Source organism: Candoia aspera, chromosome 7 (assembly GCF_035149785.1).
Source record: "Candoia aspera isolate rCanAsp1 chromosome 7, rCanAsp1.hap2, whole genome shotgun sequence".
In the NCBI taxonomy this organism is placed as follows: Eukaryota; Metazoa; Chordata; class Lepidosauria; order Squamata; family Boidae; genus Candoia; species Candoia aspera.
In genome coordinates, this window is record NC_086159.1 from 18,508,438 (window position 1) to 18,580,526 (window position 72,089).

General features: G+C 40.0%; 1 protein-coding gene across 1 annotated transcript; it reads right to left on the bottom strand.

Annotated features, from left to right (window-relative positions):
- Positions 1-8,681: 8,681 nt before the first annotated feature.
- On the bottom strand, positions 8,682-48,076 carry SYT10 (synaptotagmin 10). Its single transcript, XM_063308423.1, has 7 exons — positions 47,926-48,076; positions 32,890-33,250; positions 21,231-21,795; positions 14,001-14,121; positions 13,589-13,760; positions 10,154-10,283; positions 8,682-8,753 (listed from the first exon to the last, which is right to left on the bottom strand). The coding sequence occupies exons 1-7, from the start codon at positions 48,074-48,076 to the stop codon at positions 8,682-8,684; spliced, it is 1,572 nt and encodes a 523-aa protein (XP_063164493.1).
- Positions 48,077-72,089: the final 24,013 nt, after the last annotated feature.

Genomic DNA, 72,089 nt, shown 5'->3' on the forward strand with positions numbered 1-72,089 from the left:
AGCTTTAAATGGATTGTGTTTCTGTGCATAAATATCAATACTGAGAAGATGCCTGTGCATTTTTCTTACAAGCCTCCTTAAGAGAATTGTTGGTATTACAGGAAGGAAAATGGGAATCCAAATGTCTGCTGAAGCATTGGAAAGATGTTTACAAATATCAACAGCCTTTGTAATGTATTTCAACAGCAGGCCCAAGAAACCTGGTGCTTTCCAGAGGTTCTGGACTATAATTCCCACAATCCCTTACAATTGGCCATTCTGATTTGGGCTGATGGGAAATGCAGTCCAAGATCATATCAGGTTACCTATCTAGTGCTCTACACTGTGCAGTCATCAGTCTTTACTTTGAAAAATTGTGATTTTATAATGAATTTATTTTTTAAAAAAATAGTACATAATTCCCAATTTGTAGAATCCCATTGCTTGATATTATTATTATTCATACTATTTAGTTTCCATACAATTAACTCCTGAAATTATTTTACAAACAAAAAATATTTATTCTATATCTCTGTTTATATGCAAGGCCCTGGTGAATAAAGTATCAAAAGCCAGATTCTGTCCACCTCATTCCCATGGAATAGATTCCCTGAATATAACAGTAAAAATAGAATTTAATGTTTATTATTCTTAAAAACCTGTAAATCTTTCATAATCACCTGTACTTATTGCCCTTTTTCACTGCATCTATATGAAAAGTATTTATCTAGTTTGGTAATTCATATCTTAAGATAAGATATGCTGATGCAAATAAATTCACCATGCATGTGTATTTAATATTGGAACGTGACAATAAATGCATGCATGTCCCACTCATACTTGATGAACAAGTGTTTTTTGTATCCTGTGGTTTAGAACAAAAAAATAGAATGAAACAATCAAAAATAGACAGTGCCTGCATGAAATCTTATTTCTTTTCCCTGAATTTTGTCTACCGACTCAGTAGATCAGACAAGAAAAGATGAGGGACAATAAATATGGTTTTATATAAGCTGAATGGCCCTGATCGAGAAACTCAGTGCTTCGAAGAAGTTTCTGCTGTCATCACTGAAATAAGATCTTTGCTAAGCATAAAACAACAAAATTAATTTGCCATAGATGATAATGGAAAAACGGACCATGCAGTCAAGGTCACTGTACTATATGGTGTGATCCGTGGCTATTTCTACTAGCATGGATTTTTGAAGTGGACAAAGTATGGCAGGCAATTTAGAAGAAAATAGAATAATTTGCTTTATATGAAATATATAGATAATGTATATTAAATTGAGAAATAATTTCATTCTTATCATTATCAAAAGTAAACTATGTTTCTTCATCCTTCATATAAATATATAAATATATCATGTGCAAGGGGGCAGTATAAGAGCTCAGAAATACACACCGTTTAACGCAAACAAGAAATACATAACTTTTAATGCAAACAAGATGCCCTATCAATAACTATACAACTTGTAGGAATTCCCCCAAAGAGTTCATAACACAGTATATCCAATTTCTCAGTGTGGCTATACTTGAGTGATCTAATAATATCATTTCCATTTTAGACAACCAAGATGAATGTTTCTTGGTTGATGGCTTGCCTATGCCTACAAGTTGTGATGAATACATACTACTTGCACAAAAGCATATTACAGGCATAGATCTTATCCAAAAAATTGTGAGCAAAGCATGACTACACAACTTGGAACTATTGCAACACACATGTCAGGAAACTCTAGTTGTCACTTCTCCACTGCAAAATGGTGGTATACTTGTGTAATTTGAATTGGGTGTTTAAGTCTGTTTCCACTGTAATTTTCCCCCTGCGAGCAGAGGAAGGATTCTGGTTAGTGAAACAGTACATGTTTTGCCTGCAGAAGGCACATGGATCTCATAACAGATCATAGAGAAGCTATGTACACAACTGGTTGACCAAAGGTCACACATGATAGTATAAGCAGCTTCCTAATATTTTATGTGACTCATCCTCTTGACTAATTTTTCTTCAAACAAATGTTTCAAAATGGGGGAAAGAGCAGGGATAATATAAAAATTCTGTCTGATCTACTGTTTTAGTTCAAATTGTCCTGACTCATCCCACCAATTGTGCAACAGAGAAGGAATATCTAGCATTCCCAGAACCTTCAAGGTAGTTCTACCACAGCATCCTCTTGCCCACAGTAGCATTTCATTCATTCCCATGAAAACATCAGTTTGATTGGGACCTTTCAGTGAGTACACAGAAGGGCTTGCTCTACTAATATGAATGTTAGCATCAATGTGGAAGCAAGCATTGGAAGAATAATCTGCTATGAACTCCTGAGCAAGCCTCTTTCATTTCAGTGATGCTCACGGAAATGTTTTTCCTCGAAACTTCATTAAATGAATGAGTGCTGCATAGGAACAGTTTTTACAATGTTAAATATAAATATTAACAACACATTATCAGAGACATTCCCTAATTCATGACACACTTCTTGGGTATATAAGTGCCATATTATTGAGTTTTAACTCTGTGTCTGGGTTCACATACTGCAGGAAGCCATGGTTTGCTTAACCATGCTCGATTTAATCAGTCAAAATTGGCTGGGTTCACACAACATGCTAAGCCATAAATCATGGTTTACAAAACACAATGACAAGTTTCATACAATATATTAAACTAAAACCAGAGGAACCATATTTTGACTTATCGTGGTATGAATGCAGCCTCTGTGACCTTGCCCTGTCAGAAAACAATTCTTGCAAAGGTCAGACATGTTGGGCTGTATTACACTTTTCAACATAAAAACCTTTACAAATTTAAAAACGTATAAATGCCTGTTGTTTGGCTGTACACAATATGCCCATTTTTGCTTGAAACAAGAAACAATACATTAAGTAATCTATTATGTATAAACATTTTTAAGGATCTTGTTTTAATCTAGCACAATTACTACAAATAAGAGAAAACACAGAAGCAAAGAGACTTTAAATTCCAGCATTTAAAAGCTATCTTACGGTTTTTACATATTGGAAATATTGTTTGGATTGTAATAGTTGTGTATCAATGCAAAATATTAAAATGTTTATGCCAACATCCAAAAATACGTTTTCAAAAGCAAATCAGAAGTGTTTTCTATTATGATTAAATAATCATTAGAAAATGCATTTCTATGTTTTATTGAGGCCAATTGTATTTTAAGTATGTTTTTGACTAGTAAAAGTCAGAAGTTGTTTAGTAACTATTGAACACAGGAAGGCTTCCAGTGTGCTCCCCACCCACTCTTGAATTGTGACTCTTCTGTGCAACTCTCTCAGGGTGGAGAGGGAAAAAATCCTCAATCTTTCTCTTCAAATAGTTCATTGGAAATATTGGAGATATTTGAATATGGATGAGTGTTTAAAGCCAGAACTCCTAGAGTGTGGGTTTGTTTGTTTATTTGTTTATATATCCCACTTTTATTATTTTTATAAATAACTCAAGGCGGCGAACATACCAAATACTCCTTCCTCCTCCTGTTTTCCCCACAACAACCACCTTGTGTGGTGAGTTGGGCTGAGAGAGAGGACTGGCCCAAGGTTACCCAGCCGGCTTTCATGCCTAAGGCGGGACTAGAACTCTCTGTCTGCTGATTTCTTGCCCGTTGCCTTAACCACCAAACTGGCTCTTATATGTGAGAATGGAGAATTGATGATTGTATGTATCTATGTACAATGTGTGTGTGTGTGTATATGAATTATTATTATTATTACAAATCAATCCACTGCAGGTTAATAGACATTGAAGGATATAGGTAATTGAAGGTTATAGACTGTAACCTAGCACACTGGTCCAGTTTGGGTTGGTAGATAGATGATTTTCCAAATTCCTAGTCTAGGACTGAGAAAGGGTGACTGGCCAGGTGACTTCTATGCTGAAAGAGAGAACCAGGTTCTTTCCCCATTCCTAGTCTAGCACCCTAACCACTAGACCACATTGGCCCTTTTCATATATAAATGCACATGTACATATAAATTAGCAGCTTTCCAAATGCATAAGTGTGGGTTTTTGCCCACTTCTGGCATGTATTCCCTGAATTTAAGCCATGATAAACATTCATATTGGAATAGCACAAGAATATTCAGTAAATCAGAGGCATTATGTTAACAGGCCATGTCTACGTAGCCTTTCCATCTCTGATCACAGAATCTGTATCCATCCATGTAACACAATCTAAATGCAGGTGGGGGGAGGGGGGTGGTACACAGAACCAGAAATTCGAAGTTTGACCTATGCTTTACTACATGTAGTCTTGATTTATATGTTGCATTATTACACCTTGATTTGGTTAACGATCTCCAATTGACTAGGTCCATATATCACATAAAGACATAAATTACCCTTTTCAAGACACAATGTCTGAATTTAAACAACAGAATTAACTCAAAACCAATCCTTCCCCCCACCTCCCTTATGGCTTTGGACAATGTGTGAACTAAGTGGCAGTGCTATATCATTTAACCCAGTTTCCCCAACTTGGTACATTCCAGTAGGATTTGGACTACAATTCCTAAAATTCTCTGGCAGTACAATATAACACTTATTTGAGATGTGTATTAACCAACTATCAGTTTATACTGCAAACTCAACTTAGAGCAAAGGGGGCAGGAAATTTTATGGTATTATTAGACATGGTTTCATATCCCCTTAAGAAGTCCCATTGCTGATCAATGAACAGCACAGATGACATTTTCTCTGACACCAAGTTCCAGCTTCCCCTTGCTATTTGGTATATACCTGGCACATAACCATTTGGTAATGTGCTAGGACATGAAAAGTTTTTTCTTGATTGTCAGTAAGTTAATGGAAAGTCTTATTGTAGTAACTTATAATGGAAAGTTATTATAATAAGACTTTCCATATGTGTGACTAATTTGATAAATATACGCTAGGCTAGTAGCTAATCATAGACTAAGCCTTGCCTTTTTACAAGAAGGAGCTGCCATGGTAGGCATGACCAGTCACAAAAACCTATTTAGCAGAAGATGACTTGGCCCTTAGGCTAGTCTCTATCATTCCATTGAGTCCTTTATAGGGCCCAAGGCCATTGCTGTTATTTTATTTATGTATTTGATTCATAGTCTACTTTTTTGTCCAGGAGCTCAAGATGTCATACATAATGCTCTTTCCTCCACTTTTTCCCTTACAGCAATTCAGTGAGCAGATTAGGCTGAGAGAAGGATTGGCCCAAAGTCATTGAGTGATCTTCTGTGATTAGACTAGAATCTGGGTTTCCTTTGTGTCAGTCCAACTCCCTAACCATTACACCACAGTTTGGTGTTTTATCTTGCACCGTGTCAGCTTTTAACTTTTTTTTTTAATTAAGTGTTTTAAAAAATAGATTGCAGATTCTGAAAGTTTTGTGTGGCCTCATGGACTCTATGTACAGGGGTGTTAAATCAGAGCTGGATTATATATTATCATGTCTCTTCATATGCTGGAATTCCTTTGAAACTTGAATAGGGCCATATTTAGTTATCGTCTGCTTTTTTCCCTTTTATAAGTCCTCAAGAGGGCATACATAATACAATTAAATCAATATCAAAATACTGACTGACTTGGGGTTTCTAAAACCTTGAAGAAATCTTTGAGATGGAGAAAGAAAGTCTGAACAGAGATTCAATCCTACAACAGCACGTGATGAATTAAATATTAAGATTGTTAGAAGCAAAAAAAAAAAAAGGAATATAAAGTTGACTTGTTTGACCAGGGCTAAAATAAGAAATACTCTTATAAAATTCTGGAAACCATTTATGGACATTTTGCTGACATATGGACAGACATGGCAATGATTTTTGGATTTGTGAATGAATAAGGGGGGGTTATGGGAAGAAGTGAACCACATACGTAATTTCATAGGTCGTGGAGAATTATTATTTTTCCTATACTTGTTGCAAGGAAGATTGAGAGTTGCTTCTTTAAATGTTCTTTTTCTTTTTTCTTTTCTTTTTTGCACTTTGTATTTTTCTTTCTAATCTCTTCTTCTTTTTCTGATATCAGTTTGTATTATCTTTTAGTATTGCAAAACTCTTTAATAAAAGTATTTTTAAAAAATACTGACTTGGTTGTTGCCTGGGTAAATGTCTGAACTGCAGCAGAGAATTCAGTCTCACTGAGATTGATGTAACACACAGCTCCAGATACTGTGCAAATGACCACAGCACTCATTTTGATTTACACTGAGAAGGGCACAACTGAAATATTCTTCCTCTGATGTTGTGTTGAATCCTTTAAACAAACTGTGATTCTTGAAATAATTTCCTACTCACAATAAAAGATATACATTATTAATAGAAAACTATTACATAATTGTTTAAACTTGTTATGTTCTTTACAGAACAGAAGCCAGGGGCTATACAGTGTGTATTTGAGAACTTGATTTTTTCAGGAGGCTGGGATAGCAGGTGCAAAACAGTACAAAGAATATTCAACTTAAAACTTATAGTGATTTTGTATAAAATGTAGCATCAAGACCCTTCTGTTATTGGTTTTAAGTTAGAATAGCTTTGAAATTTATTTATCAGATTTTATCACTGCCCATCTCCCTGCAAATACATGCATGCATGTGTCTTGTGAAAAGGTATAGCATTTGCACAATACTTTTAATGGCCGTTTTGAAAAGTATACTCAAATAGTGTACTCCAAGATTTCAAAAGTCTAATTCTCATTTGTACACCTCTGTTATTTATCCTGTATGAGTGAGACCTCTGCAATCATATGAATACTTTGTCACTTTTCCAAAAGTCAGTGTAGGTGGTTTATATTGGTTTAATCCTAGAAGTATCAAAATAAATGTATTTGATGGGATAATACTTGTGAATGCAATCTAGCTGTATCCAAAGGCTCACTAACATTTTCAGTAGGTGTTATACTGAAAAACTAGATATTATCAAGATAGGAAAGTCGATGATGATGGTAATGGTAGAACAATGGATAGTTCCCATCAGTTGCCATTCTGAGTTTTCTGTCCATTTGTTTCTACCTCTCCCTTTAACAGAGCTTGAAGGGAGGAGTGAGATAAACAGATAACCATGTCTTGCTTATCTCCTTTTCCTCTAAAACATCTGAGGGTGAGATGAAGCAGAATGCCTCTCCCTTGCATACACATGTCAAGGCACAGGAATTCAATTTGTGGCAAGCCCCATGCTTTGGCAAATTTCTTTTGCAAAACTAATACAATGCTGGAGAGCTGAGCCTCTTTCAACACCCCTTCTGAATATACGGATCTGGTGGTACAATTTTCATCAGGACTGCAGGACAGGAGGAATGGGCTAACCCCGCTCCCTCTGCCTATGTGCTGCAGTTCCCAAAATGATCATGTTCTTCAAGAGTTGCTATTCACACTAAAAGAAGAAGAAAATAGTATTAATTGAAAAAATGCATGCGTCTTCATGTGTAATTTGCCCTAACAAGAATTACTTCATAAACTGGCCTTTTCAAGTTACTCCTAAGAGGTCTTAGTATAGCCTAGTGTTTCTTAAACATTGGGAATGTGTGAGAGGGAACCATCAGTGGCTAAGCATCTGCAATTTCTTTTGGCTGAATAGTTAGCTTTCAAAATGGTCATAGGGAAAGGACAAAACCTCCCTGTCTACTTGAATGGGGGGCTGAACTTTTGTTCTGCTTCAAGTTCACGTCTCTTGGTGAAAGGAGGGAAGTGAAAGTGGAATGAGGATTAAGAGAAGGGGAGCAGAATTCCACCTGAGATTCAGGCTGCAGGAAAATGGAGGTCTCATATTTTTATTTTATTTTTTCTTTAAAAGGAAAGGCACTATTCAGACACTGTACAGTGTACTGTACACAAGAACTTTCCTTTTCCACTTCATATATTCTGCTACCTACTAAATAGTTACCTGATCATGGTGTAGTAGGTGATTGTACAGTTCTGCATGATCAGAGATTTGTAACTAGAAGCTGGAGAAGGGAAAGGAATGACGTGGAAGGCATTTGCAGCACCCATTAAGAACATTTTTTTTTTAAAAAGGGAGATAAACCATGTTTGCCCCGTCCTGAAATTCCTTGTAGTATTATATTTATATGTGTGAACATGGCAAGAAAAAACTTCCTGTGACTATCAGGACTTTGATTTACTCTGCATTCTAAGACTTCCTTCCTTTACTTTTTTTGCTATATTAGATTGTGAGAGATTGTGTTTCCTTTGTCTACTATTTATTTAAATATTTCAAATAAATTAAAAACACTAGTGAACATTTTTAAATTGTAGTGTCAACATACATCAGAAAACTGATTGGTTGCTTTTCATATAGCAAGGATTCAGTGGCAGCCTACTTTGGCCTTTGTGATAGGTCAACATTGTCAAAACTGAAATACTTTTTTTAAAGGAAGTATCAAAGAAAGTGTGACATTAATTCAATCTGGGGTATCATGAAATGGATCTCCAGACCTTATAAATGAGCCTGAATATACTTTTAAACACCTTATCCATACAAATAGAGAAGAGAGAATGCTTGTTTTTCATGACCTCCATATCCTGTCCTCCAATGAAACAACTGGAAGTAAAGAATTAGAAATAGTGGTATGATATTGTAGAAGCACAGCAGATTAATAATAATAATAATATTAATAATAATGATGATGATGGTGTTGCAGGTCATTAGTTAGACCCAAACCTCCAGCTGTATATGGTTATGGTGAGATTGTTACACCGCTGTTCAGTCTAGGGTGTAAGTGGTGGTTTTGGTGACGAACAGGATCCTTGACTGTCAAAGCTGGTTGCTCGGCCTGGCAACTGGAACAAATGATAAATTTTAAGAAAATAAGAAAAGACCTACTGAATCAAGGTCCGTGAAGTCCAGCATCCTGCTTCTCACTTTGGCCAATCTGATGCCTCCAGGAAGCCTACAAGCAGAATACCAAGGCAATAACCCTCACCCACTCATTGCTCCAATCCAACTATACCCAGAGTAAACTGGATCGACATACAGGCATCAGGAATATTAGGTGTCGATAGTTTCAATTCCCTACCTCTTATTAGATAAATAAATGTTTCTTAATAGAGAAAAGAGTATATTCAGAAAGCCATTTAATTTGTAGAAAAATGTTGTGTACCTGAGTGTGTGCAGGTGCAGAAAGGATTTAAAAATAGCTCTGTCCCAGTGCTGTCATTGTTTAGGTTTTTTAAAAAAATAAATGAAACCCTTGGGGGACATAATCACTGGACTTCTGTATTCAGTCTTTTGCTGACTGTGGCTCACAGAAGAGTTTCCGTTCCCCTACCTTAATCTTAGATATTTGAAAATTATTTCAAAATCTCTCCTGGAGCTGATTTTCTACTTGGAAGTGGTAGAAGGTGCTGGTATTGGTGTGGTTAATTTCTATTACAGGTAGTCCTCACTTACTGACTGCAACTGGGACTGGGAACTCCATCACTAAGCAATGCAGTCGTAAAGTGAAAAATTACGTGACTACACCCAACGGCTGTGGTCATTAAGCAAATCACCACAGGTCGTTAATGTCACTTGACCATGACTTGCAACTTCCTGCCAGCTTCCCCATTAACTTTGCTTGTTGGAAGCTGGCTGTGAAGGTTGCAAATGGCGATCTCGTGACCATGGGACACTGCAACGGTCATAATTGTGGGCCGGTTGCCAAGCGTCCAGATTGTAATTGTGTAACCATGGGTATACTGTGATGGCTGCAACTTTGAGGACTGGTCGTAAATCTCCTTGTTCGGTGCCATTGTAACTTTGAATGGTCACTGAACAAATGGTCAGCAGGTGAGGACTACCTGTATATGTTTTCCTAACATTCTGAGGCTGCCCACACATCCGTCGCTGCCCACACTTCCTGGTCTGAAAAATGGCCTATGGAAAAGAGACCTCCCCCCACCCCCGATGTCTTCTGAGATACTGTATAATGGAAGCATGGGAGGCAGGGAGGAGGCAGGACACAGGAGAGAGTGTTGTACATGGAAAGTCATGACATTCATGCACACCTCTTGGTACTTTATCACTAAATAAGTGCAAGAACACATTCTAGCTGAAATTCTCTTCTTTGAAAGACATTGCAATTGTTCTTTCATCAGACTGCCAAATGAGAATTAGAGGAGAAAAATGACAAGAGAATCTGTATCCAAGGAGGTAAGAACAATAAAAATTAGCTACTTCGTGGAAATATTTTGATCCTTACCTCTATTAATGGATGCCAGTGGGTTATTGGTTTGCGCGGGTATGCCAGCATTTCATTCCAGTGGTCTCTTCCGAGTCCTTTTGCATCAAGTCCGGCCCTACATACACCAATCACTTCATTGTGCCCTACTCTAGGATTAAAGGGAGAGAAAATTTGTCCACAGAACTGTATATACTCTGCTGTAAAATGATAAAAGTTGTAGATGGAATGACCACCTATATTTCATGAAAAACTAGACTTTGGAGGTGCATGAGTTGTACAAATTAAGAAAAATACCATTTCCTTGTTTTATATTTTTTCTCTTCTGCTGTAAATGGAGGTCAAGGAGATATAGGACACTGCCTCACCTGCTGGCCACTGGAAATGTTATTCATTGAATTCTTCTAGCTTCTGAGATTTCATCAAATCTTTCTAGGCTTTTTGGATGTGAAAATATTAATGCTTCAGAGAATGAGGGTGCCTCTATAAAGTCTAGAAAGTTGCTTTAAAATATACAAAAAAAGAGTTGCAGTTGCCGCAGCTGCACTCAATCCCTTCTTGGGAAGGTGGGCCCATTGACCCACCTACAGGGCCATGCAGAGGAGTTTTCTGAGCACTGCAGGATAAAATCGCTCGGATTCGTTCCGAGTTAGACTCCAAGCATGAAGCATGATCCATGGAGATACCAAGTGAGTGTTCTTATCTAGTTATCTGGGAACAGTTTGATCCTTTTGGACCCAAGGAAGTGGGCAGGATCCTCTGGACTGTGAATGCCACCACTTGTCATCTAGACCCATGTCCCTCCTGGATGGTGAAAGCAGCTTGGGAGGTGACATGTGGTTGGGTCCAGGCGATGGTTAATACATCCTTGTGGGAGGGTGTGTTTCCAGCTGCCTTTAAGGAGGCACTGGTACACCCCCTCCTCAAGAAACCATAGCTGGACCCTACTGTACTGGACAATTTTCGTCCAGGCTCCCACCTCCCCTTTTTGGGGAAAGTGGTTGAGAAAGTGGTGGCGTTGCAGCTCCAGAGGGTTCTGGATGAAACAGATTATCTAGACCCCTTTCAGTCAGGTTTCAGGCCCGGATATGGGACAGAAACAACATTGGTCACACTTTTGGATGACCTCTGGCAGGAGCAGGATGGGGGCAGTGCATCCATCCTTGCTTTTCTTGACCTCTCGGCAGCTTTCAATACCATTGACCATGGTATCCTTCTGGGGCAGCTCAGGGAGTTGAGGGTGCATGGCGTGGTTTTGCACTGGTTCACCTCCTTCCTCCAGGGCTGGTCCCAATCCGTGGTGATAGGGAGTGAAAGGTCTGACCCTCAGCCCCTCCTTTGTAGGGTGCTGCAGGGTTCGGTTCTCTCTCCGCTCCTTTTTAATATCTACATGAAACCACTGGGTGAGATCATCTGTCACCATGGGGTATCATCAATGTACATTTCCATCCCAGGTGAGGTAAGTGATGCTGTGATTGCCCTCTCTTGGTGCCTGAGGGCTGTGGGGGTCTGGATGGGGAACAACAGGCTTAGCTGAACCCTGGTAAGACAGAGTGGCTGTGGGTTAATGGCTCTTCCATATCCGGGACTTTGTCATCTTTGGTTCTGGATGGGGTTGCACTGCCCCAGACAGACCTGGTGCATAATCTGGGGGTCCTCCTGGACTCATGGCTCCTGCTCAAAGAGCAGGTGGCAGCCGTGGCCAGGAGGGCCTTGCGCAACTTTGTGTGGTACACCAGTTATGCCCCTTCCTGGATCGGGAGGCCCTTCAAACGGTCACTCATGCCCTTGTTATCTCCCATATTGACTATTGCAATGCGCTCTACATGGGGCTACCCTTGAAGAGTATCTGGAAGCTACAGCTGGTCCAGAATACAGCCACGCAGGCTATCTTTGGTGCCCCTAGAAGGGCACATGTAACACCTTTGCTGTGCGAGCTGCATTGGGTAACAGTTTGCTTCCAGGTATAATTTAAGGTGTTGGTTATCACCTTTAAAGCCCTACATGGCATGGGGCCAGGCTACCTGAGGGACCGCCTCTTCCCCATTAAGTCAACCCGTCCCACCCGATCATGCAGAGAGGGCATGTTGTGGACCCTGTCGGTAAGAGAATTCCATCTGGCGGGGTCCAGGAGTCGGGCCTTCTCTGCAGTAGCTCCCGTCCTCTGGAACATCCAGGCCCTGAAGGTGAGGCTAGCTCCATCACTCCTGGCCTTCTGGAGTAATTTGAAGACCTGGCTCTGCCACCTGACTTGGGGCGGGGAGGGGAGCCATCATGTTTGGGGATGGCTAGTGCCCTAGAGTGCTTGTTGCATACAAGGACTGAGTTGTTATCTGCCATTTGGGATTCTATTTTTATCTATGATTGTCGTTTACTTGTAATTGTATTTTTAGATATTATATTTTTATATATTGTAATTTTATGGTATATCTATGGTTTTATTGATTATTGTTGTAGCCCCTCTGGTGGGAGCAGATGGGCGGTGACAAATTTGATAACTAAATAAATAAAATAAATATTTGGCTTAAAACCTAGCATTTATTGAGGTATGTTTGCTTCCAGAAGACTGTCTAACTCCTGAAACTCTCACTGGAGGCCATGCCCTGGGTAATCCCACAGCGATCCTTCTTGGTAGTAGAATTTAGTGGTAGAAAGACTGCTCTCTTTTATTGCCATTTTGTTACCTGCCAAATTCTTTCTCTCTCTCTCTCGTTCATGTATTAATCCCCCCCCCCCCTTCAATTGTGTCTGAATCTCAGAGACTGCCTGGACGAGTCCTGTAGTTTTCTTGGCAGGGTTTTCCAAGTTTGCCATTGCCTCCCTCCTAGGGCTGAGAGAGGGTGACTGGCCCAAGGTCACCAAGTTGGTTTTGGGCCTACGGCAGGACTAGAATTCATGGTCTCCAGGTTTTTAGCCTGGTGCCTTAACTGCTAGACCAAACTGGCTTTCTATATTAATTTTATCACCATCATATATCCAAATCACAGCCTTTAAGTGCCTATCTATCAGCCTGCTCAGAGTTCTGAGAAAACCTGAGTTTTGAAGGAAGACAGGAAAGGGCAAAACATATTTTGGCTTGTGTGTGGACATGCAGGTAGCACCTGTCAGGAACACCTCACAAAAAGACAATGAGTCTTTTTCAAAGGTCATTCAGCAGCTGTGAAGGACAGCTGTACAAATCCAGGAAAAGATACAGATGCTTTAAAGGTATTCCTTTAGAGGCAACATGCCCTCTGAATTTGGATCTCTGCACAGCCCCAGAATAATCTAATGAGAAGAGAGGAATGATGAGTATTTTGAAAAAAGGCATGAGAGAAGATCAGATAGAGCAGTGAGTAGGAGCCCTCCAGACAATGACCTTCAGCTGTAAGTCCCATGTTAATGTATTTATATACATTATATACATTCACAAAATATATTCATTCATTTCTTTGGAAAGAGGAAAATGTAACATACCGGTCATAGTCCATGACAGCAATGCAGAGGCTAACTTGATCCACGTTTTCTGGAGGAATGTCAAAAACTATAGCTTCACTGTATACTGGGTTGAGAGTGTTCTTCTTCGTAGTTGTTTTCCTCTTTTTCAGTCGCCGACCATCACACATCAGGGATACTTTGACATAGGGATCTGAGATAACAGGAAGGGAAATGAACAACTAGAAGTGCATGGACAACTTGTCTAGCAGAAAAAAATAAAAATAAGCAGCTAGTTCCATCTAGGCACCACAGTGGGTAACTGTAACCTCTTTGATCATAATGCTTGAATAAGCCTTCTGGAAATTCAGCATCAGGGTCTGGAAATCCTGATAAGACCCTATTTCCCCACCAACTCCACACAGGTAGGCTAAGTGGAAAGGCAGCTGCTCACCTGACGAGCCAGTGATGTCCATTGCTTTGAGATTTCGGCATTTGATGACGGTGAGGGTCATCCTCCCTGCTGTAGGCAAGTAGCAAAGGGAAAACATGATTTCTCCCAGATCAATGCTTTCCTGTAAAGGGAAAAATATATACAGGTTAACAGTTTTGCCTAGCACTACTATACCAGAAACAAAACCTTGTTTTAAAAACATATTCCAAAATAATACACTTGTTAAACACAGATACAGGGTCTTATTTTTATCTCACCTTTTTCTCACTGGGAATCTTCCCTTAACTATCATTATTTCAATTTTGGTATGAAAGAAACAGGAAATCTGTAGCCATAAATATCTAGCTATCTAGGTATATATAATTTTTATTTAAGAAATTTTTAAAAGAATAAATCAATTCCAATTTTGAAAGAGAAAAGTAAAGTAAAGAAAAATAATAAGTGAAAAAAGTACAAAAAAAAATACAGATAAGAAAAGAAAAAAGTTATAAAGAAGAATAACTACATTTATTAATGAGATACAGATTTTTCGCTGAAAAAAGAAAAAAATGAACTTGTGATTTATGGGTTTGGTGATTAGAAAGGATAGACTATGGAAAGAAGGAAATTATGTTGTAACCTTAGAGAGAGAGGGTAAAATATAAATGTACTTGTAACTGCTGTTAAGAAGACCAGAAGCCGCTTCTTTATAGGAAATCTGTTGTCCTTCCAGTACTGTTTGCTTCCAATAGCTGTCAGCACTAGTGAAGGCCAGATATTATGGGAATTACATTGCAATTCCCATAATAATTTAGTGGGCTACAGTTCTGTCTGAATGAATTAATTGGTTTCTTAATTAAAAAGATCCATAACTTAAACAGATGGTGTTATTTCAACCTTCCCCTCAATTGTATTAGACTTCATCTTTCACAATCTGAGATTGATAGTGATAAAAATCCCAATTTTTTAAAAAAAGACTTTGCTTTAGTCTGGGAATAAGGATTGTACTTGTATTTTAGAAACAAGAGATTCCTGGATCCATTCTTACATACATTTTTTCAGAAGCTCCATTAATTTTGATGGGAGTTACTCCCAGATAAATGCATATATAATTATTGCTGTACCCTGACATGTGCCAGAGAAACAAATTCTGCTTTTTAATAAAGAACATCCCAATAGCTTCAGATATATTTCTTTATAAGAAAACATGACCAAAACACAGGAAGAATTTTGGGAGTTGAAGTCCATACCTCTTCAAGTTGCCAAGATTGACAACTGGCTTAGAGCTAAATAAGCACAATGCACATGTACAGATTCATTTGCAGTATGTACAGTAGCAATGTCCAGAGCCTACTAGTGTTAATTATTCTCAGTTTATACTGTACAGTATTAGATTTTATTGATGTATAGTCAAAAAGGACCTCCAAATTAGCTCTCTGCTCATAAATGTCATACAAAACGGCATTGATATATTTGTAAATTATGTTTTATGGAAGGTGGCATAAAGCAACACTTTTTTATGCCTAGGTGGAGTAAAAACAATAGAAAAGTATGCTTTATTAGGGACAACCATGTGTGATTTTCTTTTGGTTTAAAAATTGCATAAATGTGTTGGATAATATGTGATAATACAGGAGCCAGTTTGGTGTAGTGGCATTAGGCTAGAAACCTAATTAAGCTAGAAACCATTAGGGCATTAGGCTAGAAACCGAGAGACTGTGAGTTCTAGTCCTGCCTTAAGCATGAAGCTGGCTGGGTGGTCTTGGGCCAGTCACTCTCTCTCTCCTGGCCCTAGGAAGGAGGCAATGGCAAATCACTTCTGAAAAACCTTGCCACAAAAACTGCAGGGACTTGTCCAGGCAGTCTTTGAGAATCGGACATGATTGGATTAAAAAAAAAAGTGAATATATGGAACATGAACTGGATTGAGTAACCAGTATCAGAGAGCTGGGATGGGCTATAGCTCCTGGCTGAGTATGTACTTGATCAGGCTTCATGATTGATGTCAGAGAAACCCTTGTTCAGATGAATCCTGCAGAACGTGGGCATGGGGTTTCAAAATCTAGAGGAGCAGAAGTCATTGGACCTTTTGGCGCTTGAATCCCTCCTGCAACCAGGATGGTTTAGCAGCAGGATCCAAAGTGGAATAGCCAAGGGGAGCAACCACTGACCTCTGCTGTCTTTGAGCTATGGCAGGGCTGAGCATCTAGCTCCAGCATCCCTTGTGAGGGTCTCAAAACTCTCCAGAGCTACCCAGGACACATAAGGCCAAAACGGTTAGTCCTTTTTTGAGAAGATAGAGGATGAGGAAGCATTAAGGAGTGAAAGGGTGTTTTAAGATTCTTAATTCCCACAAGCCCTAACAAACCAGGCAGAAGGTTCTGCCTACTCTGGGAGTGCTTTGGGAACCGTGAAAAGGAGTGTCGGGGGCCCCTTGCAGCTGATGTGATGGCTACCTTGCAAAAGACAATGGGCTCAGTCACGCACCCCTGGTGACGTGCTTTTCCTTTCTCACAAAGGTGAGAATCGCTACTGCTGGGAATGATAGTAATGGAGCACAAGGGCTCTGGCCATAGGTAGAGCTGCTGCTGCCTCTTGCTGGGCTTCTACTGGCACAGCTTCTTCCATTCTAACCAAACATATAAGTGGGCTTTGGGCTCAGAGTCCAGGATGTGTCCTTGCAGGGCTCATGAGGAATTTCAAGTGACAGGTTGTGGTTGACAGGGTTCTGCCAGGCTGGGAATGCCTTTCAACAGTAGAGGAAGCAACTTCTAATAAACTTAGATCTCATTCAGTGTCAGTCACTTCTTGGGCCTTTGCAGAATGGCCATTAAGATGGCAACTTCACCCATAGGTTTTTGTTGGCTCCCAAAGTGTCATTGAACAATGAGGAACAGAAGGATGAAGATGCTGGTACTGAGGGGAGCTGCTGTGGGAAGCTGCAACTTAGCGTAGCCATTCACTTATGCACCTTGTGATTAAAAAAACAAAGCCTGCTGGGCAAGGTTCTGTTCTCTGGCAGCCAAAGCAGAAATGGCCATGGAGGCAGGGTCCTGTGGCTGAATGAGAGGGGGCAATCCTGCAGCAAAACAACTACAGCCCACTAAGTCATAGAACCTCTAAAACTCTCCTCCACGAGATACAGAATGTTCATAGAGGAGGTCTTGATCCATTCTCCTGGAGAAACCATCACTTGCTGGATTACCCTGTTCTGGCTTCTGAGATGGAGGCTCCCCTGACAGGACATGTCCTCAGCAAAAGGCAAGCAGGCCATCTTAGTTCTGGGACAAGGAAATTGTGTGGATATGCCCCGAATGAAGTGGCAAGTTCAGGCAATAGATACAGCAATGTGTATCCTGCAGTTGGTTCTGCAACACTGAAACTACCCAGTATCCCATTTGCACACATACTATGCTCCCCAGCAACCCAAAATTGTATCTCTGAAACTTGGTGGTGAGGTGGCTGAATTTTGGCACTGCAGGTTTTTTTGCTTTCCCTCCAAAATTAAGGAAGTAGGAGTGAGGAGACTTGGAAGGCAAACTGCAACCCTGCCCCAAGTCCCAGAATCAGCATTTTAAGAACATTTTTAAAAATAATTTTAGAAGTTTGATAGTGAAAATGGAAACAGTTTGCTTTCTAAGCCTCATGCTCCCTTCCTTCCTCTTAAATCCCTCCCCCAAAGTAGCAAAAACACCCCCCCCCATTTGCTCCAAACCATTCTGTTTCATCATCATATGGCCTAATGGATTCCTTGAGAAACTGGGGGGCCACGTTTTTTTTTATTTACATATTTTATTTATCAATTTGTATGCCACCTCAATAACTAGAATGTCTAGGAGCCCCTAACTCCTCAAGCCTTAAGGTTAACTTAATTTCAGTGTTGAACTGCTAGTTTTATCAGTTTTGTACATGGACAAGGTGTTTACAGCAGCACACTGGCTGAGGGAATTCTGGGAGTTGAAGTCCACACATCTCCAAGTTTGCTTGCCAAGTTTGCAAAACACTGGGAGAGAACATCTCAACTGAAAAGCTTATGGTGATCTTGTACCTAACCCTCAGCCAGGGTTGCAAAAAGTGAAGACTGAGAATGTACATGGCATGCCAACTTCTGTATTTTGGTTCTTGAAGCCTTCCCAGAATGGGTGGAGCTAAGATTTGGGGGCTTTCTTTTCAATTGGGGGGAGATTGGGGGAGTTTAAGGGCAAAAATGGCTTAAGGCACCCATTTCAGCCCTTAAAACTCTAGTACTTCCCTTTCAAAACATGTCCTGGCAATGTTCTCTTTTCAAGTACAGCCATCAACATGGTACACCAAAACTGAGGTAATTCTTCAGTGAAGGGACACTACCCCTTCCCACATTCTGCTGTATTTTTCTTAATCATTAAATATTCAACAATTTATGATTATAATATTATACTGAGAGCCAGTGGGGAATTGGCTGGCTGGGGAATTCTGGGAGTGAAAGTCCACATATCTTAAAGTTGCCAAGGTTGAGAAACACTGGGTTAAGGCATCAGACTAGAAATTGGGACACCTCTTTGTTCTGATTGCAAAGGGTCACTCTGATTGGAAGGCAAACCTGTCAATCACACATCCAATACTCACTTCCACCCTGCCCTTTATTATCTTCCAAGGCATTTTCCCTGAGTGCCAACAGATTATCATCTCTCTCCCACTGGTTATTTTTGAATGGTCGTTGCTGTACTGCTCCTTGCAGTGTGGCAGAGCTCCCAAACTATGTATCAGAAGTCATCTGTCAGAAGATTTTGAATGTGGTCAGAACAGCCAAAAATGCCTGTTCCACCTTGAATGAGTGAAAAGTATCCTCACTCCACACTGGATCCAGGCTTTGCCAGATGTCAGTGTACAGTCCACAGGGACAGTATTCACTCATCATACTAGGCCAGCCTTTCTCAACCTTTTGACACTGGAGGAACCCTTGAAATTCTTCCCAGGGCTCAGAGAACCCCTGCATATTCAGGCTCAAATATAGGCCAGAAGTTACAAAATTATTAAATTCGTTTCATGTGCAGGCCTGTGTATATCCATTAACAGTGTTCTCAAATGAAAAATAAAGAAACTTACCTCTTTAATGTGAAGTTGCCTGAATTTAAAATAATTTTTAAATAAATCTTGATCTCCCAGGGAACCCCTAGTGACCTCTCATGGAACCCTGGCTGAGAAACCCTGGACTAGACCAAAACTAAATTCCATTTGTGAGCCCAGTTTATGTTTCTAAAGTTTTAATTAAAGCCTTGCTCACTGTACTCAGGTAGCTTCACAGCTGGATTACTGGAGCTCTCAGTGCAAGGCTTGGATTTGCACTCTCTCACTTCACTCTTGTGAAGTGGCAAGCTTGTGATCTAGAATTCTAAAAAAAAAGAAAAAGAAAAAAAAAAGAAAACCTAATTCATTGGCACCACATCAGGAAACAGCCACAGTAAGCCCCACAATATAATTGGCTTTGTGTGTCTCAGAGAGCAGAAAGGGGAACTGCTAAAGTCAGAATGTTATGCTGCATATATATGAGGAAATCTCACTCATATTAAAAGATACTCATTCAAAAGAACAGATCATGAGGACTGAATCTCTACAAATTATAAAATAGAAAGCCTTGCCCCTTTCTGCATAACAGTGAGCTATGATAATATATTTAAAAAGCTATCTCCCTTTAATGCTAAATAATTGCATGCTGCTGGAGCTATTTATATCTTCATCACTAGAGGTTACACTTGGTCTAAGCTGAGCCAAATGTATAATAGTTGGAATTTGTCTCCCCCTTTGGCTCATTTCTTCTACAACCAATTTTTTCCACCCATGACCAAGGTTAGAGAAATTTGGTGACAAATATGTTACACAACAAGCTCGGTAGTTCTTAGGTACGTCCCCAGCCAGCCAATTCCCCACTGACTCTCAGTACAGTATTATAGGTGACTTATTCAACAAATTATGATTAAGAAAAATACAGCATGGCTGCCTGGGGAATTCTGGGAGTTGAATTCCACACATCTTAAAGTTGCTGAGGTTGAGAAACACTGCCCTGATGGACTGCCTCCATTGACAGAATCCTGCCTGAGGAAAAGTAAGGCTGGCATTCAATGGAGGCAAGGCCTCCTTGTATAGCATCATCTGTCTTTGGAACTTAACTCCAATCATTCTGCATGTTTTCCTTTCAGCTCTGGTTTTTAGATGAGTCTTGAAAACCTTCCTCTTCAAAGCTGCTTTTGATTAATTCCACCTATGAACAGAAGAGCTTTGCAATTTCTGGATATTTGTTTTAGCCTGATCATCCGCTGGGTGCTTTTTTTTCTTTTTGAAATTGAAGGGACTGGAATGGATTATTTCCCCCCCTTTCCATGTGTCATGGCTCTGACACTGTTTGGGTTATTGTAGGCTTTCAATTTTTTTAAAGGAACTGCTTCTTGTTAAAGAAAATGTAACCACGGTCATTGCTAAGATAGGCCTTAGCGTGTTGTGCAAACACAATCTATCTCTGCATTTGCAGAGAGCTTCTGTTTTCTATAGCCTCAGAGGTATTTTTTCCATAATTCTGGCTGTCCATGTGAAAAGGATAAGGTTTATTAATAGATTGACCTAAGAAGGAAATCACTGAGACACCAGTCCATATTTCCACTTGCCTAAAAGACATAATACAACTCTACCCTGTGACACCCCAGGCTCACCCCAGATTTAATGTAAACACCATTTACTGATAACAGATTTTAGTTATGGGTTCAATTATGAGTTGATTTGGTATGGGGTTACTTTACGCTTAATTATAATTCTGTATTAAGTTCTTATTTTTATTAGCATTAGCCACCTTCAACACCAGGTCTGATGGGAAGGTAATTGATAATAATAAGTGGTAATAATAATAATGGGAGTGAGGTAAATATCAGTGAAATGTAGGCTACAGGAAAATGAAAAGGTTAATTGGAGACAGCATTTAAAGTCTTCCTACGAGCCTCTGTCTGAAACGTTATTTTTCTCTCTAGAAGAAAGTAAAACTTCACATACAGATCTGCAAGAGTGGAGCCCACTGGTCTCTGTATTTGGAAGGTTATCAGTTAATTATGTTCATAAAATGTCTTGGGTGGGTGTGGGTTAAAAACCCATTGTTATCATACAGTGCAATTGATGATCTGGTAGCTACAGAAGGAAAAATATATCATCTGGAGAAGTCTAAGTATGATGATAGAAGACTTACATATTTTGACATCTCTTAAAACTGTTTTGAGACAAGGTACTTACTGTAGTGGCACAATGGATGTCTTTCCATACTGTAGCCTCTCTAGATAGATCAGAAACTTCAAAAAAGTTATCTAGAATAACTTCCCCAATCATATCATGTCTAGAAAACCTGTCAAAATCATACACGCTGAAATGTAGCTTCCTGTTGCAAAGTTGATCATAGGCTACAGGAAACTGAAAGGTTTCATTGAAGACAGGGTTTAAAGTCTTCCTATGAACCCGTGTCTGAAACTTTTTTTTCCTGTCTGGAAGAAGGTAGATTTTCACATACGGATCTGAGGTGCCAGTAAAGTCTTTAGCTGGTAACTCCAAAGCTTTAACAATGGTGACCAAAAGCAGTTCATTTTCATAATCATATTTGAGGGTAAAGTTAAGTTTTCCACAGGTTTTCACATCCTCTTTCTTGCCTTCAGAATCCACAGACTTTTGTTTGTAAAGCTCGGGTTTTATCCGTCCAATGCTGGTTGTTGTCTCCCCCCTTTGTAAAACCGGTTCTGCGCCCATGTTAAAATCAATGCTGGACACCTGCATTTGCCTTGGCAAATGTCTCCTGAAAGAATTGTGCCTGCATTTACAAACAGAAATAAATTAGCTTTGATTATCTTGAAGGGAAAGAAAAATAACTTCAATACCACTAAAAATGAAAGAAGTAAATCAGCACTTCACATTTAACAAGTTACCAATATTATTATTACAACTCTCATGAGAGAACAGTTATTAACAACACTGGATAATCCAAGAAGATAATCCAATAATTCAGTTCAAGAAGAATACTTGTAATTTGGAAAACAGAAAATGGAGAATAAAGTAGACCAGAAGTAGGATCACCCTCCTAAATTACATCTGGTTTCCCTATATTTATTTGCTGTTCCATTGGCGATGTTGCTGTTTCTCCTGTACACTAGCTACAGTCCACAAGATTGAGGCAGCTGGCAAATCTCATAAATGAATGAATTGTATTTTATTTTCTCAGAAGTACTATTTCTACTTATATTCAGACATGCTGCTAAATGGAAAAAGTTATTATCCATCCATCCATCCTGCCCATCTCATGAAAAGTGACTCTGGGCAGTGTACAGCAATTCTCAAGAGGCTGTTTTTTTTTCCTTGAACAAGAATGCCAGTCTGAAGTAAGCATGAGCAATGAAGGCCTGGTCCATTCTATCCGTCCCTTTGCCTGGTCACATTGCCTTTGAAGCCTGGTGCAAATGGCTTTCTGTACAGATAGCCAGGAGCACCTTTCTGAAATGCCACATGCAACTGCTTTAATAATGCAAAAAGAGGTACTTCATAGGGCGCTCCATGCATTCTGAAGCACAGTTCAAAGGATTTGTACAGCTCCACTATCTGGCTCTGCTATTTCCCAATCTGAAAAAGCCCCGTAAGATGAGTTCCTTAGATTTCTCTACACTTGGGGCCTAATAGAAGCTTGGGAAGCTGTTGATAGCGAGAGAGATGATGGTACCAGGTACTATGGACAGTCACATTCAGACATCTGTCAGTGACCTTATTGCTGAATGAATGCAAGACCATCTCTTTCCCCCACATGAGAATTTCAATGAAATTCCTTTCTTCTTTGGAAAAGAAAATCCTGAAACAAATGCCATTTCATTAAATGGAATGAGATGGGCTAGAAAAAAATATATATGCAGAATTCTTCTGTGCAGCTCTACCTGAAACACCTGCACTGAACACAGAACATGATTTCCTTGGCCTCTATTGTTAGCAACTTCATAGCCTGCCTAGGTTGGATGGTACAGAGAGATAATCCCCAGTGGGAGTCATATGCAATGATATTTGTGCTTGCGGAAGCCAATGCCCTAATGACACAGTAGCTTGCGTCAGTTTCTGAGTCCCAACGTTTCAGGAAGACAGCTGATTGATGTGTTAATTATTCAAATGTGTTTTGTTCCCATGGCAATGTGGGAATGCTTTTCTGATCCACAGCAACTATGGGATTTGTACGATTGCCCTACAAAGGGGTCAGAAGCACAGCTAATTAGAAACTGCACACTTAACAGCTCACATCTGCTGTGCTGTTCTTTCCCCTGCCCTGTCCATGCACTTTGATTTGTTGCTGTGCCTGGGCTCCTCTTCATTCTTTGGAGAAACAAATATGGTCCTCCGCATCCTAGAGTACATAAGCACCCATATCCTCAGCAGGGTCATGTCAGATAAGTAGCTCCACTGAAATTGGCCAGTGGGAATTTGTACCTGAGGAACAGTAGCAGCTGGAGGTTGCCAGATGAATTGCTCTTCCAGATTTAGTTCAACCCCAGTTTCTTTATTAAAATAGCATTAGCTGGATTAAAACAGCACTAACTGGTAGCCTTTGCATGGAGGGGGACACTTCAAAATATCTGGAGTCCATGTCCCTTTCAGACAAGAACAGCCAATTCCAGAAAGTGCAGAGGAAACAGCAAACCAATTTACTCCAACAATTTATGTTTCAGACTGACTCTTGCATGGAGTTACTCTCATCTGGCATAGCTCCAATTTTGCCTGACACTTGGGTTCAGGGTCTGTGCTATCAGCTTTCCCTGCCCAAGCACTGCCACCTGTGCTCTCACCCTACAGATATGGTTTCTTCAGAACTAAGACCTTCCTGAACCAAGACCCTCCTTCTTGGTTTCTTCTGAACCAAGACCTTCGTCTCCCATCTATTTCTACTACCTTCTTCTTCCTCCCTTGGTGGCCCTAGATGCCACCCTTAACCCCTCTACTCCATCTCTCCTTGCCAGACTACAGCTGCAGCTTCTTTCTAGCATTAGGCTCCTGCCTGGCTATGCACAATATCCCAGATACTGCATCAGAGGAAAACGAAATTAGAACCACACCAATATAATGCTTTCCAGCTGGCTCAGCTTCATGCATTCAGCTGCAATTCGAACTATTTAATCAAGTAATGAGACTTCAGTTGATAAACAGGCATGTGTTAACCTTAAATTAGATGCTGGTGGTTTATTTTATCCATTTAGTGGCAGCACAAACCAAGATGCTATGGTGCCCTTGGGCCACAAGATTAGGGCTGCATTTGGCAGAGACCAGGAATAGGAGAATACTCAAATTCAGCAGAAATGATTTAATATGTTTTGAATAAATAACATAACACATAATACCACCTAAATGGTAGATTAAGTAAGACCCTTAAGATCATGAACTCTGTAAAGGGAGTGACACCAGTCAGACAATTGTTTCCAGGAATAGGGCCCATAACTCCAGAGTCTAGCATATATCAGACTATATGCTAACTTCTGAAATAAGGCCAGTTGCTAGGGAACAGCACTGGAAGAAGGCTGACACCCTCTTTTCCATGCTTCTGAGTTTCTGTAGCATAGAATGTTGGATTAGATGATCCACTGGCAGACAAATTGGAACGTTGCAGGCAAATTTTAGTAAGTGATCATACTGAAATAAACTTTAACTGATGGTTTTGAGTTAACTATTGATGGTGGTGACTTACGGGACCACTATCCATGTTAAAATAAAGCAATCTCTTATTTTGTATTTATTCAGTTATTCACAAGATTGTGCTCTTAAGGCTTCAACTGATTGGCTCTGTATTGCTGAAAGAAGTTGGATATACATCACTTACAAAGCTTTTTCTTCAGATAAGCCATGCATGGTCATAGCTTCATAGAAATTCAGGTCAGAAGGGAACTTGGACATCTAGACAAATCTCCTGCCCAGTGCAGGAATCTACTATTACATTCATTCAATATCTTTGCTGATAGTTGTAGTTATCTTAGTTGGCCTGGATGTACAGCTTACTAACACCTCAATTCTCATCTGGAAGATTTTCTGAGGCCCATAACCTAATCAAATAGTTGGATTCTAATATTTAAGAAAAAAAGACATACAAGTCTATGAAGTTGCTTCAGTATATTCTTATGCTTGAATTCACATGCTTGCAATTAGTTTTAATGCAGATACTGGTTTCATATTTCCTGAACTAATATAATGTAATGTTATATTCCACTGTAATGTTGGAAGTTTTCTAAACAGCAGCAACCACTGATGTTTCGAAAGAGATATACTGTATATTAAGGGAAAATAAACACAAGCATGCATGTTTTGACGAATATAACCTCAAAAAGGCTTTATATTAAGGAAAATCCTTTTAAAAATGAGTGTTGGGAAAAGCACAGAGGAAAATGTGAATGCACCGTTGTGCACATGGATTTTCATGAAAACTATGTAAAACATTTAAAAACTGACTGACAAAATCATTATGATTGGAAAAAAAATGAAAAAATAAATGAAAATGAAGTACTTACTAGAAAGATTTATTCATCTCTACTTGCCAATTGAAAGCCAGTTTGGAGTAGTAGTTAAGGCATCAGGCTAGAAACCTGAAGACTGTGAGTTCTAGTCCTGCCTTGGGCACAAAGCCAGCTGGGGGACACTTTCTCTCAGCCCTAGGAAAGAGGCAATGGCAGACCACTTCTGAAAAACCTTGCCAATAAAACTGCAGGGAGTTGTCCAGGTAGTCTCTGAGAATCAGACACGATTGAATGGATTAAAAAAAACAACAACTTGCCAATTCCCATGGATACGATACTGAAAAGGTGCCTTATGTCCATTGAAGTGCGTTGACCAACTTTAAGAATATAAGTTCTACCAGGAGATGTCAGGAGCTGAACCTGGCACCTTCTGGCTACAAACGATATAGTTTACCTTTATTCAATTACAAGGTTGTATCTAGTGGCCTAGTACCTATACCCAGCCTAAATAGATTCCTTGTGGATTAGTCCCTACATCAGTCCCTTATGGATTAGTCTTCTATATAGTAAGAACACACAATTTATGAGAAAACATCATTACAACACTGAATAGATAAGGTAACCAACAGTGGTAATGGACAGGTTGGAAGGAATTTACTACATCTCTCCTCTCCTCCAGTCTCTGAAACCCTCATTATTAGCAAGAATCCCCAAGCTCCAAAGATCAATTTGTTAAACGCAGACTTGCCATCTTCTAGCTGAAAAAATTGGATTTCAATCTAATTTTAGTGGTATGTTTTCTGGAATTAAAAAAAATAAAGAAAAAAGAAAATCAGAATCTTATCTTGTGTTTAGATATAAAAGCTGTAGTCCTAGATTCTTTATTACTGAATAAAATGTTACTTTCTGAAAGAAGCCAGATTCGCTCCTATCAATGATAATAAAAGTCTAAAAACAAAAAATCTACAAGATATGATTGAAAATGAATACAGCAAATGCAAGAATTCTGTTTACAGAGTTGGTAGAGTTCAGCAAAATCACAAGGAAGTGTGATGAAGGCTAATTTTTCAAAATTAACATTTGAGTTATAACTAGTGAATGTAGAACATTTTTCATTAGCTACTTTGGAAAATTAAAGTAAAATCTACAAAGTCACATTCCTAATTTCAGATCTTGGAGAAAACTCTGTAAATTTGATGTGATGAAATGATCGGACTGAACTACACTATAAGCCCTTTTCACTCATAAATGTATGATTTGCAGGGTTGTTTTTTTTCCCTTTCCCATCAAGAAGAATAGTTTTCATGGACTTACAAGTCAAGTGAAATAGCAACACAAAACTGCTTCTTCTGGTGTCATTTATTGCTGTCAGGGATCTAGACATGAAGAGCCTTTTTTTAATATATATGCAGGCCTCCTTTAAAACAGTACAAAATAGGAGAATATGAAATATTTAATTAAGGTTCATTGCATTGGTTCCCCTTCCTATGCACTGAGTCTTCAGATTAAATGAAGAATCTAGAAAATCATGATTCAAGGTTACCTTAGCTGGTTTTCCTTTCAGTAGAATCGTCTAAACTCTGACAGTTTTATTATTATTGCATAGAATGGGAAAACAGGCATTTCACTCTTTGCTGAAAACAACAAGGAAGAGGTTACAGACTGAAGCACTGGTCCTGCACTGGTGTATTTTCACATTCTTAGCACAGAAGCATTGAGACTCACATCTACATAAGAGCTCAGTTTCTAACAATAAAATATACAGTGACTCAGTAAAAATCTCCCATGGAGGTAAACAATAGAACTCATGAGAATAGATTTGGAATGGAGTTGACAGCAGATATACTAGTCATACCATCTTCTGAAATGGAGTGATGTGTCACTGCTACTGCTGCTGTCCACAACATCTGCCACTGCCATCTCTATCTCTTTTTATCTGTCCCTCCAAATAATTTTTGGAACTATGTTAGGAGCAGCATGGAGAATCTGGTCCTTGTTCCTCACTATAAAGAGTTATTTTGGGCATATAGATTATACCCAAAATGGTTCTGGCTGGGGATGGTGGGAATAGTATTTCAGCAAATCTGAAGGAATTTGCTGAAGACCACAGATTATTTATACATCCATGAAATGGACATCACGGCTTATTGTACCTATTTCCCAGTGACACGTGTAATGGTACATTTTGGTACAAATTGAAAAGGGGCATTTATTGCATATATGACATGACATCATGATATGATCTTGAACATATACCCACCATTTTCAAGGAGAACATCAGGAATCGCTTTGAAGTCCTGAACTTCATTGATAGAGAACCAGAGGAATTATAGAATGAGCTTAAAGAAGTTGTTAAGGAAGAATGTGAAAAGAGACTGCCAAAAATGAAGAAAGAGAAGAAAGCAAACTGGATCTCAGAGCAAACCATGGAAATTTCCAAAAAGAGAAGAGAAGCCAAGGCCAAGAAAGACAAAACTCTTAGAAAGGAATTTAACAAAGAGTTTCAGAGAGCTGTCAGAAGAGAGAAGAAGCAGTATTACAACAACATCTGTAAAAACAAAGAAGATGGAAATAGACAGAAAAACAAGGAAAGTCTTTCAAAAGATCTCTGAACTCAGAAGGAGGTTTCAATCTCAAATTGGTATGCTAAAGGACGCAAATGGACAGATAGTAGCCAATTCAAAGGAGATCAAAGGAAGATGGAAGGGGTATACTGAAACACTATATAGTAGAGACATCAACATCCAAGATACCTTAGAAGATATTCCTTACTTACAAGAGCCTCTGGTACTAGAAGATGAAGTTAGATCAGCACTCTGGTCATTACCAATTCAGAAGGCTACAGGAACTGATGGAATACCCACTGAAATATGGCAAGCAACAGAAAAAAAAAGCAGTCAGGGTTCTAACCAAGCTATTCCAGCAAATCTGGAGAATGACACAGTGGCCAACCAATTGGAAGATAGCAATCTACATTCCAATACCAAAAACAGGAGACTTAACAGAGTGTGCAAACTATTGTATAATATTCTTAATTTCACACACTAGCAAAATAATGCTTAGGATCATCCAATGCAGATTAGAATCCTACATGGAAAAAGAGTTGCCAGATGATCAAGCTGGCTTTAGAAAAGGCCAAGAAACATGAGATGTTCTTGCTGATGCAAGCTGGATAATTGAGAAAGCCAAAGAATACCAAAAAGAATTCAGTATGTGCTTCATTGATGATAGAAAAGCCTCTGATTGTGTTGATCACACCAAGTTGTAGAAAATGCTCAGAAAAATGGGAATCCCAGAACATGTCATTGTCCTCATGAGAAACCTATATACAGTACAGGTCAGGAAGTCACAGTATGGACAGAACTTGGCAAAACAGACGGTTCCAGGTTGGCAAAGGAGTGAGACAAGACTCTCCCCTTATTTCTTTAACCTATATGCTGAATATATATTAAGGGAAGCTGGATTGGAAGAAGATGAGCGTGGTTTTACAACTGGAGGAAGAAACATCAGTAACTGGCACTATGCTGATGACACTACCCTGATAGCCAAAAATGCAAATGATCTTCAAACCCCAGTACTAAAAGTCAAAGAACACAGTGAAAAAATAGGACTAAAATTAAACATGAAGAAGACCAAACTAATGACAACAGGTAAAACAACCAGCCTTAGAATTGAAAATGAAGATAACGAAGTGGTGGATAGCTTCCTCCTTTTAGGATCAAGTATCAACAATAAAGGAACAAGCAATCAAGAAATACTCCACAGTATTAATACTCCAAAGACTAGCACTTTGTAGAGCAGCCATGAAGGCCTTCGAAAAGATATTCAAATGCCGTGATGTATCTATACCTACAAAGATCAGAATTGTGCAAGCCATGGTATTCCATGTGATTCTTTATGGAAGTGAAAGTTGAACTTTAAAGAAGCAGGATAGGAAGAGTATTGATGCCTAAGAACTTTGGTGTTGGAGAAGACACCTGAGAATACCACGCAAAGCCAAGAAAACAAACTATTCGATCAATCCAGAGTTGTCACTCAAGGCACAAATGACCAGGCTCAAAATATCCTATTTCAGACACATTATGTGAAGACTCAGCTCTCTGGAGAAATCTATAATTCTGGGAAAGGTGGAAGAAAAGAGAAGAAGAGGACAACCAGCAGCAAGATGGATGGACTCAGTTACAGTGGCTATGAGTGCACTGTTGGGAGACTTGAAAGGACAGGTTAGGGATAGATTGTCATGGAGAAGATCTATCAACATGGTTGCTAGGAGCTGAAAATGACTTGATGGCACATAGTCAGTCAGTCAGTCAATCAAAATTGTATATGTGCAACATTGGCATTATTTGCAAAACAAAACACACACAGATTTTTTCTACTTTTTTGTCCAGAAGTTTCTGTTCAAGAAAGTATTATCTGAATTACTTCAGTGCAGGTTGCAAGCTTTTAGCCTCTAATGTTCTTAGTGCATTAAAATTACATGCATCTAATCACCGTCTTCATAAATCATTTCTTGGTTGATGTGACAGCTACATGCTAAGTACTAGCATATTGTTCTGTTACGTCTTGATAGAATCCTGATTCTTGGAGAGGGATGGACATGAACTATTAATGGTGAAGAATAAATTGCTTTTTAAAAAAAAAAAGATAGCTACTGTAGTTCATTTTGAAATTGCTTCATGTTCTTTCTTACCTTAACTTACTTTGTTTATGGGGTAAATAACCACACACAGAGACACACATCCATACCCACCCCAGCCCCATACCTAATCATTGTTTTTCTGTTCAGGTACTCTTCATATTCCTGCATCGTGAAAAGGTTCAAAGAGCACATCAAGTGACATAATGATAAAAGTGCATTGGAAGTTTGTAGTAAAATTTGTTAGTGATCTCACCTAAATATACAAGCATTACTTGGAATTGTGAATTATTTCTTTGAATCATGAATTAATCCAGCTCATAAAACTTGATTGTGTAATAAATTGGTTATTATTTTCCCCCAAATTCTTAGCCAGACTAGAACATAAAATACATATTCTGTGAAGATGAAATTAGAAGAGCAAGAACTAAGATCCAAGTGCTGTGGAGATGCATACATCTTAAAACCCTTTCTTTTGTTCAAGCTCTTGTGAAACTGTACAAGAATTATAAACCTACTTCTCTTGTAAGTGCATACACAGAAAATCTATACTGGTAATCTTTATTCTTGATGAAACCATGGATTGTCAGGAATTATGTGACCAAACAATCTTTGATTTGGTGTGCATATCTCTTCTGTTTTGATCTATCTTCTGAATTGTCTTCTCCAATCCTTTAGATTTATGCCCCCTTCCAGATATAATACTTCCAGAGCAGAAAGGTGAGACTTTCAAATGAATTCTCCATGCCAGTGTCTCCAAATGCAATTCCTAGGATTCCCAGCTAACGTTGTCTCAGCTGCTGGCCCTGCCCTAATGTTTTTGTAACTTCTTCCCACCACCAACCCTGCATATACTAGATCAAGATCAGAAAGGGCTTACTCCAGTAGAGTTCCCTAGGGGAGTCCATATCAGCAAACTCCCTGGTCTTGCTTCTGGTCTTTACTCAATTGTGGAGATTAGAGGAGAGAAATATGGACACATGTGAGACTGAGGGTGAACCATGGCTGATTACACCTGGTGTTGACAAGGTGGAAAGATGAAGCTCAGAACCCCTCATTTGTGGGGTACTTCAAGACTCAATGCTCTCATCCCTTTTGTTTAACATTTACCTGAAACTGCTGGGTGAGGTTAATGTCAGTTCACTATTGTCCCCATGCTGATGGTACCCAACTATAAATCTTAACTTTGGGCCATCCAGGTGATGCTGTCAATGTTTGCCCCACTGTCTGGGGGCTGTGAGGGTCTGGATGGGGAAGAATAGGCTCAGACTCAATCCTGATAAGACTGAGTGGCTGGGGGTATAACCCCCCCACCCTCCCACCCCCACTGGGGACTCTCCATATGTAGTCTTGGATGGGTTGCATTTATTAATCTGAAATCGATGTGCAATCTGGGGGTTGTCTAAATGTTGTCAATTTATTTATTTATTTATCATTTTTTTTATTACCGCCCATTTCCCCCACTCGGAGGACCAGTGGGATCTAGGAAATGTTCCTTCTCTGTCACAGTGTTGGCCCTCTGGAACAGTATCCCCACAGAGATCCGTATAACTCCCACCCTAATGATGTTCTGGAAGTCTTTAAAAACCTGGTTATTATTCCAGACTTTATGGATAGGGTGGCTGCTGAGCCCCTGTAGTGTCCAGGCTTAAGCAAAGACCACGCTGAGATGAAGAGAATGTCTCTAGTGTTTATTTAACTGCTATAGTAGACAGAAAATCCTACCAAACTGAAGGAGCGTGGGAAAACCCAGACAGATACACCCCCAAACTCAAGGCGGGTCTGTTCTGGGTTTCTTTGAAGGACAGTTCAAAACCTCTAAACTACGCATGCGTTTTCCCCTCTGGATAGGGGCCCCTTCCTGCTCACCATCCATTCTCATAACATGTAGGTTGTTTTGGGGTTATTCTATTGGGTTTCCATCTCTTCTGGAGTTCTATGACCTGTGCTACTTTTATTGTTCTTGGCTTCAAAGTGTAAGCTGCCTGGAGTCATTTAGAACCAGCATCTTTTAAATTAAACTAAAATTAAATTAAAAATAAATAATTTAAATTATTTATTTAAATTAAATAAATAAAATGGCAGGACTAGGATTTCTATATCCCCACTGGAATGCTATTGGTGTAGAAAGGGTTTTATTGGATCAGAGAGACAATACAGGTGAAAAATTGTCAGGCCAAGTATGATTATGGAGTATTGGTAACCAAATATTACACTAGCCCTCTGCATCATTCTGCCTTAAGGTGAGCAAACTTTTTACTGTTTTTTGTAGCTTCTTCCAATGTCAGATCAGGTGTTGGAAAAGTGCAATAAAATTTTCTACACCACTTAGCAGGAAAATATAGAAGTCTGGTTTACCCTGTGGTCAGATATTATGCATACTGTTGTGATTTACCACTTGGGATATAATTATTTGTTCATCTATATGATTCTGACTGAGTATAAAAAATAGACATAGATTGGAGTGTAGATCTGGATCAGCCCCTCTTAAGCAGCTTTTCCTGCTGCTAAATTTCCTCCCCTAATCAAAATATATATGGAGACCCACAGAATAGTGCATATATTTGCCTGGGAGATGCAGGATTTAAATATGACTTAAAGCTATCATACAAAGATGTAAATAAAATATATGAAAGTTGAGTTGCATATCATTAATTGAAATCAATGCTTATCTCTACTCTCATGAATTCATTACAGTTTTTGTTTAAGTATCAGACAGAATCATTTGGTTGTTTTTAATCCTCAACTAAGTGGTCTACTTTGGCCCAGACTCTAAGTTTGTTTAGCTTTCTCTTACCTGGATGAGGATGTAGGCTCTGTAATCTGCCTTTGCATTCGGGCGTGTTTGATAAGATGCTCTTTTAAAGCATTTTGGACCTCTGCTGGAATGTCAGGGGAAGTATGGCTGATTTTCATCGCTGCCTCCAGGATGTTTGTTGAGGGCTTCCCATTTTCTTTAAGAGTTTCCTTTTTCTCATTGGTTTCCAAAAACTCAGGGGGAGCGCTGGTGGTGCTCTGAGGGATGTTGGTTGTGTCTGAAACTGTGGGTTTGCTCCGCCAGCATGGCCAACACAACTTCCAGAAGACAAAGAGCGAGACCAGCAATAAGGCGAGCCCACAGAAGCTGACGACCACCGCGAGCAGGCTGACAGAGATGTCTGCAAACAACAAGGAGGCAAAGCATTCAAGTGGCTTTAATTTCTTTGAATTGGTAGATTAATTCAAAATGTAATTGGGTTAATTAGTAGATTAATCATATTATAACACAACCTGTCTGCTGATTTAATCAGCTGGGGGAAAGCATGCACATCTTTCAACCTCTTGCCAGAGAGGAGTTGTAATGATATGTGGTAAAGACCTTGGGAGACAGGGCCAAGAAACGCTGCCAAGGGAACAGTCAGATAAGAGAAGGTATAGCCTGCAGCTGGACAGTGGGAGGGGCAAGAAGCTCAGAAGGGACCCTCCTAAGTTATCAGGCTGCAAAGGAGATGGGGGGAGAATTGTACTTTCAGACTTGCAAGTTTCTGTTAATGTAGCTTTACAATGAAGAAGAATTAGCTCATCTGGTTGTGTTTCCTGTCTAGTCTACCCAGTAAGGCTGACAGAAGTCCAGGTTTTGAGGTAAGTTGCCAAAATAGCTTCAGTGAATCTCTAAAAACTACCGGAGTAGAGGCAGACCCTTCTCACCAGGTCAGCAGCAATAGAAAGCGAACAAGCAATCACTGGTGCTCCTATTGTTGGTTGCCTTCTGTCCCAAGCCACCACCCCATGGTTAGAAAGGGTGTGACTGAAATCATCCTCTGTAATGACATGTGGGAAAGAGCTTGGGAGACCTCACTCAGTGGACCTAATATTACACTGACTTTGGATAGAGTGAGAAGAAAATATGGGGGTACATTGTACCCAGTCTTTCAGAGTTTTCAAAAGGATCTGATTCCAACTTCCTGGCCTTTTTAAAAAAAGAAAAGATCTTAAGATACAGGACTTAAAGACCCATAAGACCAAGTTTAATATTTTAATATATTTTAATGTTTCCACTGGAGGTTTTTATGTTTCTATGAGTTTATTATGAGTTTTATTCATTACCTTCACTGTTTTTAGCAAAAAAAGCAGCATACTTTCTGAAAAGCAATTATTATTTATTCCAAAGTACAGAATCTTTCATTTCAACTGGTGAAAAGTTAGAGGAGAAAATGGCTTGTTTGCCAGAGACCTTCAGGACCATCTCTCCTGAATGGAATCAACTAGTTTTGGTCTTTCAGCCTTAGAGAGGATGATTTGGGTTTCTCCCTGTAAGTTTCCCAAATTTGTGGGGAAGGTCTTGAGGCAGAATTTCTTCGTAACTTCCCTTGTCCATATAGTTCCTCTCCTGCTGTCATTCAGAAAGTTAATAAAAACCCATTTTTAGGGCCTTCAGAGATTAGTGGCCTACTTGCAACACCGTCACCTGGGATGGAGTTGATAGTTGGTTGCATTTAATGGTATGGTTATTTTATTTTTATTGCTTTATGATGATTTTATGAAGTTACAGTTTTATTTTATATCTTTATGGCTGTAAACTGCTAAGAGTTATTTTGAAGTTGGCAGTATACAATTCTGAAGTTAATAAACACAATGATATTTTTTGCCTTGAAAGTAGAGTGGAGGTATTTTATTATAGTGAAAATGTTGCTGAAATTGTGGTTGCCAGACCTGTATTTCAGTCAGAAAAGAATTTTGGTCTTTGAAAAAGTAGAATTACAAGATGATGCAAAGGTTTCATCAGTGAGGGCTGTAAAGCATGTTTGCAGAGGCATAACATATTTATCTGTCTAATGCATCATTGCCTGCATAAAATCTTTTAAAATAAAGAAGAGTGGTGCTAAAACTGCCTGTACCAATGGAGGTTGTGCAGCTCTTCCATTCTACTCCAAAAGTTAGATTCTCTGCAGTAAGAAAAAAGATGGAATGTAGAGCTGCCATATTTGGACTGCAAAATCCTGTACCTAGCAACAAAGCACTACAGTTTTTGATTTCTCTCTGCTGCTATCTAATGGTCATCCAGATTTTGCAGTCCTAATAGAAGAATAATGGATTCTTGGGTAGCCGGCTCAGGTCGACTCAGCCTTCCATCCTTCCGAGGTCGGTAAAATGAGCACCCAGCTTGCTGGGGAAGGTGACAACTGGGGAAGGCAATGGCAAACCACCCCGCTCTATAGTCTGCCAAGGAAACATTGCGAAAGCAGCGTCCCCCCAAAGGGTCAGACATGACTTGGTGCTCGCACAGGGGACCTTTCACCAAATAACAATGACATGTGGACAATGTAAATGACAATGGCTTGTGAACCATCTCTAAAATATGAATGGACAAAGCATTAGGATTCCAATAGCAATCAGTATGGAAGCATCCATAGGCTCTGTTTTTTAATACTGTGTTAGGAATGTAAAGAATCAATAGACAATGCTTCGCAGCATGGAGTAGTGATAAAAGTTGTTCCAGATGCTTTTTGCTTCTTTTACAGTTATATTAAGAGCTTAACCCAAGAAATGATGGTAATAAATCAAATGCTGCTTTTTAGGGGAAAAGGTATCCCTATTTCACACGTCTTTTCCTTCTAGCTGAGCACTACGGTCAGGAGCATAGTGCATCGGGCACACAACAGGAAACAACAGTTCATCCCTCCACATGATACCGAATTGAATGATGATGCAATAATGCACAAACTGTTTTCTAACAAAAAGTAAATCATGTTTCATGCTCAGCAGAGAACAATAAAAGCAAGCCAAAGACTGGGAAAAAGTAATGGAAGCAAAAAGGGAAAGTTAAGGGGGAAATATTATGCACTCAACTTTGGTTTGATGGCTGAAACTGAAGAGGAACTGAGGAGCCTTATGATGAAGGTGAAAGAAGAAAGTGCAAAAGTTGGCTTGCAGCTAAACCTAAAAAAAACCAAGATTATGGCAACCAGCTTGATTGATAACAAATAGAGGGAGAAAATGTAGAGGCAGTGAAAGACTTTGTATTTCTAGGTGCGAAGATTACTGCAGATGCTGACTGCAGTCAGGAAATCAGAAGACATTTAATCCTTGGGAGAATGGCAATGACAAATCTCGATAAAATAGTTAAGAGCAGAGACATCACACTGACAACAAAGGTCCGCATAGTTAAAGCAATGGTATTCCCAGTAGTAACATATGGCTGCGAGAGCTGGACCATAAGGAAGGCTGAGAGAAGGAAGATCGATGCTTTTGAACTGTGGTGTTCGAGGAAAATTCTGAGAGTGCCTTGGACTGCAAGAAGATCAAACTAGTCCATCCTCCAGGAAATAAAGCCAGACTGCTCACTTGAGGGAATGATATTAAAGGCAAAACTGAAATACTTTGGCCACATAACAAGAAGACAGGACACCCTGGAGAAGATGTTGATGCTAGGGAGAGTGGAGGGCAAAAGGAAGAGGGGCCGACCAAGGGCAAGATGGATGGATGATATTCTAGAGGTGATGGATTCGTCCCTGGGGGAGCTGGGGGTGTTGACGACCGACTGGAAGCTCTGGCGTGGGCTGGTCCATGAAGTCATGAAGAGTCGGAAGCAACTAAACGAATAAACAACAACAACTTTGGTTGGAAGGAGCACTGCCCTCCCACATGGACATCCGCTACCAAATCCTAATGAGCACAGTTACACTAACACACTATGAAATAATGCCTTCTCCTGCTCTCCTTTATATAATGATAGAACAGTTCATCATCCAGTCAACAAACCAGTAATGGGTGAGAACATTTACTTATTTTCTTTTAGGTTATTTGATAATAAAGCTCTTTTAGGTGGCGTTCATCAAACTTTGATATGCTGTCTGGTGGTTTTGGATGTCAAAGCCTAACTAACTCCCTATACAGAAGTTATGGTCATTCTTTCTAGGACCCCTATAGGATTTTTAAAAAGCTATGGAGGCTCTCATTCAGTACGGCAAAGAGAAACGGCTGGAATAAATAATCAACATCACCCAAATTATATTTTTCAACAGGAGACCAAGAATCCATTGCTGGCAGATCAATGGAAATTCAATCAAGCAATCATGTTTTAAATATTGGGGAATAACTTTTCCTGCATCTGATTCAAAGAAGGCTCATAGGATATATGTAACTCAAGATGCCCACTGAGTTGGTGCTACTTTCAACCTTGTTTTTTAAAAAAATAAATAAATAAGGTGGTTTCCATGTACCTGCAGTCTTTAAACTTTTTGACACCAAATCCATGGCACAACTTTTATATGGAACTTGTATAAAATTTCTAAGGGCTGTTTTCAGCTACCTTGCTGAGTTTCAAATGCTGAAACATGATTGGAGGAAGGTATCGTGAATGTGGAGACTTGGGTATGCGTAATCATACTTAACCCTTGGTTAAGGCCAGATTATTCTAAGCTCCTTAAGCAAAGTTTTAGTTAACTCGTAGATCTTATAAGTATAGATGTATTCATCCATATGTAATTCTATAGATTTTAGGCTTATTGTTATAGCATAACATATATATTTCAGATTTAAACACCTACTTGCATTTTTAGTTTATATTTTTAATTATAGGTTTAGTTTATAGGTATTTTATGATAAATATATTTAAAGCTGTTGACACCTAGCATCACAGACACAAAATTACTGAATTAATTTTGTTTTTATTTTCATGTTACATTTTATGCTGGTCAAAGACCAAAATAAATTAACTGAAAGTTAAATTAAAGAGGCCTGGAATTCAAGGTGCTGGTTATCACTAACATGGCAAAGGACCAGGTTATTAGTGGAAGGGTCTTCTCCCAATGGTATCTGCCTATCTTAGAGTGGAGATGCTCTGGATGTCTTCCTTGAAACAGTGTTATTTTATGAGGACATGCTAAGAGGTGTGCCTTTTCCACCATGGTGCCTACCTTTGGAATGATCTCCTCCCCCCGCCCCCCACAAACATATGCTTGGGGCCCACTCTGCAGGCCTTTAGAATGGCAGTGAAAACTTGGCTCTTTCATTAGGCATTTGGGTCAGGATGATTAGAGCTCTTGTGTGGAAGAGTACAGTAAATTTGAGTATCCAATCACCAATTAATTCTTTATATATGTTTGTAATTGGTATTCTTCATTTTGTCTTGGACATTTCTGTTTTGGGTGTATTGCACGCTGCCCAGAGACACATTGATCAAGTTGGGCAGCCATATAAACTCAATAAATAAATAGATCAATAAAGACATTCAACAACTGAGGGCCATGACTGAGTAGGTCCTTTCACATTTATTGTCCTGTGTTCTACTTGATGGTGACGCTGAGCAGTAAATGTCCTCAGGGCCATCCTTTTGACTTTTGCAGACCTTAAGGGATAGAAAATGGTATTTGAATTGCTAAGGATGAGAACCAAAGATGATGCCATGGAATGTCTCTTCCAGCTGTGAGAAGTGTTTGAAGAAGATGCTTTCATTGTCTTGTCCCTAAATGTCATTGTCTTGTCACCATTTCCGTATTACTACTTATACTCTATCTATCTATCTATCTATCTATCTATCTATCTATCTATCTATCTATCTATCATCACATTTGTATAGCGCCCATCTCACTTAGTAACTCTGAGCAGTGTACATAATAAAACAGCCCAAATATGTATATATATATATATATATATATCACAATATACACACACACACACACACACACACATTAAAAACAACCAATTTAAATTGAAAATATGAGAACAAAATAAAAAACAAAATGGCAGAAAAGCATACAAAAGAGTGCGTTCAATTCACTATAGCCGTCTAGCAGGCTCTGCTCTATCATGGGATCCTCAAGCTAATTGATAGAACCATGTCTTAAAGGCCTTCTGGAAGGCCAACCTGGTTGGGACCAGACTCACTGATGTTCCACAGGGCAAGGGCAAGGGCCATGGCAGAAAAGGCCACGTTTTCTCCTAGGTCCTGTCCGATGAAATTCCCTGGTCGATGGGATCCACAACATGCCTCTCCTGTTTATTTGCATGCTTAGAGTGGGCAGGTGAACAAACATCAGCAGTATGGAGGAACTTTGGCAAATGCCAGCTAATGCTAATTCTTGCCAACACTGTAGGTAATTCACCTGCTGAAAATCTGCTTTGCTAAAAGTCTCTGTCATAACATTAGGGATTGGCCAATGAAATAGACCGGCCATAGGTTTAGGACAACTGAAAAAATACACTTTCTCAGGCTTGCCCTAATTAACTCATGGAAAGATGTACCACTAAATGGACCCTCCAGCTGGGGAAGCCTTCTTTGTAAACAAGGGGACCTGCTGCTGTTGCCAAAGCAATTTACTACATTGTTTAAGAGTATAGCAGTCTTCTGAAACCATGCAGCCTTCAGTCCTGTTGGGCTGTAATGACCATCTTCCATCACGCTTGCAGTTGATGGTACTATTGCTAGGCAATGATGAATATTGCTCCATCGAGTTTGCCTGAAATAGTCATTCCATATAACTGTTTTAGGGACATGTGTGTGGGATTGGAAAGAGTACTAGGAAGGTGTGTTCAAACCAGAGCAGTTTGCAATGGGGACTACAGAAGTAGAGACTTTTGGTCTGGCATATTAGAAAGCACATACATTTATATATGAACAGCCATGTTCACAGCAATCAGTGCTGGTTAAATTTCACAAGATTACTTTATTAGTATTTTGGAGGGTGGAATTTCATCCCTGTAAATAGCCTCCCTTTCCCAAGGGAGGGAGGGAGTGTTAGATGGTGCTCGGTGATACTGAATATTGCTTACATTTTGCAGACAGTCATGGAGATGGCCTTGAGGAAAATATTTGGAAGCTGTTACAAAAACTAAAAGGGCAGAAGCCTTCCCTGAGTCCAGGGGAAAGAGAAAGTATTCGGGTTGGGTCCTCCATGACTCACTGGGTGTCCTAACAGTCAGAAATCACACTGAGACAAGGAGTAGGTCTCTAGTGTTTATTACTGCTACATTAACAGAATCCTAACAAACTGAAGAAGCATGGGAAAAACCCAGACATATAAACCCCAAAAGCTAAGGCGGGTCTGATCTGTGTCTCTTTGAATGGCTGCTTAATTCCTCAGTACTACGCATGCGTTTTCCACCCTGAATCGAGGCCCCCTCCTGCTCGCCATCAGTACTCATGACACTGGGATATTAGAGGGAGGGATGGGAAAACACAGTCAGATTTGCCAGATTTGGTCAATATAGCCTATGTCCGTGTTTCTTAAACTTTTTTATTCTCAGGACTCCTTCCCACTTTTAAAAAGTATGGAGGACCCCAAAAGAGCTTTTGTTTGTGTAGGTTATATTTATCAATATTTGCTGTATTAAAAATTAAAATTGACATGCACTGCAGCTACCGCTTCTCACAATTGTTTGATGGGACTTTAATATTGTATTATTTTTAAACATAGGCTGACAATTAATTTTGATTTTGTGGAGGGTCTTGGGGGACCTTCAGGGGTCCTAGGACCACTGGCCTATATAAATAAAGCATAGTTCTACTCCTCTTGTGGTGTCTCTTTCCTGATCTGGACAACCTTGAAGGGCTGACATTTTCTGCAAGTTTTCCTTCATTTCCACCAATCATTTTAAATGTGATACTTGAATACTATCATGTATGCTAGTACAGTAAGTTAAAGAATTATCTTCACCGAACAGTTTGATCCAATATTTATTCCCAACACATGAATTAGCATTTCTATGACAAACTGTTTTCTAAATATTTTTAAGAAAAGTATTTATTTACACATATTACTTTTTCCTACTTCAAGACAGAAATATGAGGTTTAACAGGGTTTATACTGAGAAGCTTTAAATGCCAAGTTCTTTGTATTAAAAATTGCCTTTCAAACAGAATTAAAAATTAAACTACACAAATAAAACTACAGATGAACAAAGCCTGGCTGAATATTGGTGCCTGAAAGCATTGATACAACCAAAATACTTAAATGGCAATATATGTCCTCAACTGTGCCTGATTAATGTGTGTTGAATTGGAGTAATTATAGAGATTAGTCAGAAGCAGTCCTTAACACTAGAGTACATTTATATCTCTCTTGTCCTGAAACTACAATTAGACTTTTCTCATCTCGATGGTTATAAAACTTTTAAGGTCACGAGGACTACGCATCAATAGACCCCACTGAATCCAGCAGAAGTTATAAATATGTAAAGAAACTAAATCAAGATCAAACTCTTGTGGATGACTCAAAAACTCTTTCTGTTCATGAAAACATTCCCTTTTACAAACCTGTTTCACAGCTTACTGGCTCACACAGAGCCTTACTAAATGAGAGCAAGGAAGATTACTTTAAGACAATTCCTCCCCCAACCAAAGAAGGTAGACAGAAAATTATCTAAAACACACCCAATAATCCTGTAAGATGCCCAGTTTCCCCACCTTGTCAATTAGGGTTGACAACTCCCACTTAAACAATTCTTGGAGGTGTTTTCCCCTCTAACAGGGACACATGGCCCATTTTTATTTGGGGGCATAAATGTGTGAAGAGTCTTGGGACAGGACTTTCACTTCAGGAGTAATCCTGGTGGAAGTGTCTTCTGAATGTGCATGTGTACTCAGATGCATGGAGAGGTTCTTGAAGTGGTTGTGCTGAGCCTTTGAGAAAATACGATGCTGGGTGTGTGTCTGTGTGTCAAGGAATGCTTTGAAGCACTTCTCCCAGTTGCCCACATGCCCTGACGATAGGCTACACTTCAAAAGAAGAAAAAAGAAAAAGGCAGAGCCCCCTCCTCTATTACTGTACTCTCAACTAATGTAGAACAATTGCCCAAATTCACAGGTAATTATTTAGGGGTAAAGTTGCTTTATCTTTCTTTCAGGTATATATCCTGTTCCACTGTACAGGTCTGGGGCTGTTGAGGATAAGACTAATAGCAAATAAATGATGATGCATTATTTTAGAAGAATCAAACGGCTTCGCAAACATTTTTCCTCTAGCTCTGTGAGGTATAATAAAGCAAAAATAAAGTGGTATTTCAATTAAAGCAACATAATAACAAAATAAAGCTGCCTTTCCTTTGTATCCAATCAGTGATGTTAACTATCCACAGTATTAACTGTAAAGAATTGGCAACACTTCAGGTCCATGAGGGCATCCATCAGATCTCCAAGTAGAGTCTCTGTCCTCTCCATGACAATGAAATAATTTTAAAATATCACAGAATTTGTGGGAGCTTTTGTGAATTTTTTGCAATCTCATGGATGATCTTGTGAGAGTTTGGCAAAAAAAAAAAGGCACCTCAGTCATTGTGCTAGATTACATTTGGGGTTGGAAAAGGTAATAAGATATACTTTTGACTTGCAATGAATCTCTAGGATTTTAGCCCAACAGTCCTTCAAAACAAGCAAACAAATGCTGGAGATGCCAGGAATGGAACAAGGCATGTTTGCATCAAAGCTGAGCTATGATTCTTCCCAAATCTAATGAGTTTAGAGAAGAGAGACATGAATTTGAAACAGGAGTACCTGGGGCACACTTTGGTTTCTTAGCAACTACAGTATACTAATAGGAGAGGATGGTGAATGGAGATATTGTGCCAAACCTATCAAAACACTTGTGTTTTGCTCACGTCCTCCTTTTGGACTGTTTTTGTGTCTTTACAACTTGAATGGTACTTTCCTTTCCAGAACGTTATAGACACATAGACAGCTGGTGATTGCAAACATTAGGAACATGGTTTCCATCCTTTCCCCCAAGAAACAGGAATATATCAAATGAGTATTAATCTATAGAAAAAGCAGAAATGGTCTGCAATATGGATTGCTTTTAGTTGAATGCTTCCTGTATTACTGTGCTTATATTTCATCTTTTACCTGGAAGGCATTTATACAGGAATCTCCTCTTTTCTCATTTTATCCTGACAACTAAAACCTTGAGAGGTAGATGGGCTGATGTCCCAGTGCCACCCAATGAGCTCCATAGTGGAAAGCCAACTTAAATCTCTTGTCTTCTTAGTCCAAATCCACCACCACAACTGCTACATTGAATATGTCAGTTTTGTTAACCTTTTCCAAGGCACAGTCATGAAGGCACATCATACATCATTTCTGTTGAAGCTTTGTGAATATAGTCTGGATGATTTTGGTCAATGTCTGGATTCCAGGCTATTGCCTAACAAATCTCTTATCAGAATTTCAGGGGTGGTGTGAGGACTCTGATACTTAAAGTCTTGGGAAATATGATCATTCGTAGCTCCTAAATTGTGTGGAGCAATTTAATACTTTTAAGTCCACTGCGACAACCATGGCTGTGTCTCAAATTTTATCTGTTAAATGTGACAGAGAATAGAATGGACTTTTGTCCTAAATGCTGAAAGACTATCTACAGGTAGGTTATCCTGTGATAACACTGATTGGGATGCAAGCTGCTTCTACCTTTCACAGAGGTGAGGTGGGAATAACGGAGGGGGGGAAAAGTACAATGTCAGCCAACAAAGTTGTATTATGTTGTCAGAAGCCTACTTGTCACAGGCTCACTGGACCAGCAGCTGGATACTTAAAGTGAAAATGGTTTATACCTTAATCACATTAGATGTTGTACAAACAACTTCAGTTTGACAAAGCTTCAATCCAACTACCTGACTGAAGCAGAGTAGCAGATTAGCAAATCAAAGCAGGGACCTGCAAATTGAATCATGTGGCTTTAAACTGTTGTGTAGTTTCTGAAGCAGTTTGAGGATTCTGGAGTTTTCTGCTGCTTCTGGGAAAGTTGGACACAATATACAATGATGCAACTTCACTTCCAGGGATGGAGAACCTTGAGGGGAAAGGTGAGGGTGCGATAGGCTCTCTGATGCCACCAACAGGAGCAGCTCACCAGTGAGTTTTATCACCTCATTAAACCCAGTTTATTGGAGCTCTTGGGGAATCTCCAGGCTAACCCTGCTTTAGGCTTCCTTCACTTTCTCAGCTGTCAGATTCAGCATGGTCAGCCACAAGCCCCACTGATGCCTCTGCCAATTAATTAACACAGGGTATTGTCAAGCCCTGTCCTCAGGGAGGGGATCCTTTTAGGAATAAATTGGCTGACTAGCTATGTGTAAGCCCCGGTCATTTCACAAATCCCAGTGATCAGATGCAACTAAGTTATACTGTCCCATAAGGGAAAGTGAGCGGTCATTCTGAGCTTTGCCCACAAGAGATCAAATATTGCAAATGTACCCTTTTCAGCTTAACATCCCACTTGACTTCTGGGGTGGGGGTGGGGGTGGGGGTGGGGGGGCAAGCTAGCTAACCAGCTATGCCAATCCTTTGGACCAGAAAACCTAGAGATCAGAGACAATGAAGAACACTGCCTTTTAAGGGCAAGTAATGATCATACTTCAATGATATGCCAAGAATGATACCTTAGAAAAGCAACTGGAAAAGGATGTTATAATTTTTCTTTTTAAATTGGGGTAAGACACCGTTTTTATGGGTTTAGTGCAACTTTGAACAACTTTATCTTTGGACAATTTGCAGATTGCTGTCCTGTCCTTTTTTTGCATTTCTGCTATCTCTGCATCAAAAGAATTAGCAGGGATGATTGTTTTAAAGAAGCATTGTGGTGAAGCGCTTGAAGCTATTCACCTAAACCAAAGCTGGGTTAGTATCATCTAAGGAAGCTATCATTCCTGCTGTTTTTTCCAGTTTCATCCAAAACTGAAGCATATACAGGTGTTTTGATGCTTCCCTATTATACCCTATGGATCAGCCTTTCTCAGCCTTTTGACCCAGGAGGAACCCTTGAAATATTTTTCAAGCCTCAGGGAACTCCTGCACATTCTGGCTCAAATATAGGCCAGAAGTTACAAAATTATTATATTTGTTTCATGGGTAGGCCTGTATATATGCATTAACTGTGTTCTTAAACTAAAAATAAAGAATGAAACTTACCTCTTTAATGTGAAGTTGCCCAAATTTGAAATATTTTTTAAAATAAATCATGATCTCCCAGGGAACCCCTAGTGACCTCTTGCGGAACCCTAGGGTTTCATGGAACCTTGGTTGAGAAACTCTGCTATGGATGAACCTTTCTTCCAATCAAATCTTGAAGAAGCTGGAATTGCAAACTTGAATTCAGTCATGCCCTCTTTGAATCTTGAAATTCCAATCAAAGTTGATTCATACAGGCCTATTATTGATACTTTTCAGTTTGAACATTCTTGAGGATATTAACGATAAAATAAATGTTTTATTTCTTGAAGAACTGGATGCATTAGATCCTTGTCTAATGAATCCAGGTTAGCGAAGTCTGACAGTTTGTTTCATAATATGAATGTTGCAAGTGGTCAATATCTCATTAAGGATGGGATAGTTTTAGCAGACCTTTTCACCCATGTTCAAATGTACTGTTTCTGTGTAAAACCATGGAATGAGTGGTACCCAACTGCATGACAGAGCATGCTGGCTGGGGAATTCTGAGAGTTGACGTCCACACATCTTAGAGTTGCCAAGGTTGAGAAACACTGTCTTAGACTTTGGCCAGTTGCTCCTTGCACTTCATTCATGACAGTCTGACATAAAGGGTTTTCAGTAGTCTAGTCTTCATTATCGAGAGCCAGTTTGCTGTAGGGGTTTAAAGGCACCAACTAGAAACAGAGATTGAGAGTTCTAGTCTTGCCTTAGGCACGACGCAAGCTGGGTGACTCTGTGCCAAGCCTAGGAAGAAGGCTGTGGCAAACCACTTCCAAAAATCTTGCCTAGAAAAGAGTCTTGATATCTCTAAACAGGGTTTCTCAACCTTAGCGACTCTCAGATGTGTGGACTTCAACTCCCAGAATTCCCCAGCCAGCAATTCTGGGAGTTGAAGTCCACACATCTTAGAGTTGCCAAAGTTGAGAAATACTGCTCTAGAAAGTAGACAACTAGGGAACGTCAGAAGTCCAAGGCGGGGCTGCAGCACTACAAGAGCTTAACCTGGCCAGAAGCACTCTGAGCTTCCCCAGTTTACTCAGGAAGGAGACTACCAGAGCTCTTTATGGGCATTACTGGAATATGTGAATATCTGAAACTGGGAAGAGTTATAAAGTTATGTATCTAATCTGGGGACATTACATCTCCTGTACACATGTCCCATTTGTTTAGCAAATCTGAAGAGAGTTCCATTCACATGTAAATAGTACTCTTGCACACAATTTTGACTCCCAATAATGCCTGAATAGAGTTCCTGAACACTCCATAAGGCATACTGTACTGTAACTTTCAGGGAAAGTACAAACTTATCTACAACCAGAAATCCATCTAAAGCAGTTGACTCCTTAACTATAGCATCTCTGTCTTATCTGGCTCAAGGGTTAGCTCATTTGCTGCCCTCCTTCCCCAAAACTACCTACAGTATAGCTCACTTTTATCTACTCTGACTAGTAACAAGCAGAGAGAGACCTTTTCTAGCTTTTAAAAAAGGGAGCTACTGGAACTCGAATATTCTACGTGCAAAGCATGTGTCCTGCCTCTGATCTGTGCCCTCCCTCCTCTAAACTGGGGAGGCATCTGGCTGGCCACTGCTGGAAGCAAAATACTGGGCAAGATGGATTGCTGCCTGATTAATCAATGCTATTATTCTGTCCTGATGAGACGCAACGGGAAACAAAAGGAAATACCCCTCCCTCTTTCGAGAGGAGGACAAGGGCGCACAAATCCTATCTGCACAGACCAATGGTCTCTCTCTAGATCCCTATCTTGCAGGACATTTCTCTCCAAACAACAGGCATTCCTCCCGATTCCTGCCACCTGTTGCTTTGCACCTAAGTTTGTGCAGCTCCAGAGGATCTCATGAGCAGAGGGGGAGGAAGACTAAATGCACAAGAACAGTTATTTTTTAAAAAAATCCCACCCCTATATATTTAGGTCTCTCTAACCTAGTTGGAATGTTTCTATACAGCTTTCAATAATAATACTAATACTACTACTAATAATAAATGTGAGCAAAAGTTTCATTTAAAAACAACCTCTGTTTTGCAATGAATTCATTTTGCAATGAATGTTCCCCCTTGGATCCTCCAATTATCTGATACAGAAAGGTGGAAAGAGTACCACAAAAAGTGTGGGTCTACAAGCACACATACCCCTAACAGCGATTCCTTTTAGAGCTGGTTAGCAGAAGTTAGAGAGGAAAGAGGGGGTGGGGTGGGGGGTCTAACGTAGAGGACACAGGTTTAACCCTTGTTGCTGCCTTGCCCAAGGCACAGAACATTTTGTCTGGCTGACGAGCGATTGTTACCGCGATGGAGAATGACAAACCAAGGTTTGTTCTTAGAATCAGCCCAAAGCAACCATAAGAAGTCTCTCCGGGGACATAAAGTATACATCCGAAGACGGCAAAAGACACGACGACCCTAAAAATCGACTAACTAGCAAGGGATAAAAAATGGAGCATAACATCCGCAGCCCCCAAACTTCACCAAGTCTTTCTTTCCCTTTGTTCCTTCCCGAAATTACAGATTCCGGGTAGATCGCGTCTTTCCCGAGGAGTTCGCCGCTTTCGGCGGCCCCCAGCCTGCAGGCTCTCGGGAGGCGAGGACCAAGCCTCTCGCGCGCCAGCGCGCTTCGGGCTGAATCCGGGACTTTCCCGCTCCCAGTGCGCTACCCGACTCCACCCGAAGAAGCGGGCGCCTTCGCCTTTCCTCTCCAGACGAAGAAGGCAGGAAGAAGGAAAACTTCCAACTTTCCAAACGCCCACTCAACCCCGATGCCATTAGTTGAGGAAACCTGCCTCTCCCCCCGCGCCTCTCTTTTCGTCCTCCTGCCTTCCTCAGCAAACCACGCGGGGCTCGCCCCGAAGACGGACGAAAGGTGGCGGGCAGGAAAAGAGGCCGGGGCGGCGGTCCGGACGAGCGGCTACTCTACCTGTGCGGCTTATACCTTGGTTGGAGGTCTCCAGCGGAAATATGCCCGAGCATTTCTCCAGTTCCACTTGGCCTCCCAGGCACAGCTCGGAGATGATCTGCAGAGCTTTGTGGCACAAGCTGCTCACCCCGTCCTCCTTGTGGAAACTCATCTTCTTGAGTGCACTTCCCCTCTCTGGGTTTTTTTTTAAGCCTTCTCTTTCCTTCTCTCGATCTGAGCCATGCTTCTCCTCCCGGGCAAAGGATGGCTTACCCTCCACCTTCTTGCTCTTGGATGGTCGCCCGCGGCATTGCTGGAAAGAGGCATCCAACCCCCCGAAACCCCGAGAGTTCCACCTTTCAAGTCATCAGTGCGGAAGGAGCGGGAGGAGGGAAGCCGAGAGCTGTGCTCAGCTGCAGAGGCAAGAACAGTCCGATCCGCACGTTGCAAAGTGAGTCAAGACTCACCCCACACGGACGGCAAACTGGGGTGGAAGGCTTTAAAAAAAAGCCATGGGGGGAAATCTCCCCGCACTTAGCAACGCCTTTTGTGCCTTGCGGGCATCGGTAGGCAGTTGGTCCAATGGCAGCAGAGCGCGGATGCTTGGGAGGGCTACAGGTGACGAGCGCGGCGCGGGGTCCTGGGAAGCCCGTCGAATAGGCTCCGCTGTCGCTTGGGGGGACCGGGGATCGGGGAGGGAGGAGCCATGCGATTCCGAGGGCAGATAAAGCCCTTCGCGGAGGAGGCGAGCGGGCGATCCCGCTTAGTTTCCCGAGGCTGCCGGGCTCTGGAAAGCTTGAGGTGCAACTCATAGCGCCCTGGAGGACCGGGGCAGTGGGGAATTCCGCGAGGCTGGCGGGAAGGCAGCACCTTTTATCAGCGTCTGCGTAGGTGGGAGAGAGGGATGAAGCCCACAACTCTCCCCAGCGGGGCGTTCTTCAAAGCTAAGATGCGTAGGGTGATGGGACTTGGAGACCCAGATCTCTGTGGGATGCAAGGTTGGGGAAGATTGCTTTAGTAAGAGCTGCATGCAAGGAACAAATTCAACAGATGTTTTTCTTCCTTGCTGCCTCGGATGCCCAGTGAAGCTAGCGTAAATGGTTGACAACGCTTTCATAATTTCCCTTGCTGTATTACACATTTCCATTTTGAAAGGCAATCCACTGTTTGGGAGAGTTTGCCGGGTTAAATGATGCAACCGAATCTATGGGTGGAGATTCAGCTACTCAATCGGAGGTAGGCAGATGCCTCTACATTTGACTGAGATTTAATCAGAGCAGATTGAAAAGCTTTTTTTTATGATGATACCTGTGTGGTTCTCTCTCTCTCTCTTTCTCTCTCTTTTTCCTCCACCATAATACTGGGATGGTTCAACAAAGCTGTAAGCTATAAAACTAAACAACCTGAAAGGTTTTGGAGTACAATCTCTAGAGTCCCTTGCAATGAACTGTAGTCCAAAGTCTCTGAAGGGCTTCATGCAACCTAACCTTGACTTGGTAGGACTTCACAAGTACATTCAGAATAGACAAAAACACTTTTTATACATAGCTGTTATTCACAAGAGACAGTACTTTAAAAAGTTGTCCTGGCTGGTATGATGGGAGTTGAAATTCACGTATCTCAAAAACATCAAGTTGGAGAAGACTAGATGAACACGGTAGTTCACAAGGTGATTCTTATGAACTGGTTGAACAGACACACCTGTGGGAAATTAGAAGAGCGCTTTCAGAGCAAAGCCCCCAAGCTGTATTTGTGATTATTTGGGCTAAGTAGGTGAAGTTTTAAATATTTCTAAGATGTAGAATATGCATTTTCATAATCATAGGTATGGTCTTTGGGTGGTTTAAGTATGAATTCTGCCACTGTGGCTTATTTAACAATGTGGTTAACCAAACTACTCCTGAGTGTGATGTGTCTAGTAGGCAGTAAAAACCAGGTCTAGTAGGCAGTAAAATTCAGCAGCTTTTTCTCCTAGTCAGATACCTGTGAGCAGGATATGGATGTAATACTCCTCTGTATTATTAACTATCTGCTCCAGCGTCTTATATTTGGTGTCATACTTGCTATGAACACAGACTTTCCAAGTTGCACCATGAATTATCAGTTATATGAAGGTGTATCTTCTTTGTCTTCCTTGTGCTAACAGTTTCATTGAATGATCCCCAACTTCCTTCTATTCTTTCTCCACAGTGATTTAGCTAACATATCACCTTAAGCCGTGTTTCAAACCGTAGCTAGGCCCACACAACCCTCTAGTTGAATTAATACCATTTTAACCTATGGTTTAATTATGATTTGAACAAACCACAGTTGCCTAGGCTAACATATTCCAACTAAATCATGATTTGAAAGCCACCATGGATGGGTTCATACTTAGTCTTCCCCAACCTGGGTGCTCTTCAGATGGTGGACTTCAATTCTCAGAATTCCATAGCCATAATTGTTGAGAATTCTGGACATTGAAGTCCACCCATATGGAGGAGATCCTAGGTTATGGAAGGTGGTGCTAAACCTAGCAGATTATATATTATGGCCTGATGTAATGTATGAATCCAGGCAATGACTATGTACACACACACACACTTATTTTATCAAATTTATATGGCCACTCATCTCACGAAAAGTGACTCTGGGTGGTATTCAACAAAGTTATAAAACAGTAAACATATAAAAAACATTATTAAAAAAACTTAATACACACATGCCTCTGAGTAATTTTTAAGACCTGGCAACTGACCAGACAAGTCCCTGCAGTTTTCCTGGCAAGATTTTGGAAGTGCTTTACTGTTGCCTCCTTCCTAGGGCTGAGAGAGAGAGTAACTGGCCCAAGGTCACCCAGCTGGCTTTGTGCCTCAGGCAGGACTAGGACTTCCTGGTTTCTAGCCCAATGCCTTAACCGCTAAACCAGACTGGCTCATATATTTGGTAAGATATTCTAAATTCACTTTCCTTACCACTAAGATTTCATAAGATTTATAAAAAATTGACTAATTAGGTTCAGACTTCTGCAAGAATGTACTTGATTATTGCTTTGTCATTTTATTTTGATAAAGCAGGTGGCTTTGCACAGGCAATATGTAATTAAATATCTAATTCATTACACTGTGCTCATCAGAAGGGTTTATTATTGTCACCCCTTCCCCACAGAGTGAAATACTAAGATTTGATTCACATATATTACATCATTGTTTAACTACAATGCATTAAGTACATTGCAAGTGGCTGGGTTATAGATTACTAATAATTTTTGATATCTTGCCTTTTTGCCCAAAGAGATCCTGGAAAACATACCCTATGAGGACAGGCAAGAGAAACTTGGGATCTTCAGCTTGGAGAAAAGAAGGCTTACAGCTTAGTATGATGCGTGAACCTGGCCTAAAGTGGATGGTTTTGAATAGACCTGAACTGTGTCCTCAGTTGTTAATTTTATGGACCATCCCTGTGTTTAACACTACATAAAACAGCAATTTACCAAGTGAATCATGACAAATATCTCTAGGGGATTCTTACACATAATGGTATACCACTGAGATCATCTGTCAATTTCTTTTACTTACTAGTAATTTGCATCCCTGCTGAAGACAGAATTTGGAAGTGCTGGAATTGAAGTATTCCAAAAATACCAGAGAACATGGAAGACTTTTTGAGGTTTTGCATTCAGTGGCACTAAAAATACCACTGAGAGAAGGCAGGGCCTGGTAAGGAAATGAGCCTAGCTGGCCTCTATTTGCAGCATTTCTGCAGATAATTAGCCAAGGGTGTCCGAGTCCTACTATCTAAAACCTTTCACGTAAAGGCAAACAACATTTTTGAATTATGGACTGCACTCTGAAAAAGTTATTGGAAGTCCACACACAAAAAAGTGGATATGAACAGTATGAAAAGTAGAATTAAATGGAATACAATTGTATTCAATTATTCCTCTGCCGTCATATTAAATATTAACTGCCAAGAGCCATCATTGCATGAGATGGGCGGTGGAGAAATCCAATAAATAATAAACATTTGGTTGCAATGCTTAGGGGTGCTCCTTTCAATGTCAGGTTGTACAAGCAGTTTTAATTGGAAGGTTGAGACTTAGAATTTATACTTGCAAACTACATACTCAAACATTATGTCATGGGGTGGGTTAGATTAGATTAGGAAAGAATATAGAATGCTACTTTATATTGAGTCAGATTAAGTCAATTGGTTGGCCTAGAGTACTGTTACTTGTAGTACAGTAGCTCTTCAGATGTTCCTTAATTATACCACCTAACATCTTTCACCATTGGTGATGCTGACTTGGTTTGCCAGAAGCTGTAGTTTTCCAACATTAAGAGTGTCATAGTTCCCCATCTTGAAGGAATGTCTGACTGTCTCCATATTTTCAGGATTTCAGCTGAGATTCTTCAGGGGTGTATTGCCAATTTGTTAACAAGTGAGTTGCTGCATCCTGCCAAAAGCTCCATGATGGCCTTGTTGATTCTCCAGCCAAAGATGACAGGAAGGAGTAGTAGGGCCCCAAAATCTTTATTTGCTGGTCCCCTCAAATGAAGACATCCTTTTTCTCTCATTGTCCCTTTCCTGTGGTTCTTCTGGAATCAAGTTAGCTGACAAAGGCATGAGTGATTAATGCTACCAGGTAACAGTGTGTGAGCTGACCTCCTCTAAGGTCTTCCTCAAGTGCTCTCCTACCAGACTGCCCTTACATGGATCAAGCTGCAGCTTTTCATGGGGTCTGCATTCCTTTATCCCTTTAGACATGACCAGGCTGGGATAAATAGATCTTTCCTCCACACTCTTCTCCACGTTGTCTCACCCCTAATTTTTCAAGAAGGAGCAGAGATAATTCTCTAAAATTTAGCAAGCATGACTTCCAGCATGCTCCTAGATGCTTAGCTAACTACTCCATCAGACATTTTGCATGTAAACCATCTTGTCTGGCACAATCTTTTTTCTAATCCATTGGCTCCCTTCCAATTTTGTACACAGTCTATTCTCTGTTGTGCCTACTCTTCCATTTTAGATTTTTAACGAAAATGCATCCTTTTTCAGAGTCTTCTGCTTCTAAAAACTATTCACATCATTTTTAACTGCTAGATCCTAATAAAACAGGTCATGCCAGTCTGTGTTATTTGTCACCATGCATAAATCATATACCAGTAAATATAATAATACTGTATATTATTAGTGGGGTTTATTTTTTTAGACAACATACTTGATCTTAGCCAGAAACCTGAGAAGTCATTTTTTTCCCCCCCAAAGTGATCTGGGCAACCCAAGGGGATCTCATGGAGGACAAAATTTCTTCAAAGAAAACCTCTCTCCTTGCAGTGTGTACTTATACTAAGTCAGATTTATTTTGATGTTGTTACAAATATGATAGCTGGTTCACATGGAATGCTTATAAATCATACCGCAGTGACTAGGCTTGTACAACAAACTAAACAAATCCAGACCATATTAAGGCTTACCTGGAAGCACAGTCATATTTCTTGTGTCCTAGGCGGCTTTATTTGTTTACAGTGTGATAACCTAACAGTTCCTGGATAAATTTAAAGTTTATACTAGAAAAGCGTCAGAGTTTTTACAAAGAAAAGGGTTTAGATAGGCACTTCTTGCGATTCAGCAGTGCTTTTCCCACACTGTTGAACAAGACTGCATTAGGGTTAGTTATCCTTAGTATTTATTTATTGAGAGAATATATTTGTCCCACCTACCCCCGTTTCCAGAGGAAAAATTCTGAAGATGAGAACAAATATAGAAATACAGACAATGCCATTAATAAATCATAACTATGAAAGATAGTTACTTTCAAACTACAAAGTGTGTGTGTGTGCTATTGCAGATTTACAGCCTTAAGGGCCCTCTGGATAGATAACAAAATTAATTGAGACCTACATCTCACTATGTACTTAGCAAGAGAGGTGAACATCAGTCTATATTATCTTTCTCCAACCTGAAGCCCTCCAGTTGTATAGGCACCAGATTGTAAAAAACTGATTTGCATCTTCATTTAGTTAGGTATTTCTATGCAGGGACTTTACAATCAAGAGATCCAATCAGGTGTTCAGAGCTACCAGCACAGAGTTAATGTTTTATACTGAGCAACTGAAGGTCAAGGGCTATATAGCCCCTCCGCTATGCAGTCAGAGAATAGGTTTCAAGTGAAAAGATGGCTACAAAATGCCAAAAAATCATTAACTCTAAGCAGAGATAAGACCAAAAAAGCATGATTGTTATAAAAGAAAGCCACTCTAAACAGACATTTATGCAGTCAATTTAAGGTACCAAGAGCTCAAATTCTAATACAACTCGTGCAATTATTGATTTCATAACAAATATAAAAAAGACCCATTCTGAGGCAATCAACAACTTGCAGACTATCACAGGGTGTTTGGTATTATATCTTAAAAAGCAGAAAGGTTTGGATAAGTGTCCCACAGCCAAACCATAAAGAGCTAGAAACACATAACCAATGATTTTGATGCAAAATTGATCTTATAATCCAGATAATATCTTGAATCTATGGTTGAGTTTATCTCTTCTAAGCCACAATTTATTTAACCATCGTTAGAGTTCCCACCTCAAACTGAATAGTCAGGATCTAACCTAGAACCAGCAGAATTCCCAAACTATGAATCTTTTGGCACAGGGTAGATAACCCAATCATAAACAACATTTCTACCTTTCCAACATGAACCACTCTATCTTGTTGATTAACTTGATTAACTTTCAGTTTGATTACCCTTTTCAAGCCTATTGTGTCATCAAGCAATCATCTGGGAAAATGGCAAGGAAAACTCTCTAAATGTTGTAAAGTTCTCTTACAAGCAATCTGCCCCAATCAATCAGGGGCAATGCAGCAGAGTCTGCCTTCAAAATTATTCACTGCCACCACCTTGTTTTCTTCTGCTCAATCACAGTTAGACAAAGCTAAAAGCTTCCTTTTAACTGTGAATATAAGAGCACATTAAACCCAGTATTGGCTGCTCAATTTGAAGAGATTTAGGATTTAGCAGATTATAGCCCCCAAGACCCAAACTGGTTTAAAATAGTTTTTGAGCTTATTAGAAACATACAACAGCAAAAATAAACATGAATGGGTATTAGGCTTAGAGAAAAGGATCAAGCTTCAAGAGAGCAAGTGTAAACATATAAGGAATGGATCCAAGATGGAACTTAGAGAAAAATAGTTCTGAAGGAAATCAGCCATTTATCTTGAGTACATGCACAATAAAATCAGCCCTCAGCACATTCTAAGTACTACACCTTGAACTCCAAGATAGCTTATATTCTGATATGGAACATTTCACCCCACAGTTTAGGTTAGGGTTAGATTCTCTTTCTTTCTGCTGGCTGCTCCTGCCAGGCAAATTCAAATAACAAAAGCTTCCAACAAACTTCTCCCTTGCTATTTAAACTCAAGAGGAACTATTCAACTTAGAAGACATAAAAGAGATCAGTCTATGGGTCACTTGTGGGTATGTTGTTAACATAAGTGGTTCTCTTTTCTTGGAGTTGAAGTCCACACATCTTAATGTTGCTGAGGTTGAGAAATAACCCTCTAGAGTAGGGTTTCTCAACCTTGGCCATTTTAAGATGTGTGGACTTCCACTCCCAGAATTCCCCAGCAAGCATGCTGGCTGGGGAATTCTGGGAGTGGAAGTCCACACATCTTACAATAGTTAAGGTTGAGAACACTGCTCTAGAGGCTGTATTAGTAGAGGTGCTTTTATAGCTGTCATCAACATACTGATGATACTCAGTTATAGTATAACTTTTTACAGCTATTGCATATGAGGATTTATTTATTTCTACACCAATGGAATGAAATTTGATTTTGGCAGTAAACAACAGAACAACCACATAACAAACAACAATGCTGTTAAGGCATCCACAGTAAAATAAACTAAACCAAACCATTGATAAAATACCCCAAAGCAACAATTTTTAAAATAATAACAATAATCAATAAGACTCAGTAGTCCAGCTCACTCTCCACATGCTCTCCACAACAATTTAAAAAAATTCTGGATCTCCAACTCAAAGGGTAACTGTTCTCTGACATAGCCTTCTCTAATGTTCTAGCAAAGTACAGTAGCAACATTTTCCACAGCTGCCAGCCTGATGCTTCAAGAAGGCCCATCTCCCTTGATAGACTTTCCTCCTGCTGATTCCCTGCCGCTGGTGTTCTCTGGCAATGTTCCATCCAACCTCAAGGCTGCATACAGACATCCTGTCCACTAGCCATTGATCATTCTCTGCAACTTTATCTAGTTTCTTTTAAAGTCAGCGGAAGAAGTAGTAGCTGTCACAACTTGTGCCACTGTATTCCATATGTTCTATGTGAAGAGATTCTTGGTTTGTCTATATCCTATGCCAGTTTCCAGTGGTCCTGAGTATTAGAAGGAGAAAAATTAGTCTTTTCCTGGTTTGCCTCATCATGCATAATGAAATCCTTAGTTCCTTAAAAAGAAACAACCAAACCCCAATCATTTTAGACTTTACTTATAAGGAAGATACTCTAACACCATGATTAATTTTGTCACATTGTATGCTGTCTTCCCAGGTGTATAATACCCTTTTGGAGATGGAGTAACTACAACTATATTCTAGTATTTTAAGTATGTCTGTACCATTGAGTTATACAATATTGATATCCTGCCATTTTAAAAAATCCTTTCTAAACTCCTTGCATGGAATATGCCTTTCTGTAGCTGTCATAAAGCCATGACCCAACTCTGCTGCTTGATTCAAAAAGACTGAGGGATCAACAGTATCAAAAGCTGCTGAGAAATCCAGGCCAATTCATAAGAACTACACCCTCCTTCTCCGTTTTCTGGGGAAAGTTATCAGGATGCCAAAGCAGCTTTCAGTAAAGAAGCTAGTCTCTTGGCTTGATCATGTAACACATACAGATATACAGGTTACAGGTGGTCCTTGCTTAGTGACCCAATGTATGAAAGCACTGAATGAGAGGTACTTACAGCTAGTCCCCACAGTCACGTGATCACGATCTGGGCACTTGGTGGCCAGCTTGCAATTATGACGTTGCAGCATCCCACGGTCTTGTGTTCACCATTTGTGACCTTCACCGCCAGCTTCTGACCATGTGACATTGCACTTAATGATGGTGTGGGACTCACTTAATGATAGCAACTGGAAGGGCTGGAACCACCATCGCTAAGTTATTTTCCTTTTTGTGTGACTGGTGCTATTATGGTAACCAAAGGACCACTACTTCAAAAAATGAGATAGCTATTTATATATATGATGGCAAGATATATTGGTGCAGAGAAGTATGAAAGACAGAAAATGGGGTCTCCAAGCCCAAGGACTCCCCATGATGAAGCAGCTCAGTGCCAATGGCAGAGCACCAAGGACAGGTTAAAAAAAAGTTAAATATTTAAATTAAGCACTTAACCTGGGGAGAAGTGCTACCTATCTACTCAATCTAACCGTTGTTTAACAATTACCAGCTGAAGTCAGGTGGTTCAAGTCTGTCTGGAATAAGTTCCTAAAAACTGTCCACCTATTGTGTCATTTGGATAAACCCATTAAAATATTAGCAACCCTTTTGGTTTTGTCACTGTGGAGAATGAAGATTGTTGGATATTAAAAAAACAACCACTGAAAGTTGAACATTTTAAATCCATTTTTTCCACCTTGACATTTATTCCTGATAAATGAATTACACTTCAAAATTTATGGAGCTGTGGAAGACCATTATCCTGCTACATTTTTCTAGTCCACTGACATTATTTCTTAATTATTTCTACTATCACAGAGCCCTGTATATGATCACAGGCAGATATAGCTTGGTTCCAACAAACAACCTTCCTGCATTTTGGTACAAGCAGAAAACTAGCTGTTTCACCCTTGGTTTTAAAACTGAATTTTGGTAAAACTTTACAATTTCCCATTTACTGCACAGTTTGGAAATACATGAGTACACCCTTAGGAGTCTGCAGACTGACCTACCCATTTATAACTCAGAATTACATTGATATCTGATATTTATGATGCAGATTAACCAAGATTCTATCCAGATTTTACAAATGGATTCTTGCAAGTACAGAAAATGACTTTGAGAAGGGCCAAGTCTTTGGAAGAGAAATGATAGCAAAGCAGGCATTAATTCTTTCTTTACTCACAATTTCTCTATAGTAAATGATTCCCCTGAACAGTTCCTTCCTCCTGTGCAAAATCCAATTTTTTCCCCTTCAGGCAAATAGAAAGGGGACTCTAGAGTGTAAATGGAAAATAAAAGTCTGAGAATGAAGACTTGAGTTCTCATTGGTTCAAAATCTAACAGGTGAAGAAAATATCGTCTTTACTTAGTAGCACATTTTGCTAAAGCTTGTGGATGGCAGCTGCAGTGGTCAGTGGGAGGTGATGGTTCCCATTGTCTTGATAAGCCCCCTCTTTCCAGTATGTGAAATGTCCTGGGAGCATTATATTTTCCAGAGGTCAACTGCAGAGTCATTTTTGGAGTCTTACCAGTGCAGCAAAGGAGGGGGTTTCAAGGAAATAAAAGAAGAGTTTTAGATTTCATTGTGAGGGATGATTGATTGATTAATTGATTGATTTGTTTAGGTTTTACATGGAGTTTGGCTGCACATGTTTGAAAATGATTCAGAAGAGGTGATATGGATCATGTGCAGTGATAGCACCCTCCCTTCTAATCATGAAAGCAGCTATGTCTTTTCCCCCAGGTTTTTATATGAGCTTGAATAAAGATAGCACTGCTTTAATGAGCTGGTTCATTACTGGAACTCTTAAAGTAGCCACCTTTTTTTGGTTAGAGTCACAGGGAAAGCTGAAAAAAGACGTGGTTGTTTTAATAAGTAGAAGAGAGGTAGTGTAGTTGCACATGTTCCACAGCATCTCTTCTGAATCTATTTTGAGGTGTGCACAGCTGATGTGTGGAGTTTTTCAAAATATTTTTTTCCAAATTTGTTGTTGTTGTTGTTTATTCGTTTAGTCGCTTCCGACTCTTCGTGACTTCATGGACCAGCCCACGCCAGAGCTTCCTGTCGGTCGTCAACACCCCCAGCTCCCCCAGGGACGAGTCCGTCACCTCTAGAATATCATCCATCCATCTTGCCCTTGGTCGGCCCCTCTTCCTTTTGCCTTCCACTCTCCCTAGCATCAGCATCTTCTCCAGGGTGTCCTGTCTTCTCATTATGTGGCCAAAGTATTTCAGTTTTGCCTTTAATATCATTCCCTCAAGTGAGCAGTCTGGCTTTATTTCCTGGAGGATGGACTGGTTGGATCTTCTTGCAGTCCAAGGCACTCTCAGAATTTTCCTCCAATACCACAGTTCAAAAGCATCGATCTTCCTTCGCTCAGCCTTCCTTATGGTCCAGCTCTCGCAGCCATATGTTACTACAGGGAACACCATTGCTTTAACTATGCGGGCCTTTGTTGTCAGTGTGATGTCCCTGCTCTTAACTATTTTATCGAGATTTGTCATTGCTCTTCTTCCAAGGATTAAGCGTCTTCTGATTTCCTGACTGCAGTCAGCATCTGCAGTAATCTTTGCACCTAGGAATACAAAGTCTTTCACTGCTTCTACATTTTCTCCCTCTATTTGCCAGTTATCAATCAAGCTGGTTGCCATAATCTTGGTTTTTTTGAGGTTTAGCTGCAAACCAGCTTTTGCACTTTCTTCTTTCACCTTCATCATAAGGCTCCTCAGTTCCTCTTCACTTTCAGCCATCAAAGTGGTATCATCTGCATATCTGAGATTGTTAATGTTTCTTCCAGAGATTTTAACTCCAGCCTTGGATTCCTCAAGGCCAGCTTGTCGCATGATGTGTTCTGCATACAAGTTGAATAGGTAGGGTGAGAGTATACAGCCCTGCCGTACTCCTTTCCCAATCTTAAACCAGTCTGTTGTTCCGTGGTCTGTTCTTACTGTTGCTACTTGGTCGTTATACAGATTCTTCAGGAGGCATACAAGATGACTTGGTATCCCCATACCACTAAGAACTTGCCACAATTTGTTATGCTCCTCACAGTCAAAGGCTTTAGAATAGTCAATAAAACAGAAATAGATGTTTTTCTGAAACTCCCTGGCTTTTTCCATTATCCAGCGGATATTGGCAATTTGGTCTCTAGTTCCTCTGCCTTTTCTAAACCCAGCTTGTACATCTGGCAATTCTCGCTCCATGAACTGCTGAAGTCTACCTTGCAGGATCTTGAGCATTACCTTACTGGCATGTGAAATGAGTGCCACTGTTCGATAGTTTGAACATTCTTTAGCGTTTCCCTTTTTTGGTATGGGGATATAAGTTGATTTTTTCCAGTCTGATGGCCATTCTTGTGCTTTCCAAATTTGCTGGCATATAGCATGCATTACCTTGACAGCATCATCTTGCAAGATTTTGAACAGTTCAGCTGGGATGCCGTCGTCTCCTGTTGCCTTGTTATTAGCAATGCTTCTTAAGGCCCACTCAACCTCACTCTTCAGGATGTCTGGCTCTAGCTCACTGACCACACTGTCAAAGCTATCCCCGATATTGTTATCCTTCCTATATAGGTTTTCTGTATATTCTTGCCACCTTTTCTTGATCTTTCCTTCTTCTGTTAGGTCCTTGCCATCTTTGTTTTTGATCATACCCATTTTGGCCTGGAATTTACCTCCAATGTTTCTAATTTTCTGGAAGAGGTCTCTTGTCCTTCCTATTCTATTGTCTTCTTCCACTTCTGCGCATTGCTTGTTTAAAAATAATTCCTTATCTCTTCTGGCTAACCTCTGGAATTTTGCATTTAATTGGGCATATCTCCCCCTATCACTGTTGCCTTTTGCTTTCCTGCTTTCTTGGGCTACTTCTAGTGTCTCAGCAGACAGCCATTTTGCCTTCTTGGTTTTCTCTTTCTTTGGGATGTATTTTGTTGCCGCCTCCTGAACAATGCTGCCAACTTCTGTCCAGAGTTCTTCCGGGACCCTATCTACTAAGTCCAGTCCCTTAAATCGATTCTTCACCTCCACTGCATATTCCTTAGGAATATTAGTGAGCTCATATCTAGCTGATCTGTGGGTCTTCCCTAATCTCTTTAGTCTGATCCTAAATTGTGCAAGGAGAAGTTCGTGATCTGAACTACAGTCAGCTCCAGGCCTTGTTTTTACCGACTGTACAGATGTCCACCACCTTTGGCTGCAAGGATGTAATCAATCTGATTTCGGTGTTGTCCATCTGGTGAAGTCCATGTATAAAGCCGTCTCTTAGGTTGTTGGAAGAGAGTGTTTGTTATGCAGAGTGAATTGTCTTGGCAAAATTCTATCAGCCTGTGTCCTACTTGCAATTAATTTTTGAAAACAGTGAATTGAGAGTTTTAATGGAAGAGTAATTTTTCCCCATTATGTTGTGGCTATAATTACCCAGAACCTGGACCTTCAAACAATATCTGCAGGTTATTTGTTTATATCCTGCCTTTTTAGTTCTTTGTATAATGTTGTGAAGTTTTATCTAACTTTTGTAGGTCACTTGGAGGAAAAGAAGGACAGAATACAAGCTGTTAAAATAAATCAGTGTTTCTCAACCTTGGAAACTTTAAGATGTGTGGACTTCAACTCCCAGAATTCCTCAGCCAGCATGGCTGGCTGGGGAATTCTGGGAGTTGAAGTCCACACATCTTAAAGTTGTCAAGGTTGAGAAACACTGAAATAAATATTCTTTATAGTAAGTAATTAAAACATGCATTGCCTTGCTTCCACTGTATGTCATTCACTGATACTGTTAGAGCCAGTGGTACCATTCTGAATAGAATTTGCATTACACCCAGAGCTTTATGCTACAAAATGCACTGACACTGGCTTACTATATCAGTAAAACAATACACACAGAGCAGATTTTCTCCTTTGTAAAACTATTAGCGTAGAGGTTAAAGCGTTGGACTGGAATTGGGGAGTTTCAGGTTCAAATCTCGATGGCAGTGGAACTTACTACCTGGGCCAGTTATTCTCAGCGCAGTGTGCTTCAGAGGGTGGTTGTGGAGATAAGAGAAGAGCCCTCCATGTATGGTGGTACCCTGATCTCTCTGAGAAATGTCAAATAAGTACAAATGAATCAATAGAATACCAAACTGCAGCACAAAAAGGAGGAAGGAAACCATGAAGAACACTTAATACCAGGATTAAGCATTATGTTAGGGAAAGACACATTTCTGCGGCAGCCTAGTCCCGGTCATATTTTGTTCCCTCCAGACAGCAGGTGGGGAGGAACTGAAGTCACTCTTCCAACACACAGTACTGTATGCTGCCTTTTCCCCAGCTCAGCACAACAGGGGCAAGAGAGATGTGGCATGTTGTTGTTTATTTGTTCAGTCGCTTCCGACTCTTTGTGACTTCATGGACCAGCCCACGCCAGAGCTTCCTGTCGGTCGTCATCACCCCCGGCTCCTCCAGGGATGAGTCCGTCACCTCTAGAATATCATCCATCCACCTTGCCCTTGGTCGGCCCCTCTTCCTTTTGCCTTCCACTCTCCCTAACATCAGCATCTTCTCCAGGGTGTCCTGTCTTCTCATTATGTGGCCAAAGTATTTCAGTTTTGCCTTTAATATCATTCCCTCAAGTGAGCAGTCTGGCTTTATTTCCTGGAGGATGGACTGGTTTGATCTTCTTGCAGTCCAAGGCACTCTCAGAATTTTCCTCCAACACCACATTCAAAAGCATTGATCTTCCTTCTTTCAGCCTTCCTTATGGTCCAGCTCTCGCAGCCATATGTTACTAAGGGGAACACCATTGCTTTAACTATGCGGACCTTTGTTTTCAGTGTGATGTCTCTGCTCTTAGATGTGGCATGATCTGGTGTTTATAGGCATACCATTTCTGATTGCAGCACAAATGAGAAAGTTTTATGGTTTAATGTGATTAGCTCGGTGCTATGCATGAATACATGAATAATGACTTCAACAGCTGTTAACATGCAAACTTCATAGGTTGTGTTGTCAAGGCAGGCTAATTTTTTGGGTAATAATTACAATAAATACTAAGGTAGCCTTTTCTTATTAGACAGAATATCTGCACAACAGTTTCTTAGGCTGCAGAGTTCAGCAGTATTGTCATTGTCATTGTCATTCTCCCCCCCACAACAATCAGTTATAGTTGCTCCAAAGATTTTATCATTTGAATCTCAACCAGGGTAATGCTTTATCATCCACTTACGGCCCCACTCCTTTTATAGAGAGATAGCTCATTGGTTTCCTCATGATTTCATTCCTGTATTGCCTCTCTTCAGCATAGGCTTTCGGTGTGAGCTCTTCATACAGCAAGTGACTAGATCTAGGTTGGCTTAGATTCAGCAAGGTGAGATCATTCTTGTGCCTCCTGATTATTCTAGTCTCTTTACACAAATTCACAGTATTCAGAGTGCTGTTAAACCTCACTGGGTAAGGTGAGGTAACCAAGGTTAGCCTAGCCTAGAATAAGTATATCTATGGCAGCTACTATGCATAGGGCAGGTAAACTGCTGCTGTCCTACACAATGACCATTTGCCATTAAAATTCACTTGTAGGGTTTGTTGATAAAATTCAGTAGAAAGCTACTATTTTAGAATTTTAATGTACCCAATAAGAAAAAAAAATGTTTTTTCTTAAATTCCCAACTCCTACTGTTGAATAATAGAAGCATGCATTGGAAGGAGCTTTATAGGACCATACCATTCAGTTTTATTTTATTTATTTATTTTATTTTCTATCCTGCCTTTATTATTTTTATAAATAACTCAAGGCGAGGAACATACCTAATACTCCCCCCTCAATACTCCCTCCTCCTCCTATTTTCCCCAGAACAACCACCCTGTAAGGTGAGTTGGGCTGAGAAAGAGGGACTGGCCCAAGGCCACCCAGCCAGCTTTCATACCTAAGGTGGGACTAGAACTCTCATACCATGCCTGATTGGCTCTTGGGCTGAGAGAGGAGGACTGGCCCAAGGCCACCCAGCCAGCTTTCATGCCTAAGGTGGGACTAGAACTCTCATACCATGCCTGATTGGCTCTTGGGCTGAAGGGGAGGGACTGGCCCAAGGCCACCCAGCCAGATTTCATGCCTAAGGCGGAACTAGAATTCACAGTCTCCTGGAACCTAGGCCAGCACCTTAACCGCTAGACCAAACTGGCTGATAAGGTACTTGCAATCTGAATCACATGTAACCTACATCTACACCTATCACCCCTCCCTTCCCCCTCTGCCTCTTCCCAGTTTGAATCCTACATAGTCAAGCATCTGTTGAAGTGAGCTATAGCTGACAGAAGCTTGTGCCTTTTAATATAATGTGTTACTTGGAAAAAGTGCTACCAGACTCCTGATTTTTGCTCCTCCTGCAATGTCTACATTCACCGCATTCTCTTGGCCTACCAAATTAATCAATTTAATGTAACATGATAATTTGATATGACCTGTTCTTGACAACCCCCTGCTGGCTCCTACTAATGGAAGCAGTTTTTCCTAGCTCATAGACAAGCTGTTTGACAAGCTGTTCTAATAAAATGCCCAGTACAGATACTAAATTTACTGGTCTGTAGTTTCCTGGGTCCTCTTCCCATTTTGAAACTAGGACTATGTTTGCCCTTCTTCAGTCCTGTGGCACCTCACCAGTTCTCTAGGAGTTTTCAGAGACGACTGTGAGTAGTTCCAAGATCAGCTTTCCCAGGCCCTTCAATACATGGACACACTGTAGTATTATTAGTCTGTCCCTGAAAACCTGAATTTGTTTAATGGGTGTGCATTTGTGTGTTTATGGGTGTCTCTCTGTGGGTAAATAAGTTGAGAGAACACTACACCTTTATCAATCATATTAGGAAAGGTTCTCTCCCTCTTCTGAGAGAAGACAGACAGAAGACAGAAAGGTTCATATTTTCTATTCCCTATTATCCTTCCCCCCTTACTGATGCAACAGATCAACAGTCCCCCCAACTCTTTCAGATAAGCTTAACGTCTCCCTTCCTATTGTATTTTGCATTATTTGTGAATCTTATCTCCTTCTCAGCTTTAGCCTTCCTGACTCCACAAGGTTAAGCTACCAGTTTGAACTCATTAGTTACCAGCCCATGCCTCTATTTCCGATACATCTCCTTTTTGCTTTCAGAGCTTGTCAGTGAGCTTGATATTTATCCATATGGGCTTTTTAAAGCTTTTCCCATGTTTCCATCTCATGGGGATAATTTGTATCTATGCTTTCAGTATCTCATATTTCAGGCTGTCCTGTCCCTTTTTGATATGTTTATAGGATTTCAAGCCGTAACACCTTTCACCTAAAATCTGCCTTTCTGAAATTCACATGAAAGACTCCCTTCAGCTTTTCCTCCTTCACGTATATTTAATTCCATCATGATGTGGTCCAAGGTGCCTGACACCTTCAGTCCATCAACCGTTTTTTGTTGGTCAGGATATGGTCCAGGGTGGCTGTCCTTCTTGTTTCTTCTTCCATCTTTCTAAAAATGAAATTGTCAGCAAGAGAGATCCGTTGGACCCTGGATCACTTTTTCAGCAGGTGTTATAGTAGTTTAAGTCTCTTATTGACACTAAAACGTGCCCTCTGGAGAAGTTGATGAATGGATTTAGAAATTCTGGGTCCATCCACAGCAGCCCTGCCTAAAAAGAGCACGTGAAGCCTCCATACAGTTAAAGGTTGTCCTCCCTTGCTGCAGACCATTGTTCTCAACTTTTTCAAATTCATGAAGCTATATATTCATTCATTTTTATCTTTCTCTGTCTGTCTATCTTGCAACTGCAGTGGAGCCATTGGTCATGATCCACTAAAAAGGTAAAGGTTTCCCTTGACGTAAAGTCCAGTCGAATCCGACTCTAGGGGGCGGTGCTCATCTCCGTTTCTAAGCCTTGGAGCCGGCGTTGTCATAGACACTTCCGGGTCATGTGGCCAGCATGACGACTCGGAACGCCGTTACCTTCCCGCCGAAGCGGTACCTATTGATCTACTCACATTTGCATGTTTTCGAACTGCTAGGTGAGCAGGAGCTGGGATTGACAACGGGAGCTCACTCCGCCGTGCGGTTTCGAACCGCCGACCTTCCGATCGACAGCTCAGCGGTTTAACCCGCAGCGCCACCGCGTCCCTGCCATGATCTACTAATGCTGTAGATAGTCAAAGTTTCATGATGTTTGACCAATAAATTTTTACTACAGTAATTCACTGTGTTTACTTTAAGGTACATAGGACTACAGTGATGCAAAGAATCTGCTGGCCTTGAGATTCTGCTCATAGCTCCTTTCTATACCAATGATATCCAGCTAGGAAAAAGCTTACACAATGTTTGATTTCCAGATGTCTTATTAATTGCATAGGCTAAAGTTTCTCCTTGCAAGTGTAACACTGTGATTTAGATTTACAGAAAAACCATCCAGTTTACATTTGGATGAACGTATTTGTAAGGTTTATGGAGAGGGAAGCATTGAAATAATTCATGTAAAATATAGTTGTGAGAAGAAAGCATCCACGGCAATACATTTTGTAAGGATTTTTTTTAGTAGTACATAATTAACAATTTCATCTTATATTTCAGCAGAGGGCACTCAGTACAAATTCTAGACCAAAATTATGTGATGAAAGAAATGAAGAGTAAAAGTAATATACAGTGTAAATGCTATATAAAGCCTTCTACTAAGCTCCCTAACGTACAAGCACTTGCTGATTAAATGGGGGAATGTATTTTAAAAAGTATAACACTTCCGGCATGCATTCAGATCTTGCATTAGGCCAGATGATGGGCCTATACATGTTAGTTTGTCCTTCAGTAGATGCTAAGTTCTGTTGATTGGTACTCCTTGTGGTCATTCCAAGGAGAAATGGGGAAAAGAAGAAAACTGCCAGAAGCCCAGCACTCTAGTGGGCATGCTGGGCATTTTAAAAGTGACAGTAAGCTGGAAAAAAAATCCCTTAGCTGCCTCATTCATTTCAAAGCAGTTTTTTTTTTTGTGCAAGGTTTTATTCATTAAAAATATCTACCAAAAAAAAAAAATTCTACAAGACATATATACAAAAAGATTTTTCAACAAAACAAATTAACAAAAAAATCGACATATATTTCTACACATCTTGCTATAATGTCTTACGATTTTAACTTTTCTTTTTCCTAAGGAAAATAGGTGTGTCAACATGTACAAATCATATAAATAAGAGGTTTCCGACTAAACTAGCTAAAGATATATATTAAAACCCCTAATGTAACTCCCGATAATTTTGAACTCTTATTTTACTATTTATTTCAAAATATTCGCTTCTTTACAATACAAAACCCAGTATCATTGCTTCGTTTTCATCAATTGCATACAGGTAATCTAAAACTGGTTGCCACATTTCCTTAAATTTCAAAATATTATTATCTTTCATTAAACATGTTAATTTTGCCACTTGTGCTAATTCGATAAGTTTTATTATCCATTCTTCCATTGTTGGAATAGTTTCCCTTTTCCAATATTGTGCGTATACTAATCTGGCCGCTGTGATCATGTAAAGCATCAAATTACTATATTTTTCTTGTTGATCGCCATTTTAGAGACCTAATAAAAAAAATTCCGGTTTTTTTCCCATCTTTTTCTTAAAAATTTTCTGAAACATGTCATGAATCTGTGCCCAAAATTTTTTTGCTTTGCTACAAGTCCACCACATATGATAGAACGTTCCTTCCATTTGCTGACATTTCCAACATGTATTTGAAGTGTTATTAGACATTCTTGCTAGTTTTTGTGGTGTCAAGTACCATCTAAACATCATCTTATAAAAATTTTCCTTTAAATTATAACATAATGAAAACTTTAAATCCTTAGTCCACATTTTTTCCCATTTTTCTAATGGAATGTCATAACCAATATTTCTTGCCCAATTAATCATGCATGTTTTAACTTGTTCATTTTCTTGATTTGTTTGTAACAAGATTTTATACATTTTTGTAATAATATGATCATTATTTAAATATTGTTTTTCAAATTCTGATTCTTCTTTTTTAAATTTATAGTTCTTTTTATCTAACTTGAATCATTCATTTAACTGGAGGTAAGTAAACCAATTACACGTGTGGCCTTCACTTTGTAGTTCTTCCAGAGATTTTAGAATAGACTGCTTTGATCAAATTTTAATAGATCTTTATATCTTAACCATTTAGTCTGGTCCCCCAAGCTTTCTCTTCTTGATAGGGCTTCTAATGGTGATATCCAATTTGGTATATTAGGAAGTAGTCTTTTTTTGTATTTGTCCCAGGTCTTAAGTAACGTTTTTCTAATAATGTGATTATTAAATTCTTTGTTCAATTTTACTTTTTTCATACCAGATATAAGCATGCCAACCAAATCTAATTTCATGTTCTTCTAACTGTAAGTTTTTGATCTTCCAATATTAACCAGTCTTTGATCCATAGAAAACAACAAGCTTCCAGTTATAACTTCAGATCAGGTAATCCCAGGCCTCCTTTCTCTTCGGCATCTTGCAATAGTTTAAATTTAATTCTTGGTTTTTTTCCCTGCCATATAATTTCAAAATGTCTTTTTGCCATAACTTAAAAGTTTTTTCATTTATCAAAACTGGAATTGTTTGGAAATAACATATTTGGTAATATATTCATTTTAATCTCCGCAAAGGATCGTTACCTTGTCGTGGTGCTGGAGCTTGAGCACCTCAGCGATGCCATGAGCTAAACCGTGAAGGGCCACCCAAGACGGGAAGGTCATGACAGAGAGGTCAGACTAAATGCGATCCCTGGGGAAGGTAATGGCAACCCACCCCAGTATTCTTGCTGTGAAAACTAAATGGATCAGTACAACCAGAGATATGTCGGTATACCATCGGAAGATGAGACCCCCAGGTCGGAAGATGGTCAAAATGCTACTGGGGAGGAACAGAGGATGAGCTCAACTAGCCCCAGTCGTGATGACGCAGCTAGCTCAAAGCCGAAAGGACGGTTAGCGGCCGACGGTGCTGGTGGTGAACGGCGAATCCGATGTTCTAAGGATCAACACACCATTGGAACCTGGAATGTAAGATCTATGAGCCAGGGCAAATTGGATGTAGTTATTGGTGAGATGTCAAGATTAAAGATAGACATTCTGGGCGTCAGTGAACTGAAATGGACTGGAATGGGCCACTTCACATCAAATGACCACCAGATCTACTACTGTGGACAAGAGGACCACAGAAGAAATGGAGTAGCCTTCATAATTAATAGTAAAGTGGCTAAAGCAGTGCTTGGATACAACCCAAAAAACGACAGAATGATCTCAATTCGAATTCAGGGCAAGCCATCTAACATCACAGTGATCCAAATATACGCCCCAACCACAAATGCTGAAGAAGCTGAAGTAGAGCGGTTCTATGAGGATCTGCAGCACCTACTGGACAACACGCCTAAAAGAGATGTTATTTTCATCACAGGAGACTGGAATGCTAAGGTGGGCAGTCAAATGACACCTCGAATTACAGGTAAGTATGGCCTGGGAGAACAAAACGAAGCAGGACATAGGCTGATAGAATTTTGCCAAGACAATTCACTCTGCATAACAAACACTCTCTTCCAACAACCTAAGAGACGGCTTTACACATGGACTTCACCAGATGGACAACACCGAAATCAGATTGATTACAGCCTTTGCAGCCAAAGGTGGCGGACATCTGTACAGTCGGTAAAAACTAGGCCTGGAGCTGACTGTAGTTCAGACCATGAACTTCTTCTTGCACAATTTAGGATCAGACTAAAGAGATTAGGGAAGACCCACAGACCAGCTAGATATGAGCTCACTAATATTCCTAAGGAATATGCAGTGGAGGTGAAGAATAGATTTAAGGGACTGGACTTAGTAGATAGGGTCCCGGAAGAACTCTGGACAGAAGTTGGCAGCATTGTTCAGGAGGCGGCAACAAAATACATCCCAAAGAAAGAGAAAACCAAGAAGGCAAAATGGCTGTCTGCTGAGACACTAGAAGTAGCCCAAGAAAGAAGGAGAGCAAAAGGCAACAGCGATAGGGGGAGATATGCCCAATTAAATGCAAAATTCCAGAGGTTAGCCAGAAGAGATAAGGAATTATTTTTAAACAAGCAATGCGCGGAAGTGGAAGAAGACAATAGAATAGGAAGGACAAGAGACCTCTTCCAGAAAATTAGAAACATTGGAGGTAAATTCCAGGCCAAAATGGGTATGATCAAAAACAAAGATGGCAAGGACCTAACAGAAGAAGAAGAGATCAAGAAAAGGTGGCAAGAATATACAGAAGACCTGTATAGGAAGGATAACAATATCGGGGATAGCTTTGACGGTGTGGTCAGTGAGCTAGAGCCAGACATCCTGAAGAGTGAGGTTGAGTGGGCCTTAAGAAGCATTGCTAATAACAAGGCAGCAGGAGAAGACGGCATCCCAGCTGAACTGTTCAAAATCTTGCAAGATGATGCTGTCAAGGTAATGCATGCTATATGCCAGCAAATTTGGAAAACACAAGAATGGCCATCAGATTGGAAAAAATCAACTTATATCCCCATACCAAAAAAGGGAAACACTAAAGAATGTTCAAACTATCGAACAGTGGCACTCATTTCACATGCCAGTAAGGTAATGCTCAAGATCCTGCAAGGTAGACTTCAGCAGTTCATGGAGCGAGAATTGCCAGATGTACAGGCTGGGTTTAGAAAAGGCAGAGGAACTAGAGACCAAATTGCCAATATCCGCTGGATAATGGAAAAAGCCAGGGAGTTTCAGAAAAACATCTATTTCTGTTTTATTGACTATTCTAAAGCCTTTGACTGTGTGGACCATAACAAATTGTGGCAAGTTCTTAGTGGTATGGGGATACCAAGTCATCTTGTATGCCTCCTGAAGAATCTGTATAACGACCAAGTAGCAACAGTAAGAACAGACCACGGAACAACGGACTGGTTTAAGATTGGGAAAGGAGTACGGCAGGGCTGTATACTCTCACCCTACCTATTCAACTTGTATGCAGAACACATCATGCGACAAGCTGGTCTTGAGGAATCCAAGGCTGGAGTTAAAATCTCTGGAAGAAACATTAACAATCTCAGATATGCAGATGATACCACTTTGATGGCTGAAAGTGAAGAGGAACTGAGGAGCCTTATGATGAAGGTGAAAGAAGAAAGTGCAAAAGCTGGCTTCCAGCTAAACCTCAAAAAAACCAAGATTATGGCAACCAGCTTGATTGATAACTGGCAAATAGAGGGAGAAAATGTAGAAGCAGTGAAAGACTTTGTATTCCTAGGTGCAAAGATTACTGCAGATGCTGACTGCAGTCAGGAAATCAGAAGACGCTTAATCCTTGGGAGAAGAGCAATGACAAATCTCGATAAAATAGTTAAGAGCAGAGACATCACACTGACAACAAAGGCCCGCATAGTTAAAGCATTGGTGTTCCCTGTAGTAACATATGGCTGCGAGAGCTGGACCATAAGGAAGGCTGAGCGAAGGAAGATCGATGCTTTTGAACTGTGGTGTTGGAGGAAAATTCTGAGAGTGCCTTGGACTGCAAGAAGATCAAACCAGTCCATCCTCCAGGAAATAAAGCCAGACTGCTCACTTGAGGGAATGATATTAAAGGCAAAACTGAAATACTTTGGCCACATAATGAGAAGACAGGACACCCTGGAGAAGATGCTGATGCTAGGGAGAGTGGAAGGCAAAAGGAAGAGGGGCCGACCAAGGGCAAGATGGATGGATGATATTCTAGAGGTGACGGACCCGTCCCTGGGGGAGCTGGGGATGTTGACGACCGACAGGAAGCTCTGGCGTGGGCTGGTCCATGAAGTCACGAAGAGTCGGAAGCGACTAAACGAATAAACAACAACAAATTCATTTTAATTGCAGATATTCTTCCTAAAAGAGATAATTGTAACTTACTCCACCTCTCTAAATCTAATTTAATCTCAGACCACATTTTCTCATAGTTGTTGTGGAATAATGCATTATTATTAGCTGAAAGTATTATACCCAAGTATCTAATTTTCTTTTCTATTGTAAAGCCACTTTTTTCTTTTAAAATTTCTTGTTGTTTTTGGGTCATATTTTTACTCAATATTTTAGTTTTTTGGTTATTAATTTTAAGTCCTGCTACCTCTCCAAATTCTGTTATTTTTTTCAATAAATAGTCTATCGAATCTAATGGGTTTTGTAAAGTAAACACCAAGTCATCTGCAAATGCTTTCAATTTAAATACTTGTTTTTTTTAATTTTTATCCC

What these genes read in the sequence shown, in the direction of transcription:
- SYT10 (XM_063308423.1), bottom strand. Translation starts at nt 48,076, where the DNA reads ATGAGTTTCCACAAGGAGGACGGGGTGAGCAGCTTGTGCCACAAAGCT. An exon ending in CCAAGGTATAAGCCGCACAG is followed by an intron (nt 33,251 to 47,925) that starts GTAGAGTAGCCG and finishes TGTTGTTTGCAG; the next exon opens with ACATCTCTGTCAGCCTGCTC. An exon ending in ACATCCATTGTGCCACTACA is followed by an intron (nt 14,122 to 21,230) that starts GTAAGTACCTTG and finishes TTCCCTTTACAG; the next exon opens with GAAAGCATTGATCTGGGAGA.